The sequence below is a fragment of the Vigna umbellata genome, chromosome 1 (assembly GCF_029865625.1).
Source record: "Vigna umbellata cultivar VRB3 chromosome 1, Vumbellata_1.0, whole genome shotgun sequence".
Taxonomy (NCBI): Eukaryota; Viridiplantae; Streptophyta; class Magnoliopsida; order Fabales; family Fabaceae; genus Vigna; species Vigna umbellata.
This window is the reverse complement of record NC_142165.1, coordinates 102,009,962-102,067,522: the sequence shown is the minus strand read 5'-3', so window position 1 is coordinate 102,067,522 and position 57,561 is coordinate 102,009,962. Positions and strand designations below refer to the sequence as shown.

General features: G+C 31.7%; 7 protein-coding genes and 1 pseudogene across 8 annotated transcripts; 3 read left to right on the top strand and 5 right to left on the bottom strand.

The window, feature by feature from the left end:
• Positions 1-96: 96 nt before the first annotated feature.
• LOC148207000 (temperature-induced lipocalin-1-like) lies at positions 97-1,460 on the bottom strand. The gene is made up of 2 exons (XM_088105238.1): positions 861-1,460; positions 97-458 (listed from the first exon to the last, which is right to left on the bottom strand). The coding sequence occupies exons 1-2, from the start codon at positions 1,449-1,451 to the stop codon at positions 276-278; spliced, it is 774 nt and encodes a 257-aa protein (XP_087961364.1). The 5' UTR covers positions 1,452-1,460; the 3' UTR covers positions 97-275.
• Positions 1,461-3,105: 1,645 nt separating this feature from the next.
• On the bottom strand, positions 3,106-6,488 carry LOC148206999 (two-component response regulator ARR12-like; annotated as a pseudogene).
• Positions 6,489-18,315: 11,827 nt separating this feature from the next.
• On the bottom strand, positions 18,316-21,496 carry LOC148206998 (uncharacterized). The gene is made up of 5 exons (XM_088105237.1): positions 20,802-21,496; positions 20,418-20,454; positions 19,975-20,211; positions 19,834-19,881; positions 18,316-18,857 (listed from the first exon to the last, which is right to left on the bottom strand). Exons 1-5 carry the CDS (start codon positions 21,098-21,100, stop codon positions 18,603-18,605), a joined length of 876 nt encoding a protein of 291 aa, XP_087961363.1. The 5' UTR covers positions 21,101-21,496; the 3' UTR covers positions 18,316-18,602.
• Positions 21,497-25,103: 3,607 nt separating this feature from the next.
• Positions 25,104-29,676, bottom strand: LOC124834900 (uncharacterized). 2 transcript variants are annotated; one of them, XM_088105236.1, is made up of 9 exons: positions 29,522-29,676; positions 29,373-29,423; positions 28,307-28,346; positions 27,823-27,937; positions 27,421-27,456; positions 26,831-26,956; positions 26,310-26,416; positions 26,136-26,210; positions 25,104-25,837 (listed from the first exon to the last, which is right to left on the bottom strand). In XM_088105236.1, the coding sequence occupies exons 1-9, from the start codon at positions 29,654-29,656 to the stop codon at positions 25,467-25,469; spliced, it is 1,056 nt and encodes a 351-aa protein (XP_087961362.1). In that variant the 5' UTR covers positions 29,657-29,676; the 3' UTR covers positions 25,104-25,466. The 2 variants fall into 2 exon arrangements, with proteins under 2 accessions (XP_087961362.1, XP_047165684.1); XM_047309728.2 differs by having other exon boundaries at positions 28,307-28,328; positions 29,522-29,675.
• Positions 29,677-35,387: 5,711 nt separating this feature from the next.
• LOC124834869 (class V chitinase-like) lies at positions 35,388-36,915 on the top strand. The gene is made up of 2 exons (XM_047309679.2): positions 35,388-36,504; positions 36,678-36,915. Exons 1-2 carry the CDS (start codon positions 35,412-35,414, stop codon positions 36,698-36,700), a joined length of 1,116 nt encoding a protein of 371 aa, XP_047165635.1. The 5' UTR covers positions 35,388-35,411; the 3' UTR covers positions 36,701-36,915.
• Positions 36,916-39,723: 2,808 nt separating this feature from the next.
• Positions 39,724-43,471, top strand: LOC124834913 (uncharacterized). Its single transcript, XM_047309746.2, has 7 exons — positions 39,724-41,262; positions 41,392-41,511; positions 41,598-41,779; positions 42,061-42,271; positions 42,421-42,658; positions 42,738-42,888; positions 42,980-43,471. The coding sequence occupies exons 1-7, from the start codon at positions 40,107-40,109 to the stop codon at positions 43,286-43,288; spliced, it is 2,367 nt and encodes a 788-aa protein (XP_047165702.2). The 5' UTR covers positions 39,724-40,106; the 3' UTR covers positions 43,289-43,471.
• Positions 43,472-44,173: 702 nt separating this feature from the next.
• LOC124834878 (nod factor hydrolase protein 1-like) lies at positions 44,174-45,920 on the top strand. The gene is made up of 2 exons (XM_047309690.2): positions 44,174-45,438; positions 45,700-45,920. The coding sequence occupies exons 1-2, from the start codon at positions 44,355-44,357 to the stop codon at positions 45,747-45,749; spliced, it is 1,134 nt and encodes a 377-aa protein (XP_047165646.2). The 5' UTR covers positions 44,174-44,354; the 3' UTR covers positions 45,750-45,920.
• A 2,254-nt stretch (positions 45,921-48,174) lies between these two features.
• On the bottom strand, positions 48,175-54,225 carry LOC124834928 (uncharacterized). Its single transcript, XM_088105235.1, has 9 exons — positions 53,992-54,225; positions 52,562-52,646; positions 52,123-52,197; positions 51,994-52,030; positions 50,530-50,613; positions 50,348-50,408; positions 50,136-50,242; positions 49,666-49,731; positions 48,175-48,472 (listed from the first exon to the last, which is right to left on the bottom strand). The coding sequence occupies exons 1-9, from the start codon at positions 54,059-54,061 to the stop codon at positions 48,371-48,373; spliced, it is 687 nt and encodes a 228-aa protein (XP_087961361.1). The 5' UTR covers positions 54,062-54,225; the 3' UTR covers positions 48,175-48,370.
• Positions 54,226-57,561: the final 3,336 nt, after the last annotated feature.

Here is a 57,561-nt window from a genome sequence, read left to right as displayed (position 1 = left end):
AAGCTGAAATTCCGCAGAAACAACTCTACTTTTATTTCTAGCTACTCCCATAAAAACCATCTGAATTTACCATGAATCTCACACTTCTCATGGAAATAGGTGTAAAGTATTGAAGTTTGGATTCTCACCAAGAACAACTAAAAACAAACACAATAAGAACATCAACGATAAACTTTACAAAGTTCATATCATCATCATCATCATGACCTTGGTATATTTTGCATTTACTTTTATTACTGATATGAAACACTCTCTTTCACCTTCAGATATAATTACTATTTCCCCAGAAGGGACTTGAACCACCAAACGCCTTTGGTGTCCTCAGGACCTTCTCTCTCAGGTGGAGGATTCGTGTGTGGAGTCTTGTGGAGTCTGCTCACATCATAGCCCTCATCCTTGGCTCTCTTAACAAGCTCCTTGTAAATTTCCTCATCCATTTCATTCTTCCTCGACAATATCTAGAAACCAAAATCACCTCAAATTACTATACCAAGTGACCAAATCATTAATAAACAACACATTCACAATACAAAAAACAATCAATTTTACACTTTCAGACTTCACAGTTAAAATCAATATATCCTTTTCACAAGGTCTGTTTCCATCTGACAGATATCTATCTACACAACCCCTCTAGAGATTGAAGCTCCCATAAGTGCCATATGCACATTTCTGAAAATCAAAGCTCCCAATCATATATATTTGAGACATTTATACTAAGAGTGTGTCCATATGTATTTAAAAAATTGTTCTTTGACTACAATTTTCAAGGTTTCAGATTTATCTGCAATTTCTAGTGATATGAAGGAACATACATGGTGATGATCCAAGCAGAATTAAAAGGGAAATAGGGTTCTTACCCAAAGATAACTCCTGCTAGGTTGGCCAATGAGAGCATACTGATAATCAGGATCGATGAACAAAACCCAGTAATCCCCAGTAACAGGAATGACGGGTAAGAAAGGAGGAACCCAAAACCTGACCTTCAATTTGGCCTCATCACTATCGGGATCTGCCTTATGAGCAGTGCCCTCGATGAAGCTTCTTTTCCCACCGCTCCAAGTTTCATTCAGAACTCTCACAGTGCCGTCATCGCCCAAAGTGTAGGTGGCTCTTGTGTTGACGCCGTCACTGGGCTGAAACCTCGACGGAAAACACGCAATCTCGTACCACCGTCCCATGTACCGCTTCAAGTCCAGACCTTTCACCACCTCCATCACTTTCGTCGTCATCCACAGCAATGTCAATGATGCTATTGGGTTACTCTTCACAAGAACAACAGAGTCAGAACAAAATACCACCAAAGACGGTTGTTTCAGTTTTGGTGTACAAGGTTTCAAGGTTAGCTTTGCTTCAACGTTGGATTTTGATCTTGCAAGTGTGATAGAGTTGTGACCGTGGATGAATTGTGATCGTACAGGTGTACAGTGAATGTAATTCATTGATGTCATATTGCTACTACCCAGAGTCAAGTAACTTATATCACTCTTTACAAGAGTTTTTATATTATTATTATTATTATTATTATTATTATTATTATTATTAAATATGAATTAACACCTTATTATCTTAACTGAAAAGCAGAGGATACAAATACCACTTACACCTGACATGTGTACATCCTAAACATTTACTATCTTCCTTTAATCTCATATTTATTTAGACTTTTTTTTTCTTTTAATAAATAAAAAATAATTTATTTAATGAAATAAGTGATTAAATAATTTCTTATTTTTACAAAATTATATATATATATATATATATATATATATATATATATATATATATACACTAAAAATGGTATTATTTTTATATTTTTCAACTAATTACTCATCAAAATAACGAAATTATAAAAACTAGTAGTATTAAAAAACTTATGTGTTGCTTATTTTTTTAAGAGAATTATTTAATTACTTATTTTATTGAATGAATAAATAAATAAATTATTTTTTATTTATCACATAATAGAATTATCCAATTAAAAGATGATACACAAAAAAGTTATTGAATGATGTATTTTGATTGTAAAATAATATAAATTCTTAAAAAGTTATATATATATATATATATATATATATATATATATATATGTATGTATAAATAATAGAAATATAAAATTATATATTATTAAAATTCTATATATATTTTTTGGTTTTTCTAATGATGAACAAAATTTTCAATCCAATTCCTTAATTTTTAGAAGTATAATACTACTGAAATTCAATTAAAATGTGTCTCATTTTAAAAGTTTTAATAATCTAACTTTAGTGTGAATTGAAATTGAAGTTTTAGTTTTATAAATTATCAATATACATTGATTGGTTATCAATAGTATCAATTAGTCATCAATGCCACCGACACTTATAGAAATAGTATCAATTGGTTATAAATAGTATCAATTAGTGACTCAATAAAAAATTGCCATATTATTACTTATAGAAATAATATGTCTATTATATTTTATAATCAACTTGTAAGTATGGTTTTGATGATAAGTTACAAATTAGTAAATATAACTATAATTTTCTTATTGCGTGCGTCAGAGTATAATGCCTTCTTACATAATTCTTTGAAATATTCTTTTTCATACGTTACACTTAAAATATAAGAACTTATTTTGTTGTAAACGTTTTATTTTTATATCTAATTTGCACTAAGGTTCATTTCTGCATTTAAGTGAAAGAGACAAGTTAGTGAAATTCCTCTCTATCAAGGCACATGCACTTCCCATATTAAGATAATAAAAACCAAAGTGTTCCCTATTACTATATTTTTTTACGAAAAATCAAATCCTTGAAAACAACAAATTCTATTAGTGACAAGTGAAATAAACAATGATATCTTCTGCTAAAAGTTATGTCTAATTCAGCAAATTTTATAATAGTTGCATAGCAGAGCCTGATAGACACACTTATGTTATTTTATCCCTTCTACGTGTCACTGAACATTCATGCAGAAATTTTGTCTACATTATAGCGTAAACCAAGTTCCATTCTTATTCTTCCACGTACTTAAATCAAATTATATAACTGAACCCAATACTAAAAAGTTAAGACATATGTATAGTTTATTTTATATAAACAGATCACTGAGAAAGTGGAGAAATTTGACGTTACTGCTGTACAAGTAGCACGTACTTTGTCCATTAGAGAAATAGGAAATTACATCATTGCGATATTACACACGATGAAATGACTCAAGGAAGGAATCAGAAGGAGTTATTTGCATGATCCATCTTCGTAAGCATCCAACTCTATAGGTCTTCATTCATCAACATAATCGCATTTAGATCCTGAATCAAAAGTAGTATTTCATGAAATGATGCAGTTTAACACAGTTATATTCCTTAAATCAGACCAAACTAGATTATGGAAACTGTTTAAACCATATCATTGCAATAAAAAAACCATTCAGGGCAGGATTAAAAAAACTTGATATTGCAAGAAGAAAGATTTGATCAAATACCTGTTCGTCTATTTCATTTAATATGTCATCCAAGGACTCCAAACTATTCTGCAGGAGTCCTTCACCGGACTTCATGCTCTGCAATACATACGCATCATTTGACTTCATTGAATAGAAATTCTCACCTTCACTACACACTGTGATTGATGGATTTACCCCATTCATTTGGCCAACCAAAGATGCATCAATTATGTTATTGTCAACTGTACTATTTTGTTCATAGCTGTGTCCCAAGGAACTAGTGCCTCCATTAGGAGAAATGACAGGATTTATGGAATTGAAGGTTTGACTTGTGTCTTTGCTGCAACCTCCCTGGTTATGTTGGGTGTAACACGAAGCTAATAAGATATTCCCAAGTAAGCCTTCTTGGTGCAGCATCTCACCTAGGACATCATCCTCCAAAGGAACACTGGAAGAAAAACCAACTGGACTGTTCCTACTGCAAAAATTGGATGAGGACAACTTAAAGTTATGCTGAAGTAGTTGATCATTATTGAAAACGTTACTGACAGCAGAAGTATTTGAAGGACAGGTAGATATCGGAGCTGCTTCCTGCCACCTTTTATTACTATAATCACCCCCCATTTTAGAATAACCAAAGGAGTTTGGATCAAAAGATTGTGTTTTCACAGCAGCAGCTCCAAAAGATGAATGATTTCTGGATGCTTCAGAATGATGTTGAAGTTGGGAAATTCCTTGAAAAAGTAAATGATTATTGGAGAGACCGGGAAGAGATATATTAGCTGCATTTCTAACAGTGGCTATATTTTCCGAGAAACTAGAGAAATCTTTAAGTGCAGCTGAGTGATCAAGTGGATTAATATTAAACCTCCTAATACCAGCTGCTGAGTTGTTCGGCTTAAACAGGTTAGCCTCCATTGATGTTGGAAAGCCTTGCAATAAGCTTGAGGTTTGATTTGCAGAAAACATAGACGAGTGCATGTTTCCATTTGTTTTTATGGAACTGCTGTTAATGTTTCGAGACTGAGAAGCCTGAACAATTGCAGATGAGTTCATTCCTCTCGTGTTCAAGCAGGATGGAGAGTTTAACACACGAAACCTTCCACCAGGTGCATATGCATATGAAGGTGATGTGGTGCTCAACATAGCTCCTGATTCAGATGAAGTGCGAAAGCAATCAACTGAACCCATACGGTGGTAAGGATTGGGCTTTTTGAGACCGAGTCTGAATTTCTGTGAAACAAAGAAGCACAATTACCACAACACAAGATATAGAGCAGAGTTGTTAGTTCATTGTGTACACTGTTCATAAACTTTGATTGTTCATTTTTTAATGAATCATAAGATCTGAAAGATTTTCGTAACATTAATTCTCTTGTTTATAAGGAAAATTACCCACTAGGATAAAATGGAACTTTAGAGTTCATACCTGGAGATGGCTTGCTACGTTTTCTCTTGAAAGTCCATCAATATTCATCAAGTCAAGTATTTTCTTGGGGAAAGCCTCTGCATTAACAGTTGTAGAAACCTTACATTAGGAGCTATGAAATCCATAAAGGAGCACACTAAGTTCCAAGAAAAATTAGAAAAGTAACATGTCTTTTATCACACTCACTGTCAATTCCCAGCTGATTAATGGCAGCAAGAAATTTGTTATGCAACTCAGTATCCCAAACTAAACGAGTTTTCTTCTGATTGGAGGGTTCATCGTTCTCTTTGTCATCTTCTTCTATTTCCTCAGCCTCACAGCGTTCTTTCCTTTTATGATCCACTTTTATATTCTGGTTTGCATTAGTTTTTGGTGCAAAGGCTTGACTACATTCCCCAGCAACAGTGCATGGTTCCTCCTCATTTGCAAACTTGCATGCCATACTGCAGTCTTTTTCCTCACTTGCAGTCTTATTCTTATCCTTGCTGTCAATCTTCCTCCGCACTACATGTTGCCATATGTTCTGTAACTCTTGAATTCGAACTGGTTTGGTTAAAAAGTCACAAGCACCATATATGACACCTTTCATCACCCGTTCTTTATCACCGTACCCTGACAACACTAGATAACAACAAACACACAAAAACGCAAGAGTTTAAGTTCATAACACTATTCTGAGATTGATTTTCTCTCAAACTTTGCTTTGTGAAAACACAAAATATACTGAAGTTGAATGAATGTGAAGACAAAAAGTTTTTGTGCTTACTGATAACGGGTAGGTCCGTCTCAAGTCCCACTTGCTGAAGCAGCTTAAACCCATCCATTTCTGGCATATTCACATCACTGATAACAAGGTCAAACTCGTTTCTGTTTTTCCTCAGCATTTCTAGAGCCTTCACTGATTGAGTAGTTGCAGTAACTGGAACAAACAAACAAACAAACATAAATCTGATGTGAGATAAATCAAAGCAGACTCAATTGTCAAGCGCTTAATCAAACTTATTATTATGACAGGATTCATAGATATAAAATTAATGCTGCAACGCAAGAAAACCAGTCTTGAAAAAAAAAAGAAACTGTTTTTGGTGAAAAAGAGAAAGAACATCCCGGTCTTGCAATTGTCAACCACAAGGTATCCGTGTCTCATTAGTCCAAAACTTCACATGGAAAGAGAATAATATGTAAAAGAAATGCAAGAATTTACTACTAGTAGGATGATGAGACGCAAAACCAATGCAGAATCGTGAATTAAAACAGAAAGATAACAAACCATTATACTGGCATTTGCGAAGCAGATTCTCCAACACTGTGAGATAAGTTCGGTCGTCATCAACCGCAAGTACACGCAAACCCACAGGAAAATGGTCTTCTTCCACCATCTTAATCAAAAACTAAATACCCAGATGAGGATAAAGCATTGTTAGGATAACAAACGAGTCACAGAGCAAAAAGCTCCAATCTTGACAACAGAAACCTTGTTTGCAGGGCCTCTTTGACGCAACAGACTAATAAAATATAACAAAGAAGAAAGACGGAATTAAGAAAAGGGTTGAAGGGAGGGTAATGCAAACAAAACAATAGAAATAGGCAATGATAGTGATGATTACCAAGAACCAATGAAGGATTCGATTCAAACATTAAAAGAAATATATATATGAAACACAAATCTTTATTCTTTTAGAATTTCAGTGAAAGTGTCTTTCTATGTGTCTGCTGCCAATGGCATGCCTCTGTCACCTGCAGTTAACTTTTACTTCCAACACAACAAAATTAGTCTCTTAGTCTCTTTCTCTAATTATTATTATTATTAATACCATTATTATTTCTTAATTGTCACAGTCAATGTTCAATATAAACACCATAATTAGGCTCCTTGTTACCTTTTTTATATTCAACGAGAGAAAACATATGTCTCTGTCTGTGTCCGGATTAATTGCATTATTATAGTATGAAACAAAACATACACGAGTGAGAATATATCTTACAAGAAATAAATATTTTAGTACGAAATTGTATAAACAAAATAATATATTCCTCTCTGTTAATTATTATACATAAAATCACCAACATATTGATTGATATGATATCTTCATGTGTAAAATATGTTCAGAAAAAATAACTAATTTTGGTAGGTAATTATATTAATTAAATCACATTCTTTTTCTCTCATTTATTTCCTATTACAGTTTTATACGACTATTTTTATTATCACAACTATGTCCCTTATTGCATTACATTTATTACTAGTATTATTATCTATTTTATTTACATCTGTTTCTTCTTTTAACCTTCATACATGCCGAAAATGACGCCTTATGCCATACTCAACATTTCTTATTTTCTTTTCCAGTTATAAATTTAATATATATGTATAATGTACTGAAATTATTATTAATTGTGAAAAAACAATGCTTATTATTATTATTATAATAGTTTGTCATGATCATGTCAATAATACTAATTTTGTTATTTTATTATCATTCTCTTTGTCGGCTAAGAATGGAATTGTTCTCTTTATGTCGTTAGCTTTTTGGACCAAGAAAACCTAATTAGTCTTTGTCTTTAATCATAATTATATATGTTAATAGCTGCGCTGAATCCAACATGGCCTCGTTCGAGTTCTTTCTATATTCAACAAAACCTTCTACAAGATTGATCATTCATTTTCTAAACTTCTCATTTTAATATAAGGTTTAATGTCTCGGTAGGTCCCTATTTTCGGCGTGAATCTCAAATAGGTCCCTTTTCTTTTCGGCGTCTCAATTGGGTCCCATTTTTGTAAAATTGTAACAATTAGGGGTCTGGCGTCAAATTGGACAAACGGCCGTTTAATTGTTTCTTACGTGGCATGAACAGTGTTTTCAGTAATGACACGTGGCATGATTCCCATCTGACACGTAAGAAACAATTAAACGGCCGTTTGTCCAATTTGACGCCAGACCCCTAATTGTTACAATTTTACAAAAATGGGGACGCAATTGAGACGCCGAAAAGAAAAGGGACCTATTTGAGATTCACGCCGAAAATAGGAACCTACCGAGACATTAAACCTTAATATAACAAAAGTCTATACTCTACCACGCCCACCTATCACTCGTTCATAATGCTCATTATTAATTATTTTATCATAAATAATTGATTCTCTATAATAAATATTGATGTATTTATTTTTTAAATTATAATTTTAGTATACAAATTTAATTATGTTAATTTTATTTAAAATTTATTACGCTGTTAAGATAATTGAGCAATTACTGATTGTGTTTAATTTTAGTAATTGTCACGTGTATATTAAAACAAAAATTAATAATAATAAATGATTAACCTTTAAGGTGTTATGATAATTACTAAAATACCCATAATTTATTAAAATCCAGTTTTTCTTATCAAGAATGTAAAATGAATAGATTAGAAGATGGATGAGAATATGATTAGCATTATGGATTAGTTCTTGATATCATATTAGATTCTGAGAAGAGAAATGAACATAAATATACACAAATTAATGAAAGATCTGGTTTAGTCATCACTTACAGAAACTTCGAAAAATGAATTCCACAAGACACACATCACAAATATAAATATCTATGGTATTTTCTTTTATCACAATTTTGATTAAATATTTTTTCTCTTTTATAATTATATTCAAACCACTTTTAGGTCTCAAATTTAATTATTTTTATATTTTTATTTATTGTGATTTTTTTATACGAAAATGTTGAATAATAATTTTAAGTAAATTTCAATCGTTTGACTAATTTAATATTTATAAAGCTATTTATATTTCTAAGTGTTTTTTTTTTTAATTTTTAAATTAGGGGAAGAATGTTATATGTGATTTTTTCATTTCTACGTGAAATTTAAACTCATTTGGATTATTTTCAACAATCATCACACAAAAGCAGTGAATCTCTTTCATAATATATTTCTCCTGTCATGGTTGCGGTGTTGTTGGGTTATATTGTTGTTGTTACGAGAGTTTAAACTGACCACTTTATAGAACTTTGATACCATTGATATTTTTTTTTCTTTTTAAGATGAATACTTTTCATCTTATTATACTCTTAATCATACAATTCTTTTTTTTATTTCATTCAATGGTTATTAGATCACTCTTAATGCATACATACATTTTATCTTTTTAATATTTATATTTATTATTTATTTTTATCATGTATAACACTATTTTTTGTGATTTTTTATATAATTATATGTATATTGTTATAAATCTTAATTATCATCAAAATATCAAATATTTATATTTAAATTCAATCTATTATTAGTTTAATCATTTTTCTCTGTATCATTTTGTTCAAATGGTGTGTTATAAAATTTATTAGTATATCAAAAATATATTTTCATTAGAATTTAGAAAAAGGAAGTAAATAAAAATTTGAAATATTTTTAAAGGGTTATTTTGTTATAATTTTTTAAAAGTATTTTTTAACTTTATCAATTTTGTTACATTAATGCTTCTAAAATTAATAAATTTTATGTGTAGTTGTCTAATCTTTTATTTAATACTCTAATTTTAAATTTATACCATTATAATTTCTTTTCAAATATTTAACTTGAAAAAAAAACAAAAGTGCCTAATTTATTTATTGTGACTTTTAGTTATTTGTAAAAAATAATTAATAAATATTAAAATAGTAAGAAAATAAATAGGACACATTTTTCTGTTGGGTTTATCAAGGAGGGGGTTCAACTGGAGAGACATAAACATTAATGTCAACGGATTGACACCACTATTTATCCAAAACCTTAAGGCGACGGGTTAATGGGTCTTTCATCTTTATACAATGCTCTACTTTCTCATAGGTAAGACTTAGACTCACTTGAATTTCCAACAATCTCCCCCTCAAGTGTGAGTCCCTTCCACCTAGGTATATTCTCCGAAGCACTTCCAACCAACCACAATCACGAGTAGTTCTTTCCAACTGCATCTTAACAAGATTCGCTTACATGAATAACCTTTGCTAGGAAGACTTTCGATATAGGAATCATTATACTCGTCTGAGTCGGTCACCAAGACAAACTATCGGCTCTAATATCATCGTTGGATCTATCAAAGAGGGAGTTCAACTAAGGAGACGCAAACACCAATGTCAACTAAGTCTAATCATATAAGGGATTGACTCCACTCTTTACCCAAAACCTTAAGGCAATGAGTTAATGAGTCTTTCATCTTTATATAGTGCTCTACTTTCTCAATTTTTATCAAATATATGACTTAGACTTATACTTGAATTTTCAATAATTTATATATATATTATATATATTTGTTTTGAAGACGAGGATAAATTCTATATCAATTGAAATTGAGGATATTGATGAATGTTTACATTGGATCATGGTGAACTAATGAACTCGTCTTTTGTCTTTTGCGTCGTCATTTTGCATCTATATTGGTTAACTAATTTCTTTTTCATACAAATTATATTTTAAATGCTAATAAATAGTATAATAGTATTTTATTTAAAATTAATAATTTATTATTAAAATATGAATCTTAAATTTTGGTAAAATTTATTTAATTTGAATAAATTAAAAATTAAGAATACATAATTAAAATATCTCATTTGAATTATAAAAAGATAAGAAAGATGTCACTCCAATATATTTTATCTTTCTCTTTCAAAATCGGAATACTGAGTCTATCCTAACACCTCTCACTACGTTTCGAATTGTAGTTGAAGCATCCACGTGGGTCTTGTGGTCCACCTATCTTTTCCTGTCAAAAACAATTGAAAGACTAAATCTTCTAATTGATACAAGACAAATTTCTTATTTCTAATTAAATAATTTCCTTTATTGTATCCGACATTGCACGACTAAGGCCTTGTTCACTTGAATGGATTTGAGAGAGAGTAATTGAGGGAATTTGAGAGGATTTGAAAATAATTTTTTTTGTTGATTATTTGAGTGAATTTGGAGGTAAATGAGATTGGATTTGGAAATAAATTTTTTTAATCTGTCACGTCAATCAAATCCTACACTAATTCTCACAAACTTTACTTTCAAATTCATTCTCACTTACCTCCAAATTGACTCAAATAAATAACAAAAAAAATTATTTTCAAATCCTCTCAAATCCCCTCAATTATTCTCCCTCAAATCCACTCAAGTGAACAAGGCCTAAGGTATCATCTATTAGCTATAGTTGCCAATTTGGGTATATTTTTATTAAAAATCACTAAATTAAATATAAAGCCATTATACAAATATTTTTTAATTTAATATAACCTTTAAATTAAACTAAATTAACTTCTTTTTTAGCCTTTGTTGCTATAAGATTGTTGTAAAATTATATAACTATATAGTCAGAAGTTATAGTAATGAATTTGTTATAATATTTAGATAAATATAACTCTAAGCATACTACTGTATTTAATTTGATTGTTGATTTTTAATATAAATCAAATCTATATCTAAAAATTCCAAAAGAAAAAGTTGAGGACTTGGTCAATTAAAGCATTTTCAGTCTTAGACTCGTAGTTGTACCATACTATCGTATTGTGGTACATCAATTTTTTTTCAACCTGTGAGACCATGAAAGGTGGCAATGCCACCCTGTTACATGTTATGAATTTATTTTGAAGTAAAGGAAGAAATATAAAACAAATAATATGAACTTATGCAAAGAACGTGATTGAGTGGAAAAAGATATTTTTAATTACGATCAATTTTAAGAGTTGCAATTTAAAATAGTTTAAATATTTTTTTATTATTTGAAGTGTTTTTTAAAAATAAAATTGTAACAAAATTTCATATTTTACAACAATATTTTAGATATATAATGAGTTGTAACTCGCGAGGACTCGTCACGGATTCGGGCTGAGTTTGGTTTGGAAAAATATAATTTTTTTATGCGGATTAGTTTTTAACCCAGTTCACTTAGAATCTAGCTCATCCGGGTTGAACCCATGGTGAGCCGAGTTGACTCACCAACCCACCTAATTTAATTTAATTATTTATTATTTTGTTTCAAATTCAAGACTCTAATATTATAAATGAACAATACAAAAACTATCGAAGTTATTTGTTCGCATTTTGTGTCTGTTTTTTATTATTATTGTATGATACTTCTTTTTAGTTATCTTTAAAGGTTAACATTATTTTAGATTGAAATTTATTTAGATTTGAATTAAAAAAATTATAATTTTTTTTACTATTAAAAAAAACTTATAATTAAGTAAGACAGTGAGTCAATCCATTAATCTACCAACCCGTGATGGGTCGAACCAAGTTCAAATTTATTCAGTTTGCTAATAAATAAGTTAGATTGGATTCATTCACTAAGTGACTAACCTGGATCGAGCCAAATTACCCGTTTTGAAAGAATGATTGATATTAAAATCATTTAACTTGAATTTAGTGTATTTCACTATTCAAAATAGACAATACCATACTCAAAATAAGCATAGTTATCAATATATTATCTTACTGTATAAGAATTGAAATTTAAAATAGATTAAATGCTAATTTTCTATTTGAAGTATCTTTTAAAATTAAAACTGTGATAAAATTTTATATTTCAAAATAAATAATATTTTAAATATATTTCAGTATTTCATGTTGATATCGTACTAAAAATAAGCGTAGTAATCCTTTAGGTCGGGCAAATGAAAGAGCATATATTAGTCGGATGAGTGGTGCATAAGATATTGTTTGTACTTAAGAGTTTGTTAGAGGTGAAGAAATAAGAAGGGAGAAATGAAATATTTTGGATGGAAGAAGAAAGAAAAAAGAAGAAAGAAAAAAGAAGAAAGGACAGGAATGGAACAAAAGAAGGTGGGGAATGACGTATCAGAGTGTGATTGGTGGAGAAGGAGATTAGGAAGAAGACAATCTAAAACCCACTTCCTTTCTTTCTCATTATCATCATGTTGCCTCTCACTCTATAAATTAGACATTGCATCACCAAATTCCAAATGCTGGGGAGCACTAACATTATTTCCACCTTTTTCTCATACAAAACATCATCCATTAACTATGTCGGATCTCCATCCTTCCAACCTCTAAAGATTCACCTCTAAATTCTCCTATTATGCTATATTAACATCATAGAAATAAATAATTACTACTTATTAAAGTTATTCAACTCTAAAATTATTATTATTATATAATTTTTGGACCACTTATTTTTTAAATTAAATACATTGAGATTTTTATATTAAAGATAAATTAGAAGATAATAAAATGATTAGGCTTTATCTTTTGTATGTTATTGTACTGTATGACATGATCACCATTCATCACGAAGAGGAGCGGTCGACCTAGCTTACTTCAACCCCCAAAATTGTATACAATGAAGACGGAGGTCATCTAACAACATATGAATAGAGGGTAATTATCAATCAATGTAATCGGCAGAGATTTGGTTGTGAGTAGAACTCAACTAATCTTAGACTCATCTCAAAAACTATAACTATAAATACAAATCAAAAGTAAAAGGTAGAAGAGAATATTTAATGTGAATTTAAGACTCTACTCTGATCCCGTCCAGACTATTTACTGACTTAAGCATTGGAATACCTTTAACAGGTATCTCAAATGGTTGACGAAGGAGAGTTTGAACCAAAAACGAATACAACTACCTGAACGGTTAAGGAGTGAAATTGTGAATGTGTATTTTGTTGAATTGTTCGACCCTACGTCCAAAACACTTATCAATTTAATACATTCATAAAAAGAATGTACAAGATATCATAGTTATATTTTAAATATTTTAGAGGTGAGTAGGTATAAATTCATAATTTGAGTATACCTCGTGGTTAAATAGAGAATCCATTTTTTTGAAGTTCAAACTTATTCACTAGTGCAAAAAAGACCTTTAACGTCACCCTTTAGACGTCTGACCCTCGAATATCCAACATTAAAAATGACCGGTGGCATTTTTCGTAAATAAAACAACTATTTAGACGTCGGTTATGGAGGGAACCGACTTCTGAAGCACTTTAGACGTCTGTTATTGGGGGAACCGACGTCTAAACCCTCAATCCAGAACTTTAAAAAGTCACTTTTTGACTCCATTTAGACGTCTGATCCCGCCACTCCGACTTCTGAAGCACTTTAGACGTCTGTTATTGGGGGAACCGACGTCTAAACCCTCAATCCAGAAATTTAAAAAGTCACTTTTTGACTCCATTTAGACGTCTGATCCCGCCACTCCGACTTCTGAAGCACTTTAGACGTCTGTTATTGGGGGAACCGACGTCTAAACCCTCAATCCAGAAATTTAAAAAGTCACTTTTTGACTCCATTTAGACGTCTGATCCCGCCACTCCGACTTCTGAAGCACTTTAGACGTCTGTTATTGGGGGAACCGACGTCTAAACCCTCAATCCAGAAATTTAAAAAGTCACTTTTTGACTCCATTTAGACGTCTGATCCCGCCACTCCGACTTCTGAAGCACTTTAGACGTCTGTTATTGGGGGAACCGACGTCTAAACCCTCAATCCAGAAATTTAAAAAGTCACTTTTTGACTCCATTTAGACGTCTGATCCCGCCACTCCGACTTCTGAAGCACTTTAGACGTCTGTTATTGGGGGAACCGACGTCTAAACCCTCAATCCAGAAATTTAAAAAGTCACTTTTTGACTCCATTTAGACGTCTGATCCCGCCACTCCGACTTCTGAAGCACTTTAGACGTCTGTTATTGGGGGAACCGACGTCTAAACCCTCAATCCAGAAATTTAAAAAGTCACTTTTTGACTCCATTTAGACGTCTGATCCCGCCACTCCGACTTCTGAAATACTTTAGACGTCTGTTAATTGGGGGAACCGACGTCTAAACCCTCAATCCAGAAATTTAAAAAGTCACTTTTTGACTCCATTTAGACGTCTGATCCCGCCACTCCGACTTCTGAAGCACTTTAGACGTCTGTTAATTGGGGGAACCGACGTCTAAATTTTGGCATTAAAACACCGTGAACGCGAGACAGTTGTTACGCGCACTCATTGTTCATCATCTTTGTCGTGTTTTCTCTCTACGGGTTACACTTTTCAGGTTCGTTTTCTCACTTTTGCACCGTTTTAAATTAATTTTACTCCGATTACATCACTCTTTGATGCATTATCTTTCATTTGAACCGATTAAAATGCGTTTTCGTTGGGTTTTGGTGCAGTTATTCTCGTGTCTTTAGGCGGCGTTCTATGGTGGCGTTCTATGGCGGTGATTTGTTGCGTTTTGTACTCCTCCAATTCCCTCCACTACGTTTTTAAAACCATCCAATAAAAAAAAAATGTACAATACATTCTCTTCAACTAAAATATAAAGTTGTAAACTCGAATCACCATGAGTTAGGAACAACCTGAGAGACGTCGAACCTATATGGATCGAACGTCTATATAGAAGTCGGACCTATATAGGTCAGACGTCTATAGAGACGTCGGACCTATATAGGTCGGACGTCTATAGAGACGTCGGACCTATATAGGTCGGACGTCTATAGAGACGTCTGACCTAAAGGGCCCGACGTCTCATTAACGTCACCCATATAGACGTCGGACAGAGATTAGACGTTAAAAGCCCAAAATAACAGACGTCTAAAGTCCTTTTTGCACTAGTGATTTTTATTTTTATTAGGATGAAAACTGTTTTTTTAATAAGCTTTAAACATTACTATATATTACTTGGTGTGGATCATGAACTTTAATATGGTCCGCTTGACATTAAACTTAGTAGCTAAGTTTATATTCATTATTTAAACTATATTGAAAAGATTAATAGTATTATTTTATTTAAGCTCCCACGAATAGGTTTTTAGGTAAGTATGGAAATGATAATCGCATTAAAGTATTGTTTATACTAAACATTTATATTGCAAAGTTATAATGAATCCCAAATTTTGGTTAAAGGAAAAATGAAGGTCAAGCTTGGTAAAAAAAAAAAAGTATATTATTATTGATAGTTCTTCAAAGAAGAAAAAACAACTACCCTTAGAAGAGATTAAGAATTTAAAGACAAATAAGGTCAATCTTATCTTGTACCATCAAGACTGATTCATTCCACCATCTATTCATTTTAGTGGTTTTGGGCAAATAAAGAGAGTCCTTTAAACATAGTTGATAATGTATATATCTACAACCTCTGATGTGAGATCCTTATCACATACTTTCTTATTTGCAAACATAATTAAAAGGGTAAGGATGATGTTGTAACTTATTTTCAATAATATTATTGAAATAAGTTAAAATTTTATGTAATTTTTATTGTAATAATTAATTGTTTTAAAAACATTTTCTATTCTTATTTTATTTTTAAAAGGATTTAAAATATTATAAATGCATAATTATGGCACACACAAAAAATGTTTGTAAAAAAAATTAATTATTACAATAAAAATTACATTAAATTTTAACTTATTTCAATAATATATAATAGAAAATTTCTCAATTTTGTACACATTTTCTATTTTAAAAATTAATTCTTTTTACCTTTTTTTAATATCAATGTTTTTAGTTTTAGATTAAAAAAAAGCTTATTTTGTATTATTTTATTTATTAAAAAAATTTATAAAAGAATAATATATGCACACCTTATACTGTAATTCCTTTTTCTAATTTAAACATCTTAAAGGAAGTAAAATTATTTAGAAGAGTTAAGGTTTGAGATTTTATCAATAAAATTGGTACTTTTTTTTTTTACAATCATACTTCTGTTGTTGAAAAGAATTGAGCATATAACAATTATTTAACTTTTTATTGGAAACAAACAAAGACCTACTATTTAACATATGTATGGTTCAAGTTTTATGAGGAAAGAATGACAATAGCATCTCTGTTTGTCTCAAAAAGGAGTGAATAAAGAAAAGAGAATTTGCTAAGTTACTTATAGCTATCATCCATTCCAATTTCTTGAGAAAAGTCAAATAACATTGAGAAAATTACTATTTTACTCCTAATATTGATAAAAGATTCCATTATACACTATGGATGAACTATGTGTCAATCCCTTTTAATTAACTTCTTCCATGAATATACCAATAATATTTACATTTAGTAAGAATGTATGTTCAAAAGTAGAAAAAGAAGTAACAATAATTTATTAGTGAGAATAAATTAACAAAAATTAACTTTAGTAGTAAATCATAATAATGATAGAGTTTAGTTAACCTCTGGTAAATCATGATTTGAACAAAAGTTGTAAGAAACTTGCTTTCATCCAAAATATGATATGAAACTTTCTTAAGAAGAATCTCTCTTGATAAGGAAAAAGGCTTTCTTTTATAATATAACCTGAGGAACATGTCAACACATACTGATTTTCTAAATAATCTTATAATAATAGTTATAATATTCATCTACATGTATCATTATTTTTTATTCATACTTCAATAATAAATTATCATAGAGACTATTTTTAAAACAAATGAAAATCAGATTCAATAATTGAAAAACTAAAACTGACAAACTCTGAATATTTTAGTCTTATTCGTTTTGAACAAAAACCCTGAATAATAAGGAGACAAGACAAACTTCTTTAGTTTTACAATTTAGAAGTTATTTAACATTTAAAATCCAAAATTTATATAATTTAAAAGTAAAAAACGACTTCTAAAAATTAAAGAGAGGAAAAAATAATAATTTTTGAATTGTACAATCTGAAAATTATTTAATTTTCAGATTGTCCTGTAAGTAATTTTTGGCTTTCATATTATATAATTTGAAAGTCTTCTTTTAAGGAGAAAAATAGCTTCTGGATGATAATTCAAAAGTTATTTTTATTTTCCGAATAACAGTCTAAAATGAACAAAATGAGATTTCTTTTATGTAGGAGTGCATGAAGAAATATATGAAGGTGCATGAAGAATTAGCCTTCTCAGAGCTAGTATTAATTCCTTTTGTGTTTTGTTCTAGCTTAACAGAAAAAAAAAGTCTTTACCAATATTTGAAACAGACAAAATATTAAAAAAGTACTTAAAATTAATATTAATATATAATTTAAAAATATTTGAGGAAAAAATAAAGGTATTGTGAATATGCATAATTAATTAGAAATAATTATGATTTAACTTTTGAGAATAAGTTAAAAAATGTGTTTTTATAAGGAAAAAAAATATTAAAACACTTAATCACTTTAAAGAGGATAAACTCCACTTTAATGTATAAGGATGGGTGACTTCAGTGTCAATGATTTAATACCAAATTCTCTCCAGCAATATGCATTTTTTAATAAGCCAAAGTACAACTGATTGACTATGTCGTATTATGAATTTCATAATAAACGTGCTACATTTGAGACTGACAAACACTAGCTGTCAAGTACTTTGATAAACAATCGACAAACAGAGTACTTAAAATAGGTAGGAAATGTATGTACCTTATATTTAAACATGTTTTTTAAACTACTAATGTACCAAGAAAAACAGAACACGCATTACATGTTCTATGGCTTCAAATTCCACGGTACATAAAAAATATTACTGGTTTCAAAACCTTACGACAGCACATGATAAGGTATTTGATGATTATAATGACATAGTAGTGGAAATAATAGCATTGTTTTCTTCAGAGAATGGTCTTGGTCTGTACACAAACTCAACAACTTTGGCAGAAATCCAGAACAAGGATTTGGATCAGAAACATCATGTTTCAGTAGGGTTAGGGTCTTAGACATCCTTAAATTCTAGTTAACTGAGCAGTTGCCAAATCATGAACCAAAGTAGCATGCATGGCAACTAAGGCACTATTGAACAAACCATGAATCTGATTCCTTACATCCAAAGCCTCAAAACTATCAAACAAATCTTAAGCATTTGTTATGTCTGGATTCAGTAATACTAGGATTTTGAGAGAGCTGTTTGCTTGACTGTTTTGTGAGTGCGAGTTTCTCCATTGCATTTATGAACTTGCGCAAGTATTTGATGTACTCTGGGAATGTTTCAAGGTTGCAATGACCACCACCCTTTACCCACAAGGGATCATATTTTTCCTTTGACAGTTCCCATAATCGCTTGCCGTGAGACCAATCAACAATATCATCATTTGTTCCCTGCACAGAATCCCATTAGCAGACACAAAACTATTAATTATGTTAATTCATCAAAACGATGCCATTACAGGTTAAAATATCCATGCCAACTATGCTGTTTTGTATGGATTATGGACTTTTGGAGAACTGAATTCATGAACAATAACTTATGGCAGATCTAAGTAACACAGAAGTTGCAGAAAACAATCATGAGTTCTAAACGATAACTAATTTTCTTACTCTTCAACTGTCTTTATTTCTATTTCAACACCAATCATGAGTTACCTGTTCTATCAATATAAACAACAGAAAGGGGATATGTGGAAAAGCAGAAATACCAAATATTTATTAAATTTTGTAATGGTCCTCGTTAGGACAACAGGTGCAGGGTATTTCCAGGTTCTATATTAGTGGGGAACAAACAGCATAAATCCATTCTCAAAAAATAACATTAATCATAAACGTCATGAAAGAAGAATTTGGAAAAATCACATTTCATTTAGTGTATATATGGATACAAATCTGGTAAGTAACACAATCCATGCTGACATCTCTTAGTAGCCTTATCATAAAATGTAATCAGAATATGAAGTTGTTGAACATGCAGATCTTATTGAACATCATTTACCCATTTTATGTCTGTCTTGGGAGTGCTGATTGCTCTTGTAAATTCAAGTCAACATGCAAAATAGAGTAATACAAATAAAATAGGGAGTTATATCAAGTGTTGTCTGGTGCTGTTCCAAATTTTGCTCCAAAATCTATTGCGCTTTGCATCAATAATTAATCTGCTTTATTTCTTTTCAGAAGCTGAAGAAATTGATAAAAGAATTTACCAACTGGGTAGCATAATCAAAGAGTTTCTTAGACCAGATGGAAATAATGATCCAATAACGCAACAACAAACATGTGTAAACATATGAACAAACTCATTGGCAGTGTCAGGAAAAGGAAAAAGAAAATCATTCGAGAACCAAGGATGGAAATAGATACTTACATGTATAACAAACACTGGACAGTTGACATGTCGAATTTTGTCTATATTCTGAAACGTTAAAAGAGAATTTTGTAACTACAAAGCTCAGCGAAAATATTAGAGTAGAGTCATCAGAATTATGAACACAGAGGCAAAACTCACTTTAAATATGTCAAACCAAAATGTCATCTTGACAGGGTACAAGACCCTTATCCCTGAAAGTATGGCACTGTGAAGAACAACACCTCTCAACTTCTGCAACTTAGAAGCCAAGTGCAGTGTGGGCCCACTTCCAACCGATTGACCGTACAAAATCAATTCTTCTTGTTTAATTCCATATTCACGCTTCAAACAATGATATACAGCTTCTATGTCGTAATACGTGTTGAACTCAGATGGCTGCCACAGTTGAAAACCAACAAAAACATCATTGAGAATAGCAGCAGAATCATTTGCAGAAAAACACTTCAAATGGAATTTTTATAACCTTGTTTCAAGCATATACACTGTCTTATATGGAAATAAATCAAAGCCCCAAGAAACTTTATTTGGAAACAAAGAACAACCACCACAAAAAAAAAAAAAGGAAACAAGCGATTACATACCTTACCCGTAGATGCTCCATATCCTGAATAGTCATAACTGCAAACATAAAACAAAGTAGAAACAAAATTCAGAAAGAGCTTATGTTCACACCCCAAAATGTTTTCTGAAATAGAACATTACATAAGTTGTCAAATCAAGCAAAATGAATATTAAAATATACATTTACTTTTATGGAAGTGAAGCAAGCTCATGTATTACTATGCATGAGCTTACATACAGAGTAAAAGACCAAGAAGTTTTGCTCAAGATTAAGACACAGCATAATTATCATCTTTATCAGCTACCAAACAGCTAAACAGACACTGATATAAAAAGATGTCTCCATTGAAAACGAACATATAAGAAATTAGAGGCCAAAGAAGAAGGCGGTGGTTTTGGTTGACCTCATGATGTTGACACGCAGGTGAGCTCTGAGCTCGATGAAGAGGTCGTGCATCTGACCCAAGTCAGCGGCATTACCGTGAGAGTACAAGAAGGTGAAGCGGGCAAAAGGGTGTTTCCAGAAGGTGGCAACGATCTTGTTGCCACCCTTAGTGTCGAGAATGTGAACGTCGACGTTTTTGTCGGCTGTGACACCCGACAGCACCACCCTCCCATCCCCCTCTCGGCAAACGTCGTAAGTTGGTGGCTCTGGCGGGAAAAACGCGAATTTGGCAGCCACTGTTCCCGTCACATTGCCCATTTAACGTAGGAGCGCGCAAACGGAAACCCACTTGAGCATGAACGAACCCAACACAGTAATGGTGATTTGCCTTTCTGGGCACTTCTTGTTTCTCTTATTTTGTGTGTGAGAATGAGAAAAAATTATAAAAAATTAATTTTTAAACAAAAGGTGTGTTTGTTTGAGCTTAGTCTTTAAAAATTGGTTGTTTTTTGAGGAAGAAGAAGATGAAGAGGATGTTGTGTTGTGTTATGGAAAGGTGTTGTTGAAGTTGGGAGTGGGTTGTGATGTGAGGAAAGTGAAGAGTGGCAGAAAATAGATCCGACCTAAGCGGGTGAGCTGGAAGTGCTGCTGGGCAGGACCATTCATCTTTTCTTTCTTCTCTCTCTCACCCTTTCACCTATCTCAAATACAATTATCACACAACAAATCAATTAATTCCTTAAATGCTTAAACATCTTTTACTGTTTTTTAATCTGCTTTCTATAATTTATTTTTCAAAAATTCATGGTTTGTAAAAAGCATGTGATGATTATTCATTCTAGACCATAAACAACAAGTACAAGTGGTTCTATATTTTAATCTTTTTAATCCATAACTTTTATGTATGAAATGAGTTAAGGAGGAGTTTTTGATGATAAGAAAATGGAAAGAGAGAAGATGAAAAAAAACTACAATGGCCCTTTTTGTTTTTTCTTTTCATTTAAGACCGAACAAATTTTAAATCTTTAATATATAATTAATTTTTTCTTGAGTATCTAGTAAATATTTTTTCAATTTTTTAAATATCTTCTATTATTCATGTCAATCATAATGTCCCAGTGGTTAAGTTAAAAACACTTGTGATGGGGTGGAGATATTTAAAAACTATTTTATAAGTCTGTTTTGAAACAGGACAACAGACATTAATTGAAAATTTACTACAAATTTTAAATGTATTCTAATGATCATAATGAACTGTGTTATGATACATTGATTGGTGCACTGTACAATGATGCCCTCTAACTGAAGTAGGTAACCTCTTATCCAGAGACTGCAATGAAAAGACAAACTTACCCTTCAAAGATTATGATTCAAAAAGAATTTGGGTCCATGTCATTTACCACAATGCAGATGAGATAAGACTAAATAAAAAATATATTTTTTCTATTTAATGATATAATAATATAAAAGATTAACCACTAATAAAAGATTATATAAAAAATTATTATCTTCAATTCAAAATCTTAATAGATTAATATATATTTATATATATTTTTTACTTTTATCTAATATAATTTTTTTAACTTATCTTAAATTTGTAATATATTACTAAATTTTATTTTTATCAGTTTTGCTCCTTGTTATACATTAATTACAGCATTTTTCTATCATTCTCCAGGTTAATATATTTTAGCTATTTTCCAAAGTTGTGTCAACAGCTAACATGATTGTTGTGACAAACTGGGAACATTACAAATTCTTAAATTTGAGTCTCTAAAACAGCTTACGTTAGTATATCAGAAAAAAAATTATAGTTGGAACATTCTCCAATTGTATAACATTTTTATTTTATTTTTATGAACAGATAAGAATAACATACATGTAGCACTAAATAATTACATTAATTTATTTAAATATAGTGTTTGTTGGTTTGCTTGTTTAACCCTGAAACAGTGTGCCATTTGTGGTTAACAAGAGGATCAAGATGGAAAGATGAAGACGTAAGAGTACAGAGTCATAGAGGGTCTAGATTCGGTCAAAGGTAGCAGAGGATCTTCAAATAAAGAGGGCCAACTGTGACAGAAGAAGGGGTCAAACATGTCAGAGTAGACATTCTATGTTTATCTTTTGCTTTTCAGAAATATACAATTTGTTCTCTTCACAAACACTTTTTTTTTTCAATTATATTATGAACTCCTCTCTTTAGATTCCTCTGGGTCATGGATTTTAAGATCTCTCATGTTGTTTTATAAAGATTCAGCAATGTCATGTTGAATTGTGAAGATGAAAGATTAGGTAACAGTAATGTCGAAAATTATAAAAAAGTAGAAATTTTTTTACTCTGAATCTGTTGCTTTCATTAAATGGACTAACTTATAATAATGTATTAATGCTTTGAGACAGAAAAGTGTGGTTTTACTTTGAACATATCTTTAAGATATGAGGATTTTACTTTTCAACTATATGTATGTACTTTGATTAGTTGACAATAATTTATTTGTTTTTTAGTTGATTGTTAATTATTTCTCAGTTGTGCATTATTGGACAAACTTTAAATATTTATTATAAAAAATGTTATCTATTGAAATTGGATAACTTTCAAAATCCCCAAGAAAAAGGAAGAAAATTTGACCAGATTCTTGATATGTTGTTTCATAATGACCAAGCTAATCCTTTTTATGGCAACTTTCTACATGCTGTTAGGAAACTGCTTTGACATAATGAGCATGTTCTATATTTACTCCTTGATAAATTATGGCATTATTATTATTATTATGAGCAGTTCATGTTCAAAAAGGTACAAAAAGCTGAATGGTAAAGTGAATGGTTTTGTTTGTCAACAATTACTCAACCATGTTCATCCATTTAAAGTATTTTTTGAAAATTGAAGGATTCGAATGCACTGTGCATAGCTAGAAAATCATGCAGCTGTGCCTCAATTAATATTCATTTAAGCTTGGAACAGTTAGACATACGCAGACCTATATTTTTCTCTCTTAAGCTTGAGATAGAATTTAGTGATTGTCCCTATAAAGGCTATCGTGCCAACTCTAAAACTGATGAAACAAAATATGATGTACCAAACTCAGAATCTTAATTACAGTAATCTAATTATGAGGATGAGGAAGCAAAGTAAAGTACGCATTTAGTATGGTGCCAGGAAGTTGCAAGTTTTAACCCTATCTAGAAAGACCCTAGGCTAAGTTGGAAAACATAAATGAGTTGTCAAAGAAATGGAAATATTAAATGGACCAAAATGTTGGCTTTACGGTAGAAAAACTAGAGAAACTTAATTGACTAATCTTTAAGAGGAGGGGCCTCTGGAGAAGAAAAGTAGAAATCCTAATAAATGAAGGAATGATGTTAATGGTATATCAAAATTGATGAAGAGAAACATGTTGAGATCAATGAATCAGAGTTCTCTATCAAATTATCAAATTATGTATGGACACTAAAATAAAGCCAATAGGGTGGGGTATTTGATCATGTTCACCACACAATTATAAAATGGTGCCCCCAGATTTTACAATAAAGTTAATAGCAATTTTTAGCAGGGTCAGAATCAACTCAATGTTTTACCAAGAAAAGTATTTGGAGTTACTTTAAGCTTTCTTTTTCACTTTATTTTCTGTTATCCAATGGCTGTAAAGGAACCCGACGAGTCAAAAACAGCCCATAGACTGCTTGGAATTCGGTGCACCAAACCTTAAGAAAGCAAAACAGAAAAGACAGTGCCAAATAATACTACTACTGCATACTTTTGTAGAATGGAAAGCTTAAAAAAGAGATTATTATATAGAAGGGAAAGATGCTTGTTAGTGCTGACAAATGATATAAGAAATTAAGGAACCTGTAAATGATTGTAAGTGGTATTCGTGGAATATGTCATTCACCAATAGCAAGGTTAATCGAGGAAGTCTAGGAAATGGGTCATTTCTTTCATGTGAATGAAACTTTTTCTTAACTCATCAAAAGAGAAAAAATTAATGAAAAGAGGAAACAAGCCTGCATCAAATCATTAAAAGTTTGGTCAACCTTCAGTATCACAGCCTCTTTAACCTTTACTTTAGAGCTAAAAGTCAGGGGAGTCATTTCATGACCAAATGGGATCACAGCCATCTGCCAAAGCACTGCAATTTTCATTGGGTCCAGAAAAAAAAAAGACAAACATGAAAATGATGTACTCCAAACCTATCAGCTGCAGAATCCGTGTATAGTGCTTGCAAAATGGAGTAAAATTTGGACAATACAATGGCACCACAAGCAGACAGTGCCAGGTTAAAAATATTAGTCACCATGACGGCAAATGGAACAGCCTGTGTAATCCAATAGACCCACCCATATCATTCAACATGAATCCAAATGCGCAAGGACAACAAAAACAAACAGGGGTGCAGTCCTCTATGCTAGGAAGAAAATAATTTGACACGAGCCCTTCACATTTGACTTGCCACATGAAATAGAGGTGCGGTACAAGCAATAAATCACACCAGCTAGATAAGGAATGAGTATAAGAGCATATGCCATTTGTGTAGTCTATATAGTAGTTATTAACAATGAAATTAAATACTATTCATCGGGATAAGGAATCAGCTTCGATGTATATTTCACCCTTGGCTTTATTCATCTACGCATTAAAATGGGTGTGACAGAGGCAGGAGCCTAAATGTGGAGGATGAGGATCCTAGCTGACCTCATATAGTATGTGCTCTTCTTCTAATGTGGTCCTATCTTCAACGACTGAGACCCAACTTTCTGCAATCTTAGCAACTCTCCCTTCTGAAATCTCAACTAAAGTAAAGGCTCTTCTGGTACCTTTTGCCTCTGATGAGGAAAGAGCACTTTCCTCGTCTAAGCTTCTCTTGTCTTCATCATTCAACCTTTTGACCCTAGGAACAATTGCCCCATTTAAGTATATGGTGTTATCAGGGCCAACCACAATCATTTTCCTAAAGCCATTGCCATATGCCAGCTCTTTGTGCATGTGACCAAATACAACCAAGGGAATTGATACTTGATCATTCTCTTTTAGCAAGGATATGGCGTGTGCTAGATCTGTCATATAAACATAATAAACTAGGTAAAAACTGTATTATCTCAGTTTTGTTATGTTTGCATTATCTCCATCATTCTTCAGTGGCACCTTAAGGTACAAATCCACTAAAATGGAAATGATTATTCAGAATAACATACAGAACCATCTGAAATGAAATGAAAGATTGTTATTCAAATAATAATAAGCGGGAGGTGGAGGCTGGAATACGGCCTTGACAGTTGTCGTTATTGCTGAGTGCCAAAACCACAAAAAGATAATATTTTAATAAAAATTTAAGTCATGAAGTATACGTATTACCTGGATCACCATAATCACCATTACCCCCAAATTCCCAGTCCTTTCCACATATATCATTCAAATCAGAACCAAGGCCTATACAAATTTAAAATTTAAACATCAGGATGTGTATTAGGTGTGATAGACAAGCAGTACCAACAGAGCTGATAACAAAATTGAAATGCCATGTGTCACCTGAGGGCCCGTTATGTGCAAGTAATATAAGAAAATGATCATCCGGTGTACCACGAGCAGCTTTCTGGATTCTCTTAGCACTCTCATCCATGTCTTTAATTCCATATCTATGACAAAGCTCAACTGATAAATTGATTTCGAGCTACCATGGAATTATAGTAATAGTTAAAAAACACAACATATATGATCTCCTAAACAAATCATAAAAGACCACCTAACTCTACTTCTATTGTGGATTATCTGTTGTCACAATAATGGATAATTAAATGAGGCGAGGCGAGGCAAGACAAGATTGGGCAAGATAAATACATTAAGAGCATCAAAAGTTAATAATGAGTAACTGTTGGAAAGATCGTACAGCATTCTTTCAAGGTGATAATGTGATGGGAGAAAAATGGTGATTGGTGAACTTAACTCTTTTTTGTAGGCATTAAAAACTAAGGTGGAAAGCTGAAAATACTAAATACATTTTGAGCCTTTTGAGGATCGAATTGTCTGATTACTTCCATTACAATACACACCTTGCAGAAAGAAGCTTTTTCTGCGACAATGGTTTACCCCCACAAGAAAATGGCCGTCCACCAACAACGCTTACTTTTATTAGAGGGAAGTCTGATCGTCGATAAGCCACATGCTCCTCACCAAGGCTGAATTTATATTGATAGATTCATTTATCAGTAAATTTTCTAAGGATCTCCATAAAATAATAAAAGCATAATAAGTAAACTCAATGGAATTTACAATTATCGAGATTGGGGATAAAATTAATCTGGGAAAGGTGTCAACAAGAACTCTAAAGTAGTTAACTTTGCTTTCAGTAATTGGTAACTTCTCTAGAATTGACACGTTTCCGGAACAACAAAAAATTCATCATAGATATTTTAAAATCTCATTTTAAACATTTAATAATGGAAAATGAAATAGCCCATTTTCTTTTGTTAAACCTGTGAACAAGTTAATTCACCTATAGCATTATATAAGCACATAAACAGAAATAACAGATATGCTTTTGTCAAAAGTAAATTAATAAGATTTTGAAATGCATAAGTCAAATTAATAAATCAGAGCAAAATTTTCTCAGAATAAATCAAATACTTATAGATAAGCTTACCATTCTAGCTGAAGCTGAACTTTATCCTTCTCCTGGCTAATATTTGAATCAAAGTGTTAGTTTACAATTTGAATAGAAATCAGCATTTGCAACTACCACCTACTGCGTACAAAACAAACTCAAACAAATTAAGCTTTTGACATAATACAAAGCTTCTACTGTCAAAAAGATTGGACGGATGGGATTATTTGTGCGTGTGTTTGCATGTTGTTATCAGGGTGGTGGGACAAAAAAGATGTACTGTAGACATAATTTCAAAGTTTATTTTCCTAGTTTTCTATCTATTTCTCAAATGAAATTTTCATTAAGCCCTATGGAATAATCAAACAACATGAACCTTTTTTCACAGAGTACACAAACACACACAAAGAATGATTCCAGGAACAAACTTGTAAACTTCACCTTTTAGAAAACTGTTTAGTGAACCAGGCATCGTGGTTTCCCAATATAACTGCTTTAGAAAATTCAACATTTGCAACACTCTGAACGACTTCAACATTTTCATCACCAAAATCACCTAACAAGATTGAATGTGACAGTTGAAAAAGGATGAAAACAGTAATACACAGATAAATCAAATAACAAATTAATCATAACAAATCATAAGTTATACAACAAAGATAAATTAACAGGCCATAAACTTGGCACATGCTGATTTGTACAGGTCTCTGGCTATTAATGCAAACCATACTCCTAGGTTATTTAGAAGTTAAACAGATCAATGCCATAGCATTCAATTTTCAAGATGGACACCGATTTTTCATAGGTCTACACCAGCTATTTTCATAACAATTAAAATAGGCATAGAGGAAGTAAAGACACTTAAATGCATTTAAGAAAAATCACTGTAGTATGATAGGTTGATCAGCAGTAAAGTGAAGCTTGCCTGTAAACAGCACCAAATCTGGCTGCACTTCAACATAGGACTAGATTAGATTGATAGATCAGATATACGAAAACAAGTCAATAATATTGTACATTAAGTAGTTGCATCAACTTAATAGAAATTAATGATAGATGAATATTCAATATCACAACTTTCTCTTTGTTTTCTTTCCCCTTCATGGCGTGCAAAAAGGACAAAAAAAATTGTTCTTACTTCTTATTTTGATTTCTCTAGTTTTAGTTCCTTATAATTTTTCCTTTATCATTTCGTTCCCAAATCTCTAACCAAGATTTGATCTTACACAACCTTTCTACATCAAAGTGCAACTAGCCAATTAATTTTAGCAGGTACATGTTTTACTATTACAAGTGACTCTTGGACTCCAGAAATAGGGGTTTTGTTTATTAATTATTTTGGTCTATATGGGAATGGAAGTAAGAAGGACTTTTTAGAGCTTCTCTAATGGAAATATAGTTTTGTTTTTCAGTAGAGAAGTTCACAAAAACGCTACTAGTTTTCTATACAAACACGCTCAATGTCTATCTACACAGCCAATTTAGCAATCCCCAGCAGATTACAGGGACATCCATCCATTTGTAGCAACCTCTTTTAAGTATTTGTGTTTAGGGGGCTCGGAGGTAGTAGGAGTCTCTGCACCGGGTTAGCTTCGGCATAATAAAATTTCCAAATAAGGTTTATTAGTAACCAAGACCAAAATAATAATAGCAAATAAGTGACGATAATTTTCCTTTATAGTACTAGGGAAGTTGCATTTCACAACAAGGTAAGATTTTTTAACACCCTATGAAAACTAACAACCTCAGCTTTTTTCCCTTTTACTGGGATAACCAAAATTATTATTCTGGTCTATAATCTTTTATCATAATTATCATATTTTTTGTAAGCTTAAATAGCATGGAAATGAGAATAGGAAAGAGAAGATAGAGCACAGAACCCCACAGCATCGAGGATTGAATCAAATGGCACGTGGGTTGGCAGCAGAATATGCATAAGCTTTTTCATTAACAGGGAACGAAAATGGAAACAGGATAATGGAGAAAAGTACCTGCAAGAACTCAAGCGCTTTGGAATCTTGTTCAAAGTTCCAGTAATCATGCTTCAGAAAACCCCAAATTAGGTCATAGGCATTGTCCCAAAACTAGCAAACATGAGAAGCAAAAGTTGGGTTTGGAAAGTGGGAAGAGGTTACTTTACCACATCACCGACGACGACGATTCGAATAGAGGACGACGCGGCCATTGAAGAGCAAGAGAGGTCGAGCTTCGGGCTCACACATTGACTAATAAAGGAGGGAAATACGGTAGACGCGTGAATGCACGCGCTCAACATGGGTATGAACAACCTTCTCTAAAGAGGACTCTTATTTTACATGTTTTTAGTATATCAAATTTGTGAATTATTTGAATTTTTTAGACTTCAAATTAATTTTTCAGTTTTTTAAGTTAAAAAAATAAGTAAAGCTTATTTGTCCAAAATATTATTAAAGATTTATTTTTTCACTTTTTAAAATTATACGAGGTTTGTTTCACAGTGTTTTTGCACTTTTATCATTAAATATCTAATAATATTCATTTCCGTTTCAAAATATTTACTATGACAAATTTTAAGTATGAGAAATTTGGACGGGATAAAAATAAATTATTTTTTAATTGCATAAATTAGAAATATTAAATTTTAAATGTAAAGAATAAAAGTTAAACTTATATTTAATTGATTAAAAGCAAATTTACATTTTAGAAAAAGCATTTATTTTCTACTTGACACTCTTATTTACTCTAACTTTTTATATATTTAATAAATTCAACACTCGATTTTATCCAGTAACTCGTAAAAAATAAAAAGAAATAGAAATATAATATATATATATATAATTTAAAAAAAATGTAAATATTTCTTTCTTTTTGTTGTGTATTTGATTTTTATTTTGTTGTTGTGATTTTACTTTATTTGATTTGATTTCATGTGATTTTTATTTCGTTATTATATTTGATTTTATTTAATCTTATTTTATGTGATGTTGTTTAATTTGGTTTAGTTTTATTTGATTTCATTGATGTGATTTTATTTGTTTCAAAATGATTTGATTTTATTTTTAACTTATTTTATGTTATTGTGTTTCAGTTTATTTGGTTTTTTATTCCGCTGCCATCATCATAGCACCACTACTGATGTTCTTTAATTCGTAATATTTCATCAGCATCATTGCCAATCCTTGTGTATTCGTAATCTTTTCACCAACTGAATTTGGCTCATTCGCAAATTGCTGATGCTTCATCAACTCCACCAACCTAATTTCTTCAGCTTCCAATCACAGCTACCGACAATTTCCTCCAACCATCTTCATACCTCTTAATAATACTCATACGCTACCTGAAACACCACCATCAGCAAATCTTTTCTTATTCATCTCTTTCTCTATTATTTTCCACCATAACAACCATAATATCTTCTCAATGACAACACCAAATCATAATGTAAACTTTACCATACAAAACAGAAAACATAGATCAAAGAAAAAAAAGGGAAAACCATGAGATTCGATTTCTAACACAAGAAGCGGGATTACAGTGGTTAAAAATTAATCGTTTTCGTAGTTTTCGATAGTAAACTATGCTTGATATTGATGGTGATTCAAACTCTAATTTTTAATCTCATTTTTATTTTGTAGAGTTTCATTAGTCTTTGGTCACGATTTTAGTTGTGACACGATTAATTACCTTTTTTTAAAGAGAAATATTACTTTTATTTTGAGGATTAATGATACTTTTACAACAAAACAAAATTATACTTTATATTTACTATTTTTTTCCTTCTCCTTTTCTTCATAACTACATAAATATATTTATTTTAATAATTATATTTTGTAACATCCCAAAAATATAGTGTAAAATCATATAGAGAATAATCACATGTTAATAATACTACAAATCAGTTCTACGTTGAATGAGATAAGATTATGGCCGAATGACCTTACACAATAACAGGGAAATTAAAACCATTACTCTAGCTATTATTAGACCGAACGGTGTACAAAAAATAGTATACTTACCAAAGGTAAAGCTAACACCAGACTGAACGCTCTCAAGGTTCGGCCTTCACTTTCGTTGCATCTTCCAATACTTCTTCAAGCAGTTCTTCTCCTTCTGCTCACATCCACACGGATGATCATTGCAACAGGACAACGACCGGACGCACAACACAGACAAAAATGATAAACAGGGTAAACTTATGTAATTTAATTTATTCAATCACAACATACAATATTCATAACAACACCAACAACAACCACATCATAATTCATACATCAATGCATGCAAATAATGACCACATGACTCTGACTGTCCAGACTGTATGAATCATGTGTAGCTACGACGTTCGTGCACCCGGGTGATGTAGTAATTGGGATACCTTCAACAGCTGCCACCCGAGGTTGATCCGTTCCGTCCAAGTTAACCTTATGGACTAGGACCTCCTGTCATTCCCACACGTGACTTACTCCTCTCTACATGAGAACAAGTAATCATGGAATATCAGGATGAACGCCCGCTAAGCTTTGCCCACATTCATACTTTACCAATCAATAACCACTTTCTGAGATATTTCTCCCTGGAATACTCGTTCATAATCAACTATTTCATACACATTATCTCTCAATTTTCCTCATACTTAATCATCCATACATTCAAAGGAAATAAGATTATACGCCCTTATCATAACCCAAGTAAGACTAGAACGACGCTTCTTAGAAATTAACGAGACTGAGCGCTACTCATCTACTACAATAAACAGACTCCTAAGAGTTCAACCGGACGCCACGAAGCCTAGGTCGAGTACTAAGACTCTAGGCCGAACACCTTTTAACGACCAACACTGATTTACACAAATACTAATACTGATGAGAAATTATGAATTAACGAACACTAGCTAGTATGAATAAAGACTCTGATTCTAAGCACAATAATACTATATTACAGAAAGCAAGACCCAACGCTTGGTTTAAGACCGAGCCCTGTAGATACCGAACACAATTGGACAAGCGCGGGTCCAAGACCAATTGCTTATCAGGAACGAGCGCTACTGAGACTGAAAGATTGGTCCAAGACCGATCGCTAATAAACTCTCAGAAAAAGAATGAATATATATATATATATATATATATATATATATATATATATATATATATACACACACACACACAATTGAGCCACCACTTATTCTGAATGAAAAGAACGATAACGTCTACGACTTTAGGTAGTATATAACACATTAACTAAATTGTTTAGGAAGTCTAAAGAAGAACTTAACATGAACGGACGCTCAATGAAAACAGAACGATCGATCACAGATTATCTATTCCTATATAATATTATCGAAAGACTCTTAAACACTATCCCTAACTCATGGTAATTCAAGACCATACACTCCCAAGAAAAACCGAACGCTCGCTAATGACGCTCGACCATGCTAAACACCTTTGCTCAGAATACTACGGTTCGAAGATTAAACTCTATCCCAACTCAGTGCACAGCGTATATCCTACGTCTATCCACACATCCAAACCAGCAGTAAATCATATTTCATACTCATCAAATAATCACATGTATCATGCAAGCATACAAACATTCAACACAACAAGCTAAGTTAAATTATATAAGTTTCCCTTACCTCTAAGTGTGACCGAACGCTCAACTATGTAGAATTAGAGCTCCCTTCTACCAAAGACTTAAAGTCTTACGACCACGTTTTAGGAATACTAAACCACATAGAAAACCAAAAACACTCAGAATAATATTACCCACTCAGACGACCAGAACTAGAGGGTTGCATGCGAGTCTTAAACGAACGTGCTTAAAGAGAAAGAACTCGCCAGCTCAGAATCACAAACTGATCGGTTTAAATGGAAGCTCTTGACGTCGGGAGTGTTCCGGCGGTGCCTGAGAGGTGATTGAAAGAAGAAATGGTGAGGTTTTCTTAGAAAGAGGAAGGAGATTTTAGAGAGAAGGAGGAGAAAAGAGTTTCGACGTTTTGGAGAAGAAGCAAGACATCCAAAGAAGTGACACATTATTTGAAATTTGGCCTTAAATACTGTCGTCATCCAAAACTAAAACTAACTGCCACTCTCCTGTGGCCACCTATTTTCCACTAACTCTATTTCCCTTAAAATAATTTTTTAAATTAATGTATGTTACCAAAATAACATTATCCTATTTAAGGAAGTGAAAAAGAAGTGATATTTTTAACTATGCAATATTATGTTAAAATTAAATACCTTCTATTTATTATTATCCCTTTTTTCTCACAAAAATTGAAAGCATTAAAATTAAAATATAGAACGAAAGCATTAAATAAAAAGCTAAGTAAATGTCCCCTCAACTACTTCGTTGATTATTTGATAATTTTTTTTAAGTATATCGAATCTTTTCTTTTTACAATTTTTTAACTGATGTCCTTCCATTTGTATGTAAAGTGAAACAGACTTATGAAATAATATTTAGATTTAGACTTGTCGAGGTAAACTATTAGTAGAAGTTAACTAATTCAAAACTAAATAAATAAATTGGTTTAATTTTTTAAGTTAAACTAATTCAAATTTGTGAAGGAATTGAATAAAGATATTGCTAAAACTGGACATTTAAGCAAAAGTCTACCAGTCACCTGCCTAACCGGCAACCTATATGTGGCTGTGAGTTTAAGGTTTTTGGCAAAATTTGTTTTAAATTCAGACTATACTAACAATCTTTTTATAAAGCTACTAAAATTATTATAGAGTTGAAATTTTGCAAATAAATATCTCTATATTTTGACAAGTGTCAGTGGTAAGATCACATATTTAACTTGTATGGATTATTTTGAATAAGTGATTTTACTTCATCTCTAGATTTAGTGAACTTCAAAATATGAAATGATGTTTTGAATTTTTCATTTGAATCCAAAATTGAAAAAAATTGTTTTAAATTAATTGAAAAACATTATATTAATTCTGAAAAAGTTTACTTAAATTTTAACGAGTATTATAATATTAAGATTTTAACATAACTTTTTTAGACAAAGAAAAAATAATTAGAAAAGAAAAAGTCGACTTAAAGTTAGTCAATTTTATAAATTTGGATTGCTTTAATAACTGTAACTACTTTTAGTGAAAGTACCTTATAAATGAAGGTTATTCAATATTTCCTTTATTTGTAAGATTTGGTCAATGATTTTTTAATAACTGATGAGAAAAGTAATCACGTAAGGCTTTTAGACACGTCCACTAAAATTCTCTTATCAGCCACTTCTTAATTAGCAACTTCAATACCCAAGAAAAATGCTGCAAATTCAATATACATCTTATATGTTAAAAATATTTGTGTTAGCTTAGCTTTTAAAATTTATAAGGAATAATTGATACACGTAATTATTTATTACTTGTAAATTGTAAATAATAAATAATAAATATTTTAATATTTGTTTATAAATGAGTTGATATAAGTATTATATTATTTATTATTTGTAAAAAATTAAAATTAAAATTTAATTTATATTTTATTAAATTAAATTTAATTTATATTGTGTTGAGTTAAATATAATTAAAATTAAAATTAATTTATATTTTATTAGATTAAATTTAAATTTAAATTTATATTATATTTTATATTTCTTATAATTTTATTTAGATTTTATTTTAAAAATGTATAATAGTTTTTTTTAAATATCTGTAGGTATCTACCTATACTTGCAATTAATTATATTTGTAGGTATCTACCTATAATTAATTATATTTTTTTAAATATAATTAATTATCTATGTTAATGGAAATTTTAAAAGTTCTTTCAATAATTATATAGTGTGTTTGAATATGTTAATTGATATTTCAATTCAAATATAAATTTACCCAAAATATTGTATTAATTAGCTTAACTAATGTGTTGTGCTAAAATAAATATAAAAAAAATTAGAGATGGGACCTCTCTATAAATGCAATTGCATGCAACGTACGTAAGTGGTGCATACAATGCATCGATCAACAAGTTGTAAAATTAAATTATAAATATGGCTAACAAGAAGAATCAGAAGCAGAGAAGAAAAATATAATCTTACAAGAATGGTTTTCTCTAAAAAGTTTCAATTTCTGATTCCCTTTTTCCTCTTCATGCTGCATCTCCATGCATCCACTGCACAAAACATAGGAGGGTATTGGTTCGCCGGTAGTGGTTTTCCTGCATCAAACATCAACTCCACATTGTTCACCCATCTCTATTATGCCTTTGCCGACATTAACCCTATCACTTACAATGTCACAATTTCCTCTTCAAACTCTGTTCAGCTCTCAACCTTCACCCAAACCGTTCAGCAAAAGAACCCTTCTGTTAAAACCCTATTATCCATAGGAGGTGGAGCTTCCAATTCATCAACCTTTTCAGCAATGGCAAGTCAACCCAGTTCGCGAAAATCATTCATCGACTCGGCAATACAGCTAGCCCGATCAAACAACTTACACGGCATTGACGTGGATTGGGAGTCTCCATCAACTCCGTCAGACATGCAAAACTTTGGCCAACTCTCCAGAGAATTCAGAACATCTCTGCTTAGCGAAGCTAGAGACTCAGGGAAGTCAGCTTTGCTCCTTAGTGCTGCCTTATTTCGCTCTTCAAACTACTACTCATTGGATTTGCCTGCCAAAGCAATCAATGATAGTTTTGACTTTATAAATGTAATGACTTATGATTTCCACGGTCCAAATTGGTTTCCCAATAGAACGGCACCACCGGCTGCGTTGTATTTTCAGACAAATTCTGGAGCCTACCAAGTCGGCGGAGATCAAGGAATCAGTTCTTGGATTGCAGCCGGTGTTTCTCCACGAAAAATATCAATGGGTATACCCTATTATGGCTATGCATGGCGTTTGAAAAATGCTAGTAACAATGGATTGTATGCTCCGGCTAATGGTTCTGCCTTTGGTGGAGATGGGTCCATGGGGTACAACCAGATTAGGGCATTTGTGAGCCAGAATGGAGCACGGTGTGTGTACAACTCAACCGTGGTCACAGATTATTGCTCTTCTGGGACAACATGGATTGGCTATGATGATGTTCAGAGTGTAACTGCTAAGGTTAATTATTGCAAGAGTAAGGGTTTGTTTGGCCATTTTGTTTGGCAGGTCGGTGCTGACAACAATTGGAATCTTTCTCGAACAGGTGACTGTCAAAAATTTGCTTGTTAGATCTGTTAATATTTAGTAATAATGGTCTTATTTTGTTTTCAACACATTTCTATTATTATATCAGTATCGTGATTTCTGCAAGCATATTGTTTTGGATCCAATGTTTTCTCTGCTCTAATGGGTAGGTTTTGTTGTATTGCATTGCAGCTTACAATACGTGGAAGATGTAGGTACTATATTATACCAAGAGTTCAAATGTAAAAAGTCATGCTTTGACTTCATGAATAAATCTCAGGTGCTATGTCCTCTTATTACAAAGATAAATAAATATATGTATTTGTGTTCTTCGGTGGTTATATAATTTTTATGTGATGTTTGTAATATCTTCAATATAATACTGTCATATTCAAAGGTTGCTAATAATATTTATCTCTTTTAATCTGTTTGCCAAGTCCATCATACCATTAAACAAACACTTATGGTGCATTTTTTTTGTTTGTTTTAATCTAAATATTTTTCTTAACAATTAGAAGTTTTGTCTAATATACTTTTGAAAAATCACTGATAAGAATTATAGAAGCGTTTAAGATGTTGAATAAATATTTATAAAGTATTGGTGTAATGTCCTCATGGCTATTATTTTTATGGTATACAAATTGTATCTATTGTTTAATCTATTTTTAAAAAGAAAAAACAGACTACTTTTACAAAGATATATATTAACAAAAAGGTTTGTTTAGATTCACAGAAGTTTGATTTTCTTCCAATCTATTTTATTCACCTAATTTATAACTTTATTCTGAACGTAAGTAATTAATTAATAAATTATTTATCCTATAAAAACAAAAATAAACAAAAAGTAGAAAAAGTGGTACATATAACAAGTGATGGTATAGATTATAGAAAATTATAAATAACTATGGAAAAAAATTATCACAAATGGAAAATAATTTATATAGACAGAGAGATATAAAAGTATAATAATATAATATTATAGGAATAAAGCGATAAAATGAAAAGAATACTACATTTTTTTATATCTATTTATATATAAATTACAATGTTTAGTTATGATGTATTTAGCTGTTATAAGAACAAATGATAGATAATCAAAACAGCTCAAAATACACCATGACGTATTATGAATTACTAGGGCACTATTCCCTTTAATCTGTGTTGCTGATTTATTGTGTATTTAAAATAAATTGATCGATATTAATTTTGATGTTTTAAAATATGTTAAAAAGATTTTTATAATACCAATACCAATGTATTGTTAATGTTAAAAAAAAAACATTTAAAAATCTAGTAAAGAATATGGACTCCTTTATCACATAATCTGTGTTATTACAATGTTGCATCAGGCCGGGCATATTACATATCATTTTCGTTGACCGTTAATCTTTCAAAACATTACTTGATTATTTATAAAAAGAAAAAAAAATATAATTATATCCCCAAATTAAGTTCTTAGTTTTAAGACAGAGAGTCGAATTACATATTTACATATAATACATATAATACTTGTTCTATAATATTTATAAGATACTGGAAGTCATTAGGAACAATAAAATAATTATTTGAAAATGAGTAAATTGTTAGGTTAGTATATATAAGTATTAATATACTTTGTTTTGAATATAATAAGAAAAAAAGAACTATAATCTTGGGTTTGGTTTGATGATTTCCTTTCGAAAAATTATTAATAGTACCAGAGTTAATAATTCATCTTGTCTCAAATAAATATGTGAGTGAAATTCCAAAATGTAAGAAATTCTTGTATTAAAGTTTTATTGATATTGATTAATTTATTCTTTTTATATATGAGTTCAAAAAAAGTAAACAGATTATTTTTTATTTATAAATTATAACTTTTTTACTATACTAAACTAGTTATTATAATCTTCAATAAAACAATACTAAGAAAATCAAATGATGAGTGAACCCAAATAAAATATTTGTCAATAAGGATGAGTAGGTTGATATGTAAAGAAGACTAATGCTTCCTACGGTTGAGTATAAACAAAGTTTCATAAGATAAAATAATATATGGACATGTGTTTATATACATATAAGATACTTCCATTGATAAGAGGTCTTTTCAAGTGATACCAAAAGCAAATCCGCGAAGACTCAGTCCAAAGCGGACAATATCTTATCATGTGGAGATCTATGTGTGTGTCGAACTATTCCCTACAAATGGTATTAGAGCTCATAGTTCAGGTCTGGTGACCGGACTCAGTCGAGTACGTCCATTCATGTTCAGGTAAAGCCCTGACAGGTGACTAGTGACAGATAGTCAGATGAATCATGAGAGGTGGAGAGAACATTTCTTTTGGAGTTGTACCTAAAGCTGACAATATCTTATCAGTATAGAGATCTATATCTATATGTGTACACTGAACCTCAGTACATCTACACCCCCAAATTAATTGTAACCTCTCAGGAGAAGACTTGAAAAAGTTTCACCATTGCACCACATGAGATGAAGAGTCTCTTAAAAGTTATAAGAAAGACAACAATTTACGCATTTATGAACATAGCCAATTTTTCCTTTAACAACTAATTACTTGTACCACTCAAATTTTCTGAACCAGTTAGACCGTGATATAATATAACACTCTTTTATTTTTTTCCGAAAAGTAGTATATAAAAACATTTTAGACCTTTCAATAAGTTGAATAGCTTTCTACTTTTGTTTGTTTCGTACGTTCAAAATCTCTTTTAAAAAAGTAAGATACATATTATCTATAACAATATATAATACGATCTTCATTTTGTACATACAAATTATTTCTATTTGTTCGTAATTATGTTTTAAAGTTATGATATAAAAATTAATTTTATTTATGATTATGTTTTAAAATTATAATATAATGTTTACAATAAAAGATATTAATATTAAAAGAACTAAAACATAGTGGAGGAAAAAAAAATAACAAGTAACGTGAAAATGCTTCCACCTAATTCTAAAAAAATAACTCCTCGTATTCTATACTCAATAAATCTATAATTATTTATATTTCTAAATTCCATAAAACTATTACTTTTGTTACAACATAATTTTAATATAATATATTATAAATTATATATCTAATCATCTTACTGTTATATAATAAAAAATTAGATAAAATAAAAATAAAAATATATTTATAAATTTTCTTGGTTATCGTCAAAGAATTTTCTTTTTTATTACTGATACATATGTTATTGTTTTTTTTTTTTTCTAATGTTAAATAGAAGAGCTTTCAAAACATTAACTAATTGAAGAAACTAGCAAACACGGGGTAGCAGTTATGAGATACCCAAATTGATATCATGGAGATGGATTCACTGGAGAATTTTGTGAACAGTGGTGGAAGCAGAGAAAAGAAAGAAGAGAAGATGAAATTGTTTTCTAGTCTTCCTTGAATATAAAGGGTTAGGAACTAAGTAGCTGTAACTGATTATAGTGCACTCTAGAACCATCATTTTTTGTTCTTTTCACGCAACAATGGAGTCCTGTAGTTTTCTCCAATGTGAAAAAGTTAGTTAGTAACAGTACTGTTGTTGGAAATGGTGAGATGACGGTGATGATGATGGTGAGATCAACATTAACAAAAAAATAAGAAAAGAGAGCGATGCAAGTGTCAACACATGGCAACACTAACAAATCAATATTTTCTTCAACACTCTTCAATTCTCATCATTATCAAGATGCCTTCTAATCTCATCGTTTTCTGCACTTTCTTTCTCACCTTATTCTCTTTCAAATCTCAGTCCTTTGCAGATAACCCTTCATGGGTGAAAGCCGGGTATTACTATTCCGGCAATGAAATTTCTGCTTCAGACATCAAAGCCACGCTTTTCACTCACCTTTTATGTGCTTTTGCCTTCATAAACCCCACCACCTACAACATCTTCATCAACTCTTCCGAGGAGCACAAGTTCTCCACCTTCACCAACACGGTGAAGCTCCAAAACCCATCTGTTTCAACGCTTTTATCCATCTGGGCTGGCAGGGAGGACTCTTTGGCCTTCACCTCAATGCTAAATAGATCTTCTTACAGGAAACTTTTCATTGATTCTTCCATCAGAACAGCGAGGTTCTATGGCTTTCATGGCATAGACCTTACTGGGGCGGGGCCAAGTTCCGAGGTTGCCAATTTTGGAACCCTTTTGAAGGAGTGGCGTGCTGCAATAACTTCCGAGGCAAGAAACTCTACCAAGCCAGAGTTGTTGTTAGTGATGGCAGGTTACTACCTTAAGGCTTCGAACTCCTTGAGTTACCCCTTCGATTCAATGCAGGAGAATTTGGATTGGGTGCATTTTGTGGCTTATGATTACTATCTCCCTAAGGTGGCCAATTCCACGGCTTTTCATGCGGCTTTGTATGGTTCTTCTGATTGGGATAATACTGATTCTGGAATCAGAGAGTGGAGGAGGAGGGGGTTTTCGTCTAAGAAGCTGTTGATTGGATTGCCTTATCATGGATATGCGTGGAAACTTGTGACTCCTGCTGCAAACAGTGGCGTGGGAACACCAGCTTCAGGACCTGCCATTACAATGGATGGTTCCATGGGTTACAAGTTCATAAAGAGTTACATCAAAAGCTTTGGAAATGGAGTTGTTTCACGTTACAATGCAAGTTTTGTGGTGAACCAGTTCACCGTTGCGTCCACCACTTGGGTTAATTTTGATGATGTGGAAATCATCAGGGCCAAAGTTTCTTATGCAAGGGAAAATGGGCTACTTGGTTACAACGTGTTCCAAGTAGGCAATGACGAAAATTGGGAACTTTCAATAGGGGCAGGTGAGTTACAGAACAATTGGTTGATGTGGACTATATTTATGTAAGTATATATTGTTATGCATCAAATATTCGTCTTAGTTTTTGAAATAACATATATCATATGCGTCACTTTACAAAATAATCCTTCAGCTCAAGCTGTCGATGAAGAATTTGAAGATCATCACAAGATGAGGTTGCTGATAATTGTTCTGCTTGCTACTCTGACTTTGGCCCTTCTGTTGGGAATAGTATTTTGCTACTACAACCCAGGTAAGGATGTAAAAAATATGAAAAAATTGAGTTATCTATAAAGAATATACATCTTTGCTTTAATTTATGTCCCACTTTTTTTGCAGGGGCCGTAGCCACTGTTACCAAACTATTGTATAAACTGAGATATTTACCAGAAGCAGAAAAGGATATGGATGCAAACGGCTCTGATTTGACAGTATTCAGCTATCTCACTATTAAAGCGGCAACAAATAACTTCTCAAAAGATAATAGGCTTGGAGAGGGTGGATTTGGCACAGTGTACAAGGTAAGATTTGGAAACTCGTCTGTTAATGAAACATGCTTCGTGCAATTAGAATATCTGAACTGAAAGCTAGCGCCATTATTTCTGTGGTAAGATAGTGATAATGTATTGCTTACAAGCTTTTGTAGGTATTAAATTATTCATACATTTCAGTCTCTGGTTAGGCAACACTCCTTTTAGCTGTAATGACAACAGTTTTTTAACATTTGATACAATAAATTTAGGGATAGATAACAGTGTTTTTCGTCCATATAAAATTGGTAATTAAGACTAGATTCTGTCAGGGAAAATTACGGAAGGGTCAGGAAATAGCAGTGAAAAGACTCTCAGAAACCTCAAATCAAGGCCCTGAAGAGTTCAAGAATGAAATCACACTCACAGCAAGACTACAGCATGTGAATTTAGTTAGACTTCTGGGATACTGCACAAAAAGGGACGAGAAAATTCTGATCTATGAATACCTGCAAAACAAAAGCTTAGATAATTTCCTCTTTGGTCAGTTGCTACATCACTCGTCTCTCATTGAAGTTGTTACATTTCTTCTAAGCTTCTTAACCTACTACTGCTAAGCTCACTTAAACTTCAAATTAGCAATCATTCCAGAATGTCCTGTGACTAATAATCCAGGGTTGAACTTGATGCAGATCCAACGAAATCAATTCTTTTAGACTGGAACAAGCGTGTCAATATCATTGAAGGCGTTACTCAAGGCCTTCTTTATCTCCAAGAGTACTCAAATTTTACTATAATCCACCGAGATCTTAAAGCCAGTAATGTTTTACTAGATGACAATATGAATCCAAAGATATCCGATTTTGGCATGGCTAGAATTTTCAGAAAATATGACCTTGAAGCAAACACAGAAAGGATAGTTGGAACATAGTAAGTGAATTTTCAACAGTCATGTGTTATATATGGTTATTTCTTTTCTCTCTCTAATCACTTCCGGTTGTCTTTTCAGTGGGTATGTACCTCCTGAGTACGTGAGAAAAGGCATATACTCAACGAAGTACGATGTTTACAGTTTTGGAGTTCTTCTCTTGCAAATCATAAGTGGAAAGAGGACTTCATGTTATTATGGCATGGATGAAGATATGACCCTTTTGGAATATGTAAGTTAATTATCTCTTTTTTTTCTCCTATGACTATTCTATTTATGATTTCTTCTTGGTTTGGTTGAGGTTGAAATAAGTATTAATTCAGGCATATGAACTGTGGAGGGAAGGAAGAGGTGTGGAGTTTGTTGAGCCTTCATTGGATGATAGAGCATCTCCTTGTAAAATCATGAGATGCATGCAGGTAGCTCTACTGTGTGTTCAGGAAAACTCTGTGGATAGACCTTCCATGTTGGAAGTTGATTCACTGCTGAAGAATGAAAGTGCAGTTATTGGTACTCCCAAAGTTCCTGCCTTTTCAGTTCAGAAACGTGAAGACGAGAAAGAAACATCTCATACCGGAGTCAATTTTTATTCAATCAATGATGTTACAATTTCTCAACTGGCACCAAGATGATGAAGCAGGACATTCTAGTACTTACCAAACAAGTCATTTTTATTTCACTCTAACATTATATTCCAACATAGGTATAATTTTAAGAGTAATGATACAAAGACACCTTAATTTTGTATACTTGTTTTTTTCTTTCTATCTCTCTTTTTATAAACTAATCATTTTTATTCTCTTTCTATATGTACGTTTCAGTGTCCATAAATCATTTTTCTAATGTTAATCAGTGCAATCGTATAATTTTTTTAGAAGTTGGAAAGTAAAAAACTTAATATTTAAGTTTCTATTCTCCTTTATACATAAAACTCGTTTATTTCATTTTTCATATTTTGTGTTTCTCCTTTTATGAATTTAACTTAGAAAGTTTTTCTTTTCAATAATAATAATAATAATAATAATAATAATAATAATAATAATAATAATAATAATAATCGTATATATATATATCACATTGTGTCGTCACGAATGTCTGCCTTCATACGTTGGACTCAATCGTCAATTTTTAAAAGTTTATGTTTGCTCTCTACACAATTGGTTTACCAGAATTCACATGTAAGCCAGCTAAGGAGAAATATTTCAGTTTTTTTTTTTCATTTTATATTCTAGGCTACATGTATGTACCATATTATGTATTGTATGATTAATTTTATAAAGTCAAATATAACAAATATAAAATATTTATATTCACCTTCTCCGATATTACAAAGGACGCTAGGCAACTGAAACAATTTTTATTTTTACGTGAATGAACGTTGTTACATTCTCTATTAGAACTTTTTGGCATAAATTAATTGGAGTAAGTGTTGACAAAGGTTTATGCCATTGCTGAAGTTGACATTGAAGCATGGAGTGCAGAAACACGTTGTTGTACTTGTTTCGACGGCAAGAGAATCCATTAACATTCTTTCCAACCATGGACGGCCATGTGCTCACAATCTTTTCTCCAAGATCCTCACATTTTCTCAAACTTCCATTACCGAATTCCAATTATAATATGCATTAAACCTAAAGAAACAATAATCAAATTGCATACTTTCTATTCTTCAAAAATTTCAATAACCAAAGTTTCTTCATGGCATGCACCAACATGCTACGTTTTCTGTTTTTACCAATGTTCTTTGTCATAACCGTTAAGAGTTCCACTTCCGACATCAAAGCTATATACTGGCTTCAACAACCGCTTTTCCCTCCTTCAGCCATAAACACATCACTCTTCACTCACGTTTACTATGCTTTCCTTGCACCCAACAACGCTACCTACCAACTCGACATTCCAGACTCCACCGCCGCTACCCTCGCCAAGTTCACCGCCACCCTCCGTCCCTCCGTCACCACTCTCGTTTCCATCGGCGGCGCCAACGTCAAAGCCGACCTCTTTGCCGCCATCGCCTCCAACGCCGCCGTGCGCGCCTCCTTCATCAACTCCACCATCGCTGTCGCGCGGGCCTTCGGCTTCCACGGCGTTGACATTGATTGGGAGTTCCCTCGCACCGCGAACGAAATGAAGGACCTCGGCCGGCTCTTCAAAGAATTGCGCGCCGCCATCGTCTCCGAGGCCTCCGCCACTTCCCGGAAACCGCTCCTCCTCACCGCCGCCGTGTACTTCTCCGTCGATTACTTTCTTTCCACAACGACGTCTTTGCGACACCCCGTGCGTTCCATTAACGAGAATTTAGATTGGATCAATGTCATGAGTTACGATCTTAATGGGCCTTGGAGTAACCGCACTGGGCCTCCTGCTGGGCTCTTTGACCCGAAAAGTAATGCTAGTGTGGCCTACGGGTTACGGTCCTGGATCCGGGGTGGGGTTATTCCGAAGAAGGTGGTTATGGGTTTGCCGCTTTATGGGAGGACATGGCAGTTACTTGACCCGAGTGTTCATGGAATCGGAGCTCCGGCTGTAGGGGCGGGTATCGGGATGGATGGTGCGATGGCGCTGTTTCAGGTGTTGGAGTTTAATAACGAAACGGGTGCAAATGTGGTGTATGACGAGGAAACGGCGTCGGTTTATTCTTACAGTGGTAGTAACTGGGTCGGGTACGATGACCCGGTAACGGTGGCGGCTAAGGTTGAGTTTGCTCAATCTCTTTATCTCGGTGGATATTTCTTTTGGGCTGCAGGCCTCGATACCAACGATTGGAAAATCTCAACACAAGGTAAAGGAAATTGCTTCAAGATTACATTCATTCATAGGATTTTACTTTATGCACCTCTTCAATTTCTTCTCGCAACCCCAAATTTTCAAAATCATATTTTATCCTCTATAAAAGTGATTTCTGGATTATTATAAGAATGCAGTCAATAAATGTAGTGTACAGGAAGCAATAACCTCATTTATATTATGATTGATTTATAAATGATCATATGTTATGGGATAAATTTCAATAGTAGCTATCTAACTATTGCCATTAATGCAGCTCTAAATTCATGGATGCTTTGCATAAATGAGAGGGGAAGAGTGAACTGAAACTTGAGCCCGTCGCTTCGTGTTTCTGCTATCATTTTGTATCTTATCTTTCAACATCAAGTAATTGAATTGCCTTCATTCAGCAAATGAATTATTTTTCACCTGTTTTATTTAAAACATTTGCTATTTATGGATTGTGTAAAACAGTAAGAGATGTCTCAGTTGATTTCTAAGTAATTAATGGTGCCAATTGGTTACACTATATAATACAGTAGGTGTATATCTTTATCTTATATCTTCGCAGTCATAAAATTTGGCTAAATTAAAGTTTTGTTGATCTATGCTCCATGCAAAAACCAAAAACCTCAAAATGAGAAATAACTTTAGAAATTTGTAAAAATTAGCATATATGCCGAATTAAGCAAAAAGAGGCATAAAGAAGAAGAAAAATAAAAGACTTAATAGTATAACAAAATTTTACCTAATTAGTTTATATTATCTATATGGATCATGTCATTGACTTCAATTTTTCTTTGATTAACCATTTGAATTTCATTATTGACTTCCATAAAATATATAAATGGACATTTATTAGTACATACAAATCCTATTAAGTACTTTTAAGTATTTGGGAGGAGAATGGTCATTTGTTTTTAACCACCTAACTTATATCCAATTTGTAAAATCTTTATTAATTTTTTTCTTCCACTGTATTCAAATATATCAAATGATTAATTTAGACACTTGGAGTGTTAGTTACACATAAACACATATATCTCAAGAATGTCGACCCAAATCTTAATTAAACATATAAGAATAATCATTTGAATTCAGTGATAAAAATTATTTAATTCGTAACAAATGTACGATTAACGATAATATTTGAGTTCAATAATAGTAAATCAATTTTTTTTTCATTCTTTTCACTCCTAATCTCATATTAAAAGCCAGACATTATCCATCACGAAAAAACTCAAAAGTTTTTTTTTTCAACTCTCGTTTAACATCTTCATTTGACACCAAAACTCTCCCTTTATTCTAGACACGTTTCATTCCATTTATATATCTAGTTTTATCTCTATATTTTTGTAAGCTTATATATATATATATATATATATATCTTTTAAGAACTTTAGTTCATACCTCATTCACAATTTTAGAACTCTATTCTTTTTCTTGCATTGTCTTGAACATCAAGATTTCTTATTTCAGTCCAAAAGAGTTTTTTTTTTAATAAAACAAAACTTAGAGTGATACACAGATTTTTAAGTGATCTATCTTTAATACTATTTAGGTAATAGTCTCTTCATGTTTGAATTCTCCCAAAAAATACACCAATAATAATTCCTTTGCAAAACAAAAGTTAACTCTCATCCTTAATTAGTCTAATACAACTTACAATTCTCAAGTTTTAAGTACAGATAGCATAAGACTGAAAATGGTTTTGCCTTGTCTGTGAATTGACAATTTGAGAAGTATGTCCATTAGTTCATGTAGACATTTTCAAAATCCAGCCGTTAAAAGACTTTGAAAATCTGTGAGTCACTTCATCTTATAAAAGAGTATGCTCGTGTAACTTTAGTTGGTAGGATTTGTCTTACTTGAACAATGGAGTCTAGGTGTGCCAAGGAAACTTTTGAATCTCTCTCTTCACTCCTTAAATGCACCTTTCGATTATCTTTATTCAACATTTTGATTTTGCTGTATAATATTAATTTCTTCTTTTACTCAAAAAGACAGCATAAATCACTTTGAAAAATATGTTAATTTTACTATATTATATATATAATAGTGCTACAAAAAATAAAACGTTTGCCTTCCTACTTGATCTTCGAATGTATAACTTAACAACTTAGTGTTTTGGACTCCTAAAAGGTGGGATAAATATGTAATCTTTTCTAAATGAAAAAGGCTAATCTAGTATTGGTTTTAGGATGGTGAGCAATTGTTTTGGACTCCTAAAACAAACAATGAAATCAATAACCCCGTTTTATATAGTAAAATTGTCCAGTTATAATATTTCAATTGTCACAAACTCTTTCATCAAGGCTTCTTGCTATAAAAACTCAAAATTCAAAACTTGGGTTTCCACTCTTAAAACAATTGCTCACCATCCTAAAACCAATAATAGATTAGCCTTTCTCATTTAGAAAAAATTACATATTTATCCCACCTAAAGCAAATGTTAAGAATCTTAAAATCAAGAATGAATTATCCTTCCTCGTTTGGTTTTTCATAATCCAAACCACTGTAAGATTCATGAGCTTTTGTAAATTGTTTTACTACACTGTTAACATTAAAATTTAAATTCCTATGTAAAAGAATCATTTCCTCTTGTGGAAAGCTTTGAATTAACCCTTTTAAATCTTCAGATTGTTTTCCAAAATTGGTTTTATCCTACTCAGTTGAGCCACATATAAACGTTAAATGGATAAAAGATTCGGGAACTTTGGCAACTGAAACAAAATTTGCTTAAAACAGTATATCCAGATGAAGAAAAGTGAATATAACTTTGACAGTTGACAATGTATGAAGTTGTTGTTACATGGGATTAATTCTGCAGAAAAACTGCGAACTGATTACTCAGATCAGCCATATACAATTGTATATCCGCTTCAAAACAGTATTCTCGTTCGGAGTCGGCAGATTAAAAATGAACATAAACTTGAGAAAGGTGAGAACTATATTTTCTCTTGTTTTTCTTTTAACCATTCAACAAAATTGTCGAGGATCACGGGCCATGCTTGACTGGAATCATAACTTAGAAGATCACTGAGACTTACCTGCCACCAACAAAACGTCAGACATATTTTTCTGCTTGCGAGTTTTAAATATGAAGTACACCAAATTTCACCCATCAAATGTACTAGCGTACAATTCATACACATGGATAATTAGACGTTATCCCCACAGCCGTTGACCACATGCAAACGGATGGGTTGAGTTTTTCTTGAATGATTTGAATTAAACTCGTTAAAGCAATTGGCACACCTCGTTTGAACCAATGTCATTTCTAATAAAAGTTTGTTATCCTTCTATTTGATTTATAAAAGTTTTTTAATCAATGCCCTGCCTTCCTTAGTTCACTGGTTAGCAAGACCAGTTATAATACCTGATTTCTATGTTCAAATTTTTTTTGCACTCTTTCTCTTCCTTGTTCTGAAAGTGGAAATGCCTGTTATATACCAAATTAAAAATCAAAAGAGTAATGTACTATGACACACTTTTACATTCATTTGATAAAATGGTCATAAAGGTGTAAAGTTTTATATTTTTTCAAGAAAAAAAGAGAGTAAAAAGTAAATAAGGATAGTGTCAAATGAAAGTAAAATATTTCGGTGTGTCAAAGAATCATTTTCCAAATTAAAATAAGATCTTTGAATTGATCAATGGATAAGAAGATAATCAAGGTATAAAATAGTTAAGCAAACGACATATTTTGAACTAGTCAACCCTAATCTTTAACTGTGAACTGTTTAAATTAAGAAGCTTTAACTGTGAATTGTTTAAATCAAGTCAACTACGAATTTGGTTTAACTCTGACTCGTTTACACCAGTAATAAGTATAAACAAGACGAACTTGTGTTTGTTTAACAATTAAAAGGGGAAAAGGATGAGTAGCATGAAGTAAACCCAATTCAAAAATCAAGAGACTTGTGAATTTTGCGACTGAATTTCTAATGGTGTATGTTATGTTCACTGATAGAAGAAAGTAACCGATCCCTAAAATCCTAGCTATCACCATAAAAGTAAATATCAAATAGAAAGAAAATGTAAACTAATATTCCAAGAGATATTTTCCTCTCGAGCGTTAACTGACTATTTTTATTTTTTACAACTTACTAAGGGCTTCGTAATATTTATAAAATAATCAAATTAACCTTACAAAGAGATAGTAAACTCAACCAGAAGTGAAAAATGCGTATGATATAAAATCCTAAAGGCAAAGTAAGAAAAAAAATAAAAACAGCATTACCTCCTTAAAAAACCGATAAAAATTTCTCCAGTGATCTATGTTTAGTGCCCTGTAGTCATTTTGAACCTGTCAAATAAGCATTTCAACTATCAGAAAACAATTTAATGTGTATGGACATTAAAAGTCTTTTCAACATCTTCCACCTAAACAACACAACTTTAGTGTGTATCATATACAAGGAATAACCAAGGGAAATTACCTTCGTTTTAACTCCATGGGAAAATATTTCAAGAATTTACACTACTTTTAGATCATGAAAGTACAAGAAAACAAATTTATATGATCAAATAGCTATAGTTTTAATGTGGAACAATAATTAAGTACAAGAAAAAAAAGTATAATATCCTTCACAATCTAGCATATTTGCTGGACATTACTGAAAGTTGTCATTAAGAGTCATTACATGCAACTGAAAAAGTTTAGGCAAAGGGCAGACAAGCATATTATTATTATATAAAAACCTACACTACCTTTAGATACTCAGTTAATAAATTAACTTGAGTAGGGAAATCAGATCTCAGAACGACATTCAACAGCTCACAGATGGTCTCAATATCTACACTCCTTTGCTTATCTTCTGAAAGTATTATTATTTACGTTAGTTACATATAAGAACTCGAAAGCAGTGATGTAGAACAAGTAGTCTAAAATAAGAGTGAAATCCCAGTAATACTGGTTTTACCCGTCAGGCAGTATTGAAATGCATAGGAATAAAAATCTTCAAAGCACTCTTGTACCATCACCTAAACAAGACACAAGAAATAATTACACCAAAATTCTTTTTGAATGACAACCTTAGTGGTTAAACTTAATAAGAACACAAGAAAACTTCACTAAGTAACTTAAAACAGAAAAATAAAATACCTCTTTCTGCAGTCCACCAATGACCTTTCTTAACTTTGGGAGTGTGTCGGCCCCTAAACATTTGAGCCCTTTTCGCCACTCATCCTATCAAGATAGGAAAAAACTGATGATGATAACATGTCCAAAAACTAACATTGTGGTGAAGAAATTCAAGCCACCTTTACTAATGATGACAAGAATGCATAGCACCAATATACGAAGATTTTGGTTTGATGACCTTAGATGCCATCACACAGTGTTTTGCTCTCTCTCTCTCTGACACAGATGCAATATACCCAAATGTGACAGGGTTTTCAACATTTAACAAACGAAAAGTTATTAACTATATTCAGAACGACGGTCAAAAAGAATCATATCTCAGACCATGATTCAGCCAACTTTTGTATAAAAGAAAATTCCATTTACTGGGGAGAATTTAGTATTTCAGTAATCCACATGAATATAACAGATACACCAGAGAAGTCCTTGTCTACGAGCTGATGAGCCCAACTGGATGGGCCCAAGTCTAGAAGATTTGAATGTAATGATGTTGTCAGAGGTCCAGTCCTTCACCAGACCAATGAAAATGCACCACAAGAAACATCAACCTCAAACATAAAGCTCAGCTTCGTTCCTCAACCAAGGTGTTCAAACCTCCATTGTACCAAAAAAAAGAAGATAAAGTACAGATAAGGTAAAAGAAAGACCAAAAGAAACCTCCACAAACAAAATTATCTAACTTCCAATCAAACATGGGCCTACAAGACCATTTGTGTAGTTCACATATATACATCCTCACAAATTGAACAATTTCCTTAGAGACAGAATTTCATCAGGTAATATATCTTTCATGGGACATCAAGAGTCTACTTGCCACCACATACACCAAAATCCATCAATCCTGCTGCAATCCCGCCCTCTGCTTGCCCCCCAACAAAATTTCCACACCACTGTTGTCAATAATATTTCTTATATCATGAGCTCACAATACAAAAAAGTTTAGCTAAAGAGCCACACCATACCATTAACTCCCTTTATCTGTTATTGAAGTAAAAAGCCTACTCCGGATTAAAGGGCAGAGAATAGACGAAGAAAAGACCAGCAACAGAGCATACTTGAAATTTACAGTGCCATCCTATCTATTTCACTAGTATCGATTCCATTATTAGCTACACACAAATTAAATAAACAAATCAGAGTTTTCTTTAAGTGAGAAGTTCCTTTTTTTTCTCAATGAGAGGTTGAACCTTTCTTCATCATTGTGAGCTCACACACACACACATACCTATATAGAGAGAGAAAGGATAAATGCAAGTATATACATCAAAACATTGAAATGTAAAAATACATCAATACATAAGTATTAAATGAAGGGTTACATCAAGAGCACAAATCCATGGTCAATAAATGAGTGTTGAAATGTCATTCACTAATTTCAGCAGTATGTAACTAAACTAAGATTGTAAAGCAATACTCTCTACCAACCTTGGAAAAATAACCTTGTTTTTCAGCTTTCATTTTCCTGACAAGATAAAAACATATATTTATATGCCACAATATCAAAAAACCAGTTATATACAGGAAAAGGAAAGATTAATCCAGTCCATTACTTACCAAGCAAGTATCAGCATTCTAACATCTGTATGATCCACATGCACATCTTTACAAAATGCCACAATCCCGTCTGGGCTGACCAACCAAACAAAAAGTATAGAGAATGCATCAAGACGAGTCACATACACTTTAACGAAGAAGGGAAACAGTCTTAAAAACATAAAAGAGAAGCATTGAATCTCAACACGCATAATATTGCTGAACACGTGTTTGTTAACTAAATTTATATATATATATATATAAACAGACCTAAGCCCTGTCTAATTCCTTACTTAAAATGTGCATTGAAAAAATAAATAAACCACCGTATGCTACTTAAACATAAGCTAAGTTCCAAGCAAATAACTCAATTTAACTAAAGCATGAAATATTCTAATCCTAAACAAGATCAAACAACAATTAAAGCATGCCACAATAATTTCAACATGCACATACTTACTCAATCAAACCCAGTGACTTATTTGCATACGATTCGAATAGGTTATCTATTCGATCTAATTGCTTTGTGGTTGCTTTCTTTGGTTCTGAAATAATAACACGAAATGAAATAAGTACTATCAAGAACTCAGCAAATTAGAGTCAGCATTAGATGGAAAAGGTAAAGATAAAACGAAATATTTCGCCATTAATTTGAAAAACTAGAAGCAGTCATGCATAATTAAGGCTTACGGTTCAGGACAATACACATAGTGAAATATTTCATCGTACTTCCAGAGACCTCTTTCATGCTGATACTATTCGAAAAAATAGCTCAGCAAAAACCAAATGATTCATTTGGAATGCAAATAGTTACAATTTTTTTCCACAAATCTAACCAAAAGGACACTAATTATATTGTCTACGGGAATGCAGTTGCCTTCTTAATAACATCTTCAGTCTCACCACAATGGTAGTGCTTTTACCTCGTAGCATTTTAATAGTTTCCCCCATAAATAGATCAATCAACCCTCATGAACTGTAGAAGTATTAAGCTAAAATTGCTCTCAGATTGTATTGGCTATAAACATGCAGGCTGTCTTCATAAGTGGCATCATACTGTTCTAGTAAGCTGCAACAGATAGCAGAAAAGCAGCCTCCCAGAAGATATGTACTCTGGATTTTAAAACACTATGACATCATTGACTATTTAATACGAAACAGACATTGTCTTTTAAGCACAGATGTGTTTTTCCAATTTATATATACCACCATGTAAGATACAGGTGCCATTCAAGTTATGTGCCTGACAAGCACCGTTCAAATTATGAGCTTGCAGAACAAAAGGTAACCGGATGCACACTAAAAATAAACAAGGTAAACTGCCCATTGAAAATAATTTTAGATCATAATTGGGCACGAGCATTCTAATAACAAATTGCATCAGTATTACACAATTAACATTACATGTAAATGATTCATAAACAGCCGAAAAACCCAGGCTAAATGAGTAATTGATGGGAAGCATCGCAAAAACAAGATAGACACCTAGCACCACCACCACCCTCTCCCTCCAAATTAACCCGTAAAAAATGAAGGCAAATAATCAAATATGCCGCACTGAATCTGATCAAATCGTGTCCGAACTATAAAACCACAACACCAAAATCTTGTGTATTCATGCATTGAACTTTGAAGCGTTTAAATCGAATATCGTATCCAGAACTTTACAAAAGCAAGACATGGTCCAATTACAGATATTTGACCTCGATCAGCACATAGATCGATTAAATTTGCCAACTTTGATACTTCGCCACAGAAAAACTCATTGCCCCACAAGAAAACAAAAAAATTTAAAATAAGTAAATTTTTCAATATTCATTGTTCTTTTAGTGAATATTGTGATTCGATTTTCGCGGGGTAGAACCAATCGGAAACGAGAAATAGAAGTACCGGGACGAAGAGAAGAATCAACATCAGAAGAAGTGATTGGTGGGGCCGCTTTTCTTTTGGGACGAGGCATCTTCACAGATTGTGCAACCAAACACTGTCAAATCTTTGAGAGACACAATGGAATCGATTCGAAAGAAATTCAAGAAAGTAAACCCTATTCACGGAGGATGATGACGAAGAGAAACCAGCACAGATTCAAGGTTTAACAAGGTTTTATAGCTTTGGAATTAGTGCTCCTTCCATCAATCTTTTTCTTTTCCCTTTGGGAATTAATTGTATGAACTTAATTATTAGATTGTGAGTTAATTGAAATCACTTTGTCATAACTTTTCTAGTGATTATCATAAAAAATGCTTTGTATTTTGAATTTAATTTGTATGGCAAGTATCTTACATGGAAAGTGGTCTTTTATTTTGGGCTTTGTTTATTTAATTTCAATTTGTTGTTTTGGTTATAAAAAATTGATACCAGAGTTGGAAGAAATTAAAGGGAGGTGAATGAGTTGGTAGATGAGTTAGGAACATGGAAATGAAAATAACATAATTACATTAACATGTAAGCAATTTTCATATTTTAATTTCTGAAGATATTGAATTTAATAGTTCTTACAATATTTTATATATAACTATGAAAGAAAAAAAAAAGGACCCGGAAAGTTATTTTAATCAATGTTTTTTTTTTCTTTTCAATAGCTTTTTGATAATATATTTATATTATTATAAACTTTAATAAAATATCGAAGTATTTTTCTTGAATGAGAGATAATGATTAATTCTAATAACGTCTTATAACTTTTATATATTTATATTATAATTTATTATTGGAAGTCTAACATCGATTAGAGATAAAATCAATTTAAAATATATAAATAAATATAAGCATCATCTTACAAGTTGATTTTGTGGAATTGAATTACATTTAAAGTTCACTTCTTAAAGTCGATAACAGGTGAAACAATACAGAGAGTGATTGGATCATAACGAGCAAAAGTCATCACCGAACAAACTCAATCAATTGTAACAGTACAAGCATATAACTATATATATATATATATATATATATATATATATATATATGTATGTATATATATATGTATATAGATATGTATATATAGATATATATATGTATATATACATATATATATATATATACATATATATATACATATATATATCTCTGGTGTGGATGGCAGGCAGGCTTATATTTCTTAGTTTCAATAGGACTCCTTACAAGCGTTGTTTCTATCTACTATTATCTAAAAATAATCAAGTTATTAATGACTGGACGAAACCAAGAAATAACTCCTCACGTGCGAAATTATAGAAGGTCCCCTTTAAGATCAAACAATTCCATCGAATTAAGTATGATTGTATGTGTAATAGCATCTACTATACCAGGAATATCAATGAACCCTATTATTGAAATTGCTCAGGATACCCTTTTTTAGCTTCTAGAATCTATTTCTTAGTTCAACTCTTACCTTACTAACTGGAATCAAAGAATTAGTAGATATGCTCCGCCCAAAATGGGAATGGGCTAGGGTTATGAACTTAGAATCGAAAATCTGATGATCGAGTCGATTCCATGATTCTAAGTTCATTCTATACCGGACCCAACCGAAATGGGGTTATATACATTCTCATTATGAGAAGGGTTCATTCGAGCGTATCTAAATAGATACTATGTTTACATATAGATTTCTGCGTCCATTCTATTTAGGATTAGGAATAGGCGTAATCGGACCTGTTTTTCACATATCTCTCATTATTTAGGACCCTATTCAATTCATCTCTTTGGGCTTCTATTGAATCGATAAATAGGTTTAATTCGTTTTTGACTATACATATCTATATACATATATATATATATACATACATATATATATATATACATATATATATATATATATATATATATATATATATATATGTGTGTGTGTGTGTGTGTGTGTATGTGTAGATAGATAGCATTATCGTGTTAACATTGACTTATCCACAATGCATGAAGAGTGGCCTCAAAGCAGATTTTCTTAAACTCACACATCCAACATAGTTTGAATTCGAGTAGTCAATCACTTTAAGATGATTTAACTATCTATAGGTCAACATGTGGTATTTGGTTTCTTGTAAATACCTAAGAACTTTCTTTGTAGATTTCTAGTGATCCGTTAAGAGATTGTTTTTATATCGGCCTAACATTCCAATAGTAAAACTAATGTTTGGCTTAGTACAAGTTTGAGTATACATAAAACTTCCAACCACCAATGGATAAAGAATAAGGTTCATCACCTTCATTCCAAATTATTCTTGAGACATTACATTTAATTAAACTTGTCTCATTTCTCAATTGAAACTACTCCGGAGAACTTTTTTCATTCTTAATCTCTTTAACACTTTATTATTTTGGCTTTTTCGAAATAAACTTAACAATCTTTGTGATCTATCACAAAATATTTATATTCCTATCATATAAGATGTCTCACTCATATATTTCATTTCAAAGTTACTAAAAATAAACTTATTTACACAATGTAACATACCAATATTATTAAAAAAGAGAATAATACCTTTAACATAAAAAAAATCAAGATAACAAACTTGCTTTTATATATATACATCGATCAACCATGTTCTTTACAAAACTATTTGAATTCATGGTATTATTAAATTTTAGATACAAAATGTTTGTTTTCACCATATATTCATTTATTCAATTTGCACACCAAATTTTATTTTTTATTGAGAAACATTTTAACTGATTCACATAAACTTCTTCTTATAAGTTACCGTTCAGAAAAAAAAATATTTATATTTATTTGATATAGTGTAAGATTAATTCTCACACAAATAAAAAAAAGAACCAATTACATCATGCGTAAAATAAGTTAATTGTCATCTTTCATTATTACACAAATAAAAAAAAATCAATTATATTGTGCGTAAAATAAGTTAATTGTCATCTTTCATTATTTTTTTTTTACTTTGTTATTATTTCATTTCATAGTTCATACTTTATTTTTTAGTTAATTTTGTTACGTTTAATATTAATTCACACATAAATGACAAGTATAATAATTTTTCTTTTGTTTGGAAATATGCAAACACTCATATCTACTTTAGACTTTTATTTGGAAGTATAATTTTTCTGAGAATAATAAAACACTTTTAAGTTATCATATTTTTATTGTACTATTTTTATTTTAATTTCATTAATTCTCACTGTTCAAATGTATATAATATTGAATCCAATGTTATTATAATAGAAAAATAACAATAATGTTTTTAAAGTCAAGACAACATGATGATTAATTACAATATTTTTTCAGTAGACCAGAGAATAATATTTTTCCAATTAATTATATATTTATTTCACGAAGTTTTTAATTTTATGTTTATATAACTTATTTCATTTTTAGGATTAATTGTAAACTTATTGAGTGTAAAAAAATGCAAAACATTAAATAAAGACTATTATTGCAATGTTTATATTTAGTTTTTCTATTAAGATCTTTCTTATGCAAATTGTCCAATAAGTTTACAAACCACATATTAAGAAAGTATTCAATTTTTC

Excerpts from the sequence above, each read along its gene's own strand:
- LOC148207000 (XM_088105238.1), bottom strand. The coding sequence starts at position 1,451 with ATGACATCAATGAATTACATTCACTGTACACCTGTACGATCACAATTC. Across the intron at positions 459-860 it reads CTAGCAGGAGTTATCTTTGG|ATATTGTCGAGGAAGAATGA; the intron begins GTAAGAACCCTA and ends TTTGGTTTCTAG.
- LOC148206998 (XM_088105237.1), bottom strand. The coding sequence starts at position 21,100 with ATGGGCAATGTGACGGGAACAGTGGCTGCCAAATTCGCGTTTTTCCCG. Across the intron at positions 20,455-20,801 it reads CTGCGTGTCAACATCATGAG|TTATGACTATTCAGGATATG; the intron begins GTCAACCAAAAC and ends TTATGTTTGCAG. Across the intron at positions 19,882-19,974 it reads TTTGGTTTGACATATTTAAA|AATATAGACAAAATTCGACA; the intron begins GTGAGTTTTGCC and ends TTAACGTTTCAG.
- LOC124834900 (XM_088105236.1), bottom strand. The coding sequence starts at position 29,656 with ATGTTGAGCGCGTGCATTCACGCGTCTACCGTATTTCCCTCCTTTATT. Across the intron at positions 28,347-29,372 it reads AAGCGCTTGAGTTCTTGCAG|TCCTATGTTGAAGTGCAGCC; the intron begins GTACTTTTCTCC and ends AATCTAATCTAG. Across the intron at positions 27,938-28,306 it reads AGATTTGGTGCTGTTTACAG|GTGATTTTGGTGATGAAAAT; the intron begins GCAAGCTTCACT and ends CAATCTTGTTAG.
- LOC124834869 (XM_047309679.2), top strand. The coding sequence starts at position 35,412 with ATGGTTTTCTCTAAAAAGTTTCAATTTCTGATTCCCTTTTTCCTCTTC. Across the intron at positions 36,505-36,677 it reads TTGGAATCTTTCTCGAACAG|CTTACAATACGTGGAAGATG; the intron begins GTGACTGTCAAA and ends ATTGCATTGCAG.
- LOC124834913 (XM_047309746.2), top strand. The coding sequence starts at position 40,107 with ATGGCAACACTAACAAATCAATATTTTCTTCAACACTCTTCAATTCTC. Across the intron at positions 41,780-42,060 it reads GATTTGGCACAGTGTACAAG|GGAAAATTACGGAAGGGTCA; the intron begins GTAAGATTTGGA and ends AGATTCTGTCAG. Across the intron at positions 42,659-42,737 it reads GAAAGGATAGTTGGAACATA|TGGGTATGTACCTCCTGAGT; the intron begins GTAAGTGAATTT and ends TTGTCTTTTCAG.
- LOC124834878 (XM_047309690.2), top strand. The coding sequence starts at position 44,355 with ATGGCATGCACCAACATGCTACGTTTTCTGTTTTTACCAATGTTCTTT. Across the intron at positions 45,439-45,699 it reads TTGGAAAATCTCAACACAAG|CTCTAAATTCATGGATGCTT; the intron begins GTAAAGGAAATT and ends CCATTAATGCAG.
- LOC124834928 (XM_088105235.1), bottom strand. The coding sequence starts at position 54,061 with ATGCCTCGTCCCAAAAGAAAAGCGGCCCCACCAATCACTTCTTCTGAT. Across the intron at positions 50,409-50,529 it reads TTGGTGGACTGCAGAAAGAG|GTGATGGTACAAGAGTGCTT; the intron begins GTATTTTATTTT and ends TGTCTTGTTTAG. Across the intron at positions 49,732-50,135 it reads TATTAACTGAGTATCTAAAG|GTTCAAAATGACTACAGGGC; the intron begins GTAGTGTAGGTT and ends CTTATTTGACAG.